This window comes from Vigna umbellata, chromosome 1 (genome assembly GCF_029865625.1).
Source record: "Vigna umbellata cultivar VRB3 chromosome 1, Vumbellata_1.0, whole genome shotgun sequence".
In the NCBI taxonomy this organism is placed as follows: Eukaryota; Viridiplantae; Streptophyta; class Magnoliopsida; order Fabales; family Fabaceae; genus Vigna; species Vigna umbellata.
In genome coordinates, this window is record NC_142165.1 from 59,618,323 (window position 1) to 59,690,411 (window position 72,089).

The window sequence follows — 72,089 nt, forward strand, 5'->3', positions numbered from 1 at the left end:
TTTATGTAATTTAATTTATTTTCACTTACATATGCATCCTCTTTGTTAATTTATATTTTTCCATACAAATCCTCTTCATTAATTTTTATTCATGTTATTTAGTTTATTTCTAACTATGATGCTCTTTGATAATCAATATTTATTATATTACATTTGTATTTTTATGTAATGAGTTTAAAATGTTTGAATTTGGGAGGTCACAGTGTATACAATTTGTATATGGTAGGTAGGACAAAGGACACATACTTTTGGTTTTCTTATGCCTTGTTCATTTGAATGAATTTGGAGGAAAGTAATTGAGAATTTTTTTGTTGTTTATTTGAGTGAATTTGGAGGTAAGGGAGAATGAATTTGAAAGTAAAGTTTGTGAGAATTAATGGAGGATTTGATTGACATAACAGATTAAAAAAATTTACTTCCAAATCCACTTTCATTTACTTTCAAATTCACTCAAATAAACAACAACAAAATTTATCCTCAAATCCTCTCAAATCCCCTCAATTACTCTTCCCAAATTCATTGAAGTGAATGAATTTGGATGATGCTAACATATTGAGTGTTTATTTTTAAAAGGTTACAATTTAATATATGACGGGACAAAAGACGCATATCAGTGTCAATTTAAGAAAGTATTTACAAAATAAATGAATATATAATAATGCAGAGTAGTATCCTGAAATAAGATATTCAAAGCCTAAACTTAACCTATTCAAGATTACCAATATTAAACGATATGTATTTCTTTTGTGAATTACAAAATGACTGATATTATAAAAAAGTTATATTTACATCAATATTTTAATGAAAAATATTCAAGTCACTATTTCCTATTTAACTTTTAATGCTAAGAGTACATAATCTCAAATAATTTGTGGATTTGAATTCATCCATTCATTAACTGGTTATTATATTATAAATTTTTATTTTCAAACAGAGTGAACATATATAAATGGTAAAATGAATGATGTATTTTATTTTTGCTGACTTTAATTTATAGAATTTAAAGTGAAAGTGAAAACGCTTGAACATGTTCACTAATTAATCATATTTATGATTTTTAATAAATGAAAATGATTATCTAAGATAATTATTATCTGGAGGCATGAAATTTGCCATGCAGTGGTTAAAAATTGGCCAGTAGGTGATAAAATAATAAATTACAAATTTAAAATTTAATAAAGGAATTAGGTATATCGGAAATAAGACCATTTAATCACATTGATGACTTTTGCTCCACACGTGATTTAAGTTCTCTCATTTCTTGCATATTATACCTATAAATTATAGTCTGTGTAATTTATATATAGATTTTCTGGCTGTTCCTCACACTCTCCCAAGAGAGCCAGAGAGAGTGCAGCCTTGCCTCGCTGGTGATCCATTCTAGAGAGAGAAACACTTCTTTCACTCTCTCTCTATGATGGCCGACGATCCCATGCCCACGCGCTGGTCTTTCCAGGTTTTTTACTTTCTCTTCTCTCTCCCTCTCCTCGCAAAACTAATTGCGATTCTAAGATTCTTTGTTATTCATTTTTCTTACTACGACATTTGCATCGCGTTTCGTTGATCAATCTATAACGGATTCTTATAGTTGCTCCGATTTGTTTTCTCACTAGCTTGAATAATGTCACGGGAATTTTACTTTGCCTAGATAGATTGTGTGTTTTTGTATATTTTTTTGGTCTGTTTGGTTTTGTTGATTTTGTGGTGGACTGAATTTTACTTTTGTTGTTACCAAGAGTTGTACGTAATTTTAATGTTGGATCTTCAGGACTTCAAATTTTATTATGATGCTAAGTTTGGTAGGAAGAAGGCTGAGAAGAATGGCGAGACTGCTGATGAAGCGGTGGTAAGTAATGGAGGTTCATTGGGCATTGTGTCCAATGGCAATCCACATGCAAAAAAGGCATCGGAAATGGCTGTCTATGAGCAGTTTCGAACTGAGGTACTATGTTTGAGACATGCCTGTTTCTTGTGTAACCGGTCATTCATCACTCCTTAAAATTTCGCTGAGGTGTTTCGTCATGCTTTGATTTTGTGTTTCAGGGGCAGAACCAGATACACTCAAATGAATTTTCGCCGGTTAATATGGATGAAAGGCCGTATGATTTTCTGAACCATCACGTTGTGTTATTGGATTCTGTTGTTGGCACATATTCACTTAAAAATGTTTAAAGTCAATCGTATCAGAAACAGATACGATGCCTTTCGTAATTGATCGAGTAACATATTAGTTCAGTTATGATTAAAGTCCTAGATACTAAAAATATAGACATTCAGGATCATTCGACAAACAGACAATGAAGTTTCTGTTTTCTTTCATTGCATTTTGAATTTGCTGACTTTTATGCGTAGTCCGTACCTTTGATGCTCTCGCCTCACCTAAAGGAAACAGACGGACAATATCATAAGCATACTTTAACAGCCATTACTAAAATTGATAATTTTATATTTTCTCACAATTGCAACAGTTAGTAATATCATTTATTGAATTCTTCTGTTCTAGTAGACTATGTGGAAGATAGTGAATTTGCTACCAAGTAAAGAGAAGTTGACAATAATATACAGTTTTATATCTTCTAGAAATCACAATTGATATTTTCTGTTGTTTAATGAATCACGATTGATATTGATCCTTTGATCCTTGCTCACAATTTCAACCTTTAGTATTATCAACTTATGAATTTTGTGATTCTGTGGGACCATATAGAAGATAAAGAATTTATTCACTCTTAGAATTACTGATAACTTAGAAAATATGGAAGATAGAAAATTTATTCATCTGCAACTCTCAGATAATTATCCCTAACATTTTCAGGCATAAGTCTTTGCTTCCACCTTTTGAGTCTGCAGAAATGCGAACTTTAGCAGAGAGCCTAAGTAGGTATATTTTCTCTATCAACCTTTCTAACAATTTTTATACAAATGCTGACTATTTGGAGTAGTTACCTGTTTGTTGGTCAAAATTTTCATCGCCCATCACATTGTTGCAGGGATATCATTCGTGGAAGTCCAGATGTATCGTGGGAAAGTATCAAGGGCTTAGAGAATGCCAAACGTTTGCTGAAAGAGGCTGTTGTGATGCCAATTAAGTATCCCAAGTAGGTATCCCTATTGCAATTTTTCTACATCTAACATTCCTTAGAGGTATTGACAACCATTTTGTTTGACTGCTTGTCAAGATAATTTTGTGTATGTTGTAAATGAGATCTTTTCATTGGATGTTGCTGGTCATTTACATTGATGAATGAATAAACTAGTGTTTTTAATTTAAAGATGAAAGAAAGGGTAACAATAATGTTAATACTAACCTTTTATTGATTTAGTTTTATTGTATGGTGATTTAGTTTAATTGTATGGTGATTCAGTTTTTTGTGAGAAATATCTTGAACCAATGTTTTATCTAGATTGTTCATGCCTGTTGTTGGGTTCTTAACAGTAATAACGCAACACACAAGAACAAGATTGAAATAAACACTTTTATTGATCTTGGAAGGTTCTATACATAGAGAGTTTAACAAAACTCAGTGTCTTATCTTATCTCATAACAGTCTCTATATATAGAACCTAAACTATAGGAATAACAGAAAATCACTAGATTGTTTGTAGTACCACTACCACATGTTATACTATTCCCTTACATCAAATAGTCTAACTGTCTGACTAAGTTCTTTAGTGTATTGTTTGCTATGCATTATTTAGAGACAATGAAGATACATCTCACAGCCCATGCCTTCAGTTTATCCTTCTTAATATGTTCAAATGTCAATGTGCCAAACACCCTTAAATTCTCATAATTTGTAGTCTTTCCACTCAATACTTCTATATGAGTCTTATTGTTTAGAGTAGATGATGGACTCTTTCTTATCAAATAGATGGCAGTCTTTGTAGCTTTCCCCTAGAAGGACTTAGGCAATCTCACCCTTTCCAAAATGATTTTGTTCATCCTCTCAGCCAACCAACCCATTTTGTTGTGATGTGATGTGCTTGCAACTGTCTTTTGCCACTTTATACCTCCTGCCTTGCTAGAGTCATTGAATTCGTTTGAAACAAACTCTAGTCCATTGTTGTACTCAACACTTCCAACTTGGTTCCCTGCTGATTAATCACCATGGTGAGCCACTCCTTAACCTCTGAAAAGTCTTAGTCTTTTAAGATGTAAATCCACACCCTTCTTCAATAATCATCTATAATAGTGTGAAAATAAGATCTTTCAACCTGAGTTTGAGCTCATGTTGGATCCCTTTGGTTTGCTTGAGCATACTCAAAGGGTCTACTAGACGCATGCTTACCAATCTGAAACTTCAATCTATGAGACTTTCCTTGTACGTAGTGATCACAAAACTCCAATCCCTTTATCTTATCAATAAGAAAATGTCGTCAATAAGAAAAAGCTTGACAATATTTCTATCATAAACGAAAGCAATAGGGGGAGAGGAGAGCATGATCAAGGGAAAATGACGTCTTCCTCAAGATGAAGGAAATTGGACATCCCTGTTTTTGCAGAAGAGGAGGCTTATGGATGGACCAATCGATTGGAGTGGAATATTCGATTGAAGGATGTGATTATGGAAGAAAGTATGTAGGCTGTGTCTTGATTACTTTAGAAGGTAAAGCTTTGAATTGGTTTCAGTGGTGGGAGATCTATTAACTTTCTTGTGCCAGTTATAACACTCAAAATTGACCAAATCATCTGGTGAGTATCACTAAACTTTCTTTCCCTAAACTCCTTTTCTTTCTTTCTCTTCAACTTAGACACATTTAGACTCAACCCATTACCCTCTTCTTTACATTCTTGAATCTTCTGAATCTCTTTAGTCTTTAGTCCTTATCGATGTTTTTACCTCCTCTAGAGTAATCATTTGCTAGTTTCCAAGCAGTAAAGTGTCTTTAAAATGTTCGTACGTGCTAGGTAATGGGTTAAGAAGAAGTAAAACCTTACCCTCATCCTCAAGCTTCATCTCAATGTTCTCCATGTCTTCCTAAATCTTATTAAAACCTGTTATCCTTTCCACCATCATTCTTGTCTGAGTTGTCTTGAACGAGTACAATTGTTACTTGAGATAGAGTCTATGTGCCAAAAACTTATGCCAAAAACTTAACCATATACATTGACTCAAGTTTCATCCAAATTGTTACATATATTATATTATTATATATCTTTGATAGATATCTTATCTTTATCTTTTATCTTCAACTACTTTGTTATTATTCTTTATTTGTATTTTGGGCTTAGTCTATATTTCATTTTGTTGGAAGTCCCATATCGACTGGAGATAAGGCCAATTTATAGTATATAAGTGGGTGCAAACCTCACCTTACAAGCCAATTCTGTGGGGGTTGAGTTAGGCTTAAAGTCCACTTCTTAACATGGTATTAGAGCCAGGTTAGAACCTATCCTAGTGATATTTGTTGTATGGTGGGCATATTGTTCCACCCGTTATCATGCCGTTATTGGACCACCCATTAATGTCTAGTCCCACGCTCGAGATGTATATACCTTGGCGTGAGGGGGTGTGTTGGAAGTCCCACATCGACTAGAGATAAGGTCAATTTATAGTATATAAGTGGGTGCAAACCTCACTTTACAAGCCGGTTTTGTGGGGTTTAGTTAAGCTTAAAGTCCACTTCTTAACACATTTATTATAAATACTGAATCCTATGTGTATTTTTTACACAAGGGTGATTAATCCCAAACCTATTTTTCACTTATGTTTGTATGTAGAGCCTAAGGTATTTTTTTAGAAAAATTTTCATCACTGCTACCATTGCAACTGTTGTTGTCGTCACCCATCACCGTAAATGTCGTCAGAGTTCTAGTTCAGATCGGTGTCCACACGATTTTGATTGTCTCGGCTAGGTGACCACCGTGTCGTCAACAAGGGCTTCATCGGTGCTCTCACACGCCGTCACGCGCCTCTCAAAGTCACGTACCTGCGTTGTTTTCTACCGCTTGTGGTGGCGTGCGTCTTTGCTCCTCTTGGACAACGACCATCGACGCTGAGATCACCTCTTTCTCTTCTTTCCAAATTTGGTCTTGTTGCCTTGATTGGAAAAACTTGGATTTTTAAGGTTTCTCTCTCGAGTTCATCTATGGCTTCTTCTTCTATACTGTCTCTTCTAATATCTCTTTTGCCACCACTGTGTCTGACTCGTCCATATATACTATCAATGTCAATGTGCACTTGTTTGTTGATAACTTAGGTGACTCTAATTATGTGACTTGGTATCAGACATTAGACTTTGGCTTAAGAGTCAGGGGTATGTTTATCATATTATGCTAAAAGTGATTGATATTGATTCTATTGAGATACCTGTTGGATTAAAAAATATGCTCAATTATGTCCTTATCAAGGGTACCTTGCACTCTTTAAAACAAATTTTTTGTTTCTATGACACATGTTTTGAAGTTTCAGAATAGACCAAATTATTATACACCAATTATACTCGGTGTTTGTCATGATCTTTTCAATGTTGTTGCTCCTCGGCATCAGGACTCTATGTCTGATTATATGGGTAAGATTCATGCTCTTTTTCATGAATTTAATGAGTTATTGCCTCCTGCCTTTACTCTTACCCAAGAAATAGAGCAAAACATGCATAATCAAAAACTCGGAGAGATGTGTGAAAGAGAGGATCGTTTGGAAAGAGAATGGAGAAAGAGACTTTATGATTGAGAGAGGAGGAGGACATCATATTAATAAGAAAACATGCAATTAAGATGGCATCTTCCAGTGATGGACAAGAATATGGACACCAAGCAAAAAGGTACGAGCAGTTTCAATCGAGTGTCGGTTTTTCCTTTCTGCTATACCATTTTGTTCTTGTGTATGAGGACAAGTGGACTGATGTAGTATATAATGGGAAGTCAAGATTGCAGAAAAGGTGGATGAGAAGTACTCTTTGACATTGTCACTTAAGATTTTGATTACTTGACCAAATTGATTCTTGATTTCATTAAAAAAGATGTAAAGATGGATAACAATTCAGAGCAATCTTTCATAAGATAAACCCAAGTACATCTTGAATATTCATCCATGAAGGTAACAAAATACCTAAAACCAAAAGAAGAGACATGACTAGGTCCCTAGATATCAGAATGGATAATCGAAAACTAGAATTAGACATTGATTGAGACCTTTTAGGAAAGGTAGATCTAACATGTTTATCTAGGTGACATGACTCACATTATAAGGTCCGGAGAGCATTAAGTTCAGACACATTTTTTTAGTTTTGACATTTTAGGACTAGGAGCAGCAACACAGGACACCCTTGGATGAGATTCAAAATGGTATAATCCTCCAAATTCATATCCTTCTCCAATCTGTCTCCACAAATCACGCTCCTGTATAACAAAAGATTTGTGATCGAAAGTTATTAAAAATTTAACATTTTGCTTAACTGGCTTAAGAAAATCAAATTGAAAGGACAATTAAGGACAAAAAGGATAGACTTCAAGAATTTTGACCTTCCATGGATTGAGAAATGCAGGCTGTTGATGTACTGGGAGATTGAGATGTTTGTGCCAAGCTGTTAGTCTTCAATCGTAGATACTCTTGATATTCATCCTCAGTGAACTTGGAATTGGTAGTTTCAGCTTTCGAGATATTGCGGTTTTGGAAGGAAAACCATACAAGGAGTAGCAATTTTCTTGTGTGATCCATCCTTTTACAATATGTGCATTGAGGGCATCCTCGACCTCCTTGTCCTTCTTCTCTGGTGCCACGTCCTCCTTTTCCTCGTGTGGCATGAGCTTCTTGAGTTTGAGCTTCTTGAGTTTGAGGCAGTGGGACACGAATAAGGCTTGTGGTCAAGGTTTCCATGCAAGGAACCTCATGACTGGTTAGAAGTTGATCTCTAATATGATTAAATTCTTGATGTAGAGCACAAAAGATCAATACCATGTAATATTTGTCTAGTTTCTTCTTGATATTGTCCAAAGGGTCCACTTCCAAAAACATCCTCAGTTCTTTGATAACAGATTGTGCTTTAGTCATGAAGGACATCATATCATGATATGCCATTTTAAGAGATGCAAGCTTGTTTGCCATTCAGAGACATTGAATATTGTTGGCATAAATACTTTGAGCTTTCTTCCAAAAGGAGTGACAAGTTTTGAAAGTTGTAAGAGAGACAAGTCTTGGTTCCTCTGATTGCCATAATAGGGCACACAGCTAGAAATCTGCTTGTTTCCGCTAATAAACTTTTTTAGCAGGTACATGGCTACCATCTTGCTCAAGGTGATCATAATGTCCTTGGCCAAAAAACCAAGTTCGACGGCAGCAAGCCAAGATACATAATTTTTGCTATTTAGCTTCTTGGAAGTAATTGAGAGACTTCCAGAGATTTGAATGACACTTCCAGATGCCATTTCTGATCAAGGGACAAAGAAACAGCCAGGAAAATAGAAAAGCCTAGGTGGCTGTTCACAAGGGTAGCTTTTGGATTTTCACAAGGGTCTCTTGGACTCTCATTTGATCAAAATTAGAGTTAAGCCCCATCAAGAAATCATAGACTCTATCTTGCTTAATATACTCATTGAGCATTGCTGAATCATCTGAGCACTTGGCTTTTATGACCATGTAATGGTCTAATTCCATCCACAATGATTTGAGTTGATTGGTGTACTCTGTAACTATCTTGTTTTCTTGTTTTGTAGCGACAGTCTTCACCTTCACATCATATATTTGACTAGCATCTTTAGCTTTGGAGTATGGCTGCTCCATGGCATTCCAAATCTCCTTTGTAGAATTAAAAAACATGTAAGTATAAGTGATTTTCGGAATCATGGAGTTCCATAGCCATGCCATGATCATAGAGTCCTCTTCATCCCATTTTTGTAAATTTGGGATCTTCTTTAGGAGCATCTTTAGTCAAGTGGTTAGCTTTCCCTTTACCTTTCAAAGATCTGCGAACAAGCTAGGCCTATTTCAAATAATTCTTTCCATTCAATCGGTAGGCAGTGTTGAGGTTTTGCAGTTGTCCTTGAGTGTTCTGTGATGCAGTATTGACCACTTTAGCAATTTGTTCTTCCATGTCCATGCAGTACAATGATTTTAATGCAGTGAATAGGTATTTGATTGTTGTGACTGCAACGAAACACTGCAAATCATAGCAACAATGAAGGGTGACTACCCTAAAAAAATACTATTGACAACAATTAAGGCTGCCCTTAAAGGGATGGTGGACAACAATGATGGCAGTCGTCTAGGGTTTGGTTTGCGACAACAATGAAGGCTGTCTTGAAAGAGATGGTGGCAACAATGAAGGTTGCCGTCTAGGGTTTTGGTGGCGTAGTCAGAGGCGGCTTCCAGAATTTAAGAGCTTTGATGCCATCTTATAATTTAGGGTAGAATCATTCAATAAGGCTAGAAAACTATTTTAGGAAGTATAATAATAGCACCTAGACAACCGAATCCCTATGATTCAAGGATATCCCCATCATACATTATAATTATAATATGCTAAATAGGGAAACAATCCAACTAATAAAAACACATTCTAACAAAAATAATACAGTTAATAAAACATATTCTAACAAGTATTTTGAAGGAAACTGAGTTGATAAGTGGGTTGATGCATTCAAAATCTATTGACACACCCATGGATCCTAATACTAAACTTATACCAAACAGGGGGAGCTTATGTCAAATCCCAAGCAGTATAGAAGACAAGTTGGAAAATTAAATTATCTTATAGTTACTTGTCCTTACATTTTGATAGGATACTGGGTAATAGGATAGAAGGGAGCCGAACGGTAGGAGGGAAGGGGAAGCAAGCCGAAAATTGGAAGGCAGGGAGAGGTCAAGCCGAACGGTGGAAGGCATGGAAAGGTCAGACCGAACGGTGGAAGGCGGTGAATAGCTGGAGCTGAACGGTAGGGTGCAGGGGAAGCAAAGCCGAACGGGTGCTGGACCTGATCGGTTGAAGAGTGACTATCCTAACTAGGACTACAGTTAGGATAGGTGGAAAATATTTAGAAATAATTATAGTAAATAAGAATATATCTTAGGGAAATATTTTATTTAGAACAATATTCATATTTTATTCTAGGGAAAGATTTTATTATAGGGAAATATTTTATTTAGAACAATATTCATATTTTATTCTAGGGAAATATTTTATTTAGGAAATAATTAGTATAAATAAAGGGAGAGTCTAGGGTTAAAGGTATGCTTTTGATTATTGAGTTTGGTTGATAGGCGACTATGCGTCCTGTGAGGGATGTTATGCTCCCAAGTAATTGGAGGAGGTTATGCTCCCAATTATTGTTTACTTTTGTTTATTCAGATATTACCATCAATAAAAGAGATTCATTCGTCCACTATCATTCGTTCATTGTCTTTTCTACCTATTGTGATCGTGTTTAATTACGTCTCCGACTCGGATACGTAACACATTTCCTTTGCAGTCAGTGTGATAAGCGGATTTCTTAATTCCCCATGTGAAGATCATTGAAATGCAGTCCATATGTTAAGGTACATTAAAGGAGTTCTTGGAAAAGGATTGTTATATGGTTTTATTAGAGATCCCACATCGATTAGAGATAAGACAAGTTTATAGTATATAAATGAGTGCATACAGGACCTTATAAGCTGGTTCACTTCTTAACATAGTATTAGAGTCATGAGTTTGAGCCTATCCTATCGATATTTGTTGTTTGTTGGACCTATCGTGCGATACTTACAGACATGTAATATTTTTTAGTCTCAGGGGAATAACATCAATACACTTGCGGATGACACAAATAGTAACTAGATGGCAACTCCTTTGTTAGACAGAGGCAAGGAGAGTGGGATTGACCTACTTTGGTTCCAATTTGAGAAAAATATAAAAGAATAGATAATGAATTTGAGAGAGCTTGATCACTCCTCTCATATGTTCTCGTACTTATATTGATAGAGTTCTGATACAATGAGTATGGGGAAGAGCAAAGATCAAACTAGAGTCCAAGGTACAAAGATAGATACAACTCATATAGCAGTTTCCCAATACAACTACTTCCTACGTATATTTAATACCTATTCTAACACTTATCCTACCTGTATTTAATACCTATTCTAACACTTACCTATAAACAACTGGAATTTCGATGTTTTGAATTATTTATACATCTATTTCCTTCACTATCTGAATGGGCTAAATCATACATAATTTTACTTTGGAAAACAAATTCATGTTTTTTAATAGTGGTTTCTCCATTACCAACTTGCCACTCCACATTGTAGATTGAATAACTTGCCTTATAGGTTGTAGCATGCACGAGAAAAATTGAAGTTAGGGTTTATGGAAGTGTGATTCCTTTCCTAGGTTTCTATTGAAATACCAGTGTTTTTTAGCTGAAGCTTCTCACTTTGCACCTTTTCTGGGAGTGTTATTTCTTTGGTGCCTTGATGGGTTTTATTTATGTTTGCTTTAATGTTGTGATTTACCAAAAGGTCATATAATTTGATAGTACAATTTAAGTTGGACAACCATTAGAGGTGTACATTAGAAGGACTAAATGATAAGATTCTTAAGGCTTGATTATTTGTTTTGTGACAGTTATTGAGTGGTTTTTATTCGTTGTGGGGCAGTTATCATTGTATGCACTAACAGTTATTTGTGGAATATAGATATAGGAAACTAGAGCAGTTAGGGGGCATTTGTGATTTGTTGTTCCTGCAGTGTGAAAGGATGAAACTCCTACGCAGGGAAGTAGCCCGTGTTACCACCTATTTGGACTACAGATTTATTTCCAGAATTCCTATCAGTGTAGTTGTGCTGGGCAATCCCATAGTTTAACATCTTTTATGTGCAAATGTAGCTCTTGGATGATTTCTTATTCTCCTTCTTTTTGGATATTTTCTCAAGAAGGATTTTGTGTCTTGGACATATAAAAGATAATCTCTAAAGGCATATTTTTGCTGATGATATGAATCTAAGAAATTAACTCTAAACTCAAGCTTTGAAGTTAGATTTTGGAATCAAATGGTTTCTCTTGGGTTGGAGTACGACACAATAAGCTTTGCAATTTTTTCAGCAAGTAAGAGGAAAATGGTTTTTCTAAGTTTAAGTATCAGGTTTCAATAATGACATGATGGAGAAATTAATGAAGATATAAAAATGGGAAACTACATCAGGGGTTATTTGTGACTCTAAAGTACCTGGCTATCAAACTTAAAAGGATGATTTATTGATGACTACAAACCAAGTATACTCTATCACAGTGAATACTGATCTTTAAAGGGACAATACAAGAAAAAAAGGAGTAGCATAAATGAGAATGTTAAGGTGGACGTAATTAATAAAAGAGATCTGTTGATAGATAATATCGTAGTGTTTACATTATTTTTTTTCTTAATATAATTCTTTCTTTGTTAGAAAAAAAAATCCTCATTTTAAAGTCCTTGAATAAGGGAACAGAAAGAGGTCTAGCTAATTCACATGTTTCGGGTGCTGCTTGTTTGAAAATGACAGATACTCTAGATTTGTTATTTTGAAATTTGGACCACATGTGTTTGTTAGTTTGTTTTTTGGGAATTTGAGATCATATTCTAAGTTCCCTGTCTTGCTAAAATGGCTATATTAATATATTGTTTTTTGAAATGGTTAACTAATAGATTTCCTACACATGCATATAAAGTGTACTAGAGAACTAGAGATATGAGTAAAATATTTTCATGGTCAAGCGAATCTTTTTCTCCTTTTTCTAGGTACTTCACGGGTCTGTTATCACCATGGAAGGGCATCCTCCTCTTTGGACCACCAGGAACAGGAAAGGTTTGTATTGTTATTCCATCATTAACATTCACTAGATTGCCTCCTAGTGCCATTCTAAAATTGTAAGTGAATGTTAATGTGTGTGCTGATAAAATTCAAAAGTAATTTGTATTGGAAGAAATATTCAGCTGTCTTACTTTCATGTTTTGATCGAGCAGATTTTTTTTTTTCCTTTTTGAATTATTAATAACTTCCTAACTTTTGGTTTGATTGTTGCAGACAATGCTTGCTAAGGCAGTTGCGACAGAGTGCAAGACTACCTTTTTTAATATTTCAGCATCATCTGTAGTTAGCAAATGGCGAGGTATGTTTCTTAACTTTCTCCCACTTCTTTTTTAGATTATTTGTTTTGTAAATCTTTATCTAGGTATCGTATGAAACATGAAAGTGTTTATTTTTATAATTGCAGTGTATGTTATTTTTTCTAAAGGAAATAGAATAATCTGTCTGGAAGACGGTACAGCTAACTATTTTTTTAAAAAATTACGATGATAACTACATTCTAAACTGCCAATTGACATACTCCCTTTTTGGTTTGGAAAGGTTTTTGTTCAAGACGATTGTCCTCTGATTTACATAGCTAAATAGATATAGAATGGCGTATGTAGCATATATATCTTAAAAGAAAGGTCTAATATCAATCAAAGAAGTTCATATTAAGAGTAGACTTTAAACCTAACTCAATCCCACAAAAACGGCTTGTAAGGTGAGGTTTACACCCACTTACATACTATAAATTGGCCTTATCTCTAGTCGATGTGAGATTTTCAATACACCCCCTCACGCTGAGGTATATACATCTCGAGCGTGAGACTAGACATTAATGGGTGGCTCGATAGTGACCCGACAACGGGTGAAACAACATGCCCAACAAACATCGCTAGGATAGGCTCTAACCTGACTTTGATACCATGTTAAGAAGTGGACTTTAAGCCTAACTCAACCCCACAAAATCGGCTTGTAAGGTGAGGTTTACACGCAGTTATATATTATAAATTGACCTTATCTCTAGTCGATGTGGGACTTCCAACAGCTCAAAACAACTATTTGGTACAACATGGGTGATTTGGATTAAAACCATTGATTGCATGACTTGAATTTAGTTTTAATCTACACCATTTGCTATTTTAAGCTTCTCTCACATCTCATTGTAGGCAAATGATCTCAAAGAATGAGCGTACACTGGTATCCATTAGAGGTCACATGTATGTTAGTTGCCCATTAGTTTAATAGCTAGTTATAATATATCAGTTTGCTAGGCTGAATTAGAGGTCACATTTTAGTTATTTACCCAATAGTTTAGTAGGTAGTTACAATATGAGTTAACTAGGTTGGATTATTCAAATCACTGGGTAGGGATAATTAGAAGAATAGGGCGTGTTGCCTATAAAATGAGGGACTAAGAGGGCAAAAGGATCTTGTTATTTTGTGAGAGAATTAGGCCTTCAATTTGTTTGGTGCAAAGCATTAGATAATTAAATTACTCTAACATGTAATTTCTTTTTAGTTCATAAAGAAAATTATGCTGTGAAATCTTAGACTACATATTTTTTAGTGTGTTCTATTTCTTATCTCTATTCTTTCTATTAAAGGGCTCAAGAACTTACTTGAATTCATTATGAAAAGATTCAAGAATGTTCTTTTAATGGACAGATGATGTTTTCTCTTCTCTTACTTTCTTTGTTTCCTAATGTGAAAACAAGCAAAAAATGCAAGGAGGGTTGAATTGTGTTTTAGGAATTATCAAAAACATTTTAAAAAGCTTTGTTTGATAGCCGTTAATAGATGAAGTTTAATATTAAGTGTGAAGAAAGTTTTATTAAGAACTGTGCCTGATGAAGAGTAGACGTAACTTCAAGGTGATAGATGCACTATCTAAAAAACCTTTCAAAGATTGTTTTCTAAAATCTCTTATTAGTTACATTTTAAGACCATGTGATGTAAAAGTGCTTAGTGATTAGAAGATTTACACAAGGTATTTTTATCCTGATTCATTTGATAAACCCAGACTATGTCTAATTGTTGATCAACATGATCAAGTTCCACTAAGGCAGACTACAGCTGCAAGATACAAGTATTATTTGAACCTGCCACTTCTAGCTAAACAATGAATATTCTTTGGACACAACCACTCTTGACTAAAACTGAGTTGGACACAACTCCTAATTCAACCTAAGTATTTTTGGGAATCCAACCTCTTCAAGTTAAACTTAAGTATTATTTGGAACGTAGCCGGTCTTAGCAAAAACAAAAGTATTAGACTTGAGTATTATTTTGAACGTAGCCAGTAAGAACCAGAAGTATTGTTTGGACATGGTCACTAAGTATGAGTATTCTTTGAACCACACCTGCTCTTGGCTAAGACATAAATATTCTTTGGACTAGGTCACTCCTAGCTAAACTACTTTGTTTACAAAGGGTGTGATCTACTAATTTAAAGAGGGTAATGTCCTAAGATGAATACCCAATGATTAAACTCTTTTTGGTTGTTCTCGAGCATGAACAATGTTCTTCCTCACAAATACAAGGCTAATAATTGCTAAAGATTACAAGAGGTTTAGCATTTGCATTTTGATTGTTGTTTTCAACATTTCTTCTTCAAAGAGGACTTTTATATATGAAATTGAGATAAAAAAGGGTTGCTGCAAATCCCCTTTGAATCCACTTGAGATTGAAACTATAAAATAATTCTCGAGGACTTGAAAGATCCCTCTCACTCTCATTCTATATATAAGAAAGTTCTGATACAAAAGTACATGATAAATAGCGTAACCCTGGCTGCAAACCTAGGTACTACTATATATAAACTAGACACAATATAATGATGATAAATAGGATAAATATTGTAACACTCCTCCTCAAGCTGGAGCATACAAATTGTATGTACCAAGCTTGGAACAAATAAACTCAATTCGAGGACCCCTTAATGACTTGATCAACACATCTGTGAGTTGATCGTTTGACTCAACTAACTCATACATATTTCTTTAGTCAACAACTTTTCATGAACAAAATGAGAATCAATTTTTATATGTTTAGTCCTCTCATGAAACATTGGATTTGATGCAATGTGGAGAACAACTTAATTATCGTAATACATCTTCATAGTATGGATGTCACCCATATAAGTTCACATGTTAGTAACGCCATTGCCCTATACTCGACTTCAACTGTTAATCGAGCTATTACATTCTGTTTCTTACGTTTCCATGAAATAATGTTTTCTTCCAGAAAAACATAATATCCTGTAGTAGACAGTCTATCAATAGGCGAAATTGCCCAATCTGCATCACATTACCCAGAGACCTGAATGCTTCCTTTATCTTCTTATAACAAACAATCCTTGCCCAAGAGCCTTTTTGACATACCTTAGAATGCGAATGAGAACATTCCAATGGTCACCACATGGAGCCTGCATGAACTGACTAACCACTCCAACTGCAAAGGATATATCTGGTCTTGTAATAGTGAGATAAATCAGTTTTCCAACCAACCTCCTATACCTCTTTGGATAGGAAAACAATTCACCTTCTTTGTCTTGAATTTCTGGTTTAGGTCCATGGGACTGTCTACCGGTCTGCAATCAATCATACCTGTTTCTTGTAATATATCAAGAGCATACTTTCTTTTGGAGATTACAGCTCCATCTTTTGATTGCGCTACTTCAATGCCTAAGAAGTATTTGAGACTTCCAAGATCCTTGGTTTGAAAATGTCTACATAATTAATCTTTCAGTTGAGATATTCCAACAACATTATTTCCTGTATTGACAATATCATCAACATATACTATTAAGTAAACACATTTCCCAAGAGAAGAATGACAATAAAAAACAAAATGGTTTGCTTCATTACGGTTTAGCCCAAATTTTTGAACAATGGAGCTAAACTTTCAAAACCAAGCACGTGGTGATTGCTTGAGGCCATATAGAGATCGATGCAATTTGCATAACATACCAGAGTCCTCCTGGGCAACAAACCTAGGAGGTTGCTCCATATAAAACTTCTTCCTCAAGATTGTAGGAAGGCATTCTTGATATCCAATTGATGAAATGGCTAGTGACGAATGGTTGCCATGGCAAAGAAGAGGCGAATAGTAGTCATCTTTGCTACAGGAGAGAAAGTGTCACAATAATCAAGACCATAAACTTGAGTGTAACCTTTTGCAACAAGCTGGGCTTTGAGTTGATCAATTTCACTATCAGGGCCGACTTTAACTGCATTCACCCATCCGTAACCAAGACCATAAACCTGAGTGTCACAATAATCAAGACCATAAACCTGAGTGTAATCTTTTGCAACAAGCTAGGCTTTGAGCTGATCAATTTCACCATCAGGGCAAACTTTAACTGCATACACACATCGGTAACCAACCACCTTTTTGCTCGGGGGAAGGGGCACCAGCTCTCAAGTATTACTGTGGTCAAGAGCCTGCATTTTTGCAATCATAGCTTGTCGCCAACCAGGATGATCAAGTGCTTCTTTCACATTCTTGGGTCTAACAACAGAAGACACTGAGGATAAAAGAGAAAAATAGGAGGGCGACAATTGATGATAACTAAGAAAATTATAAATGGGATGAGGGTTTCGAGTGGAACGAGTACCTTTTCTAAGCCAGGAGGCATGGGAGGAGGTGACGAGGGAGAAGAATCTGAAGTAGGAGATTCACCATTTGCTTAGAGAGAAGGACTATCCATTGAGGTCCTGTGCGGGATGATCTCAGTGTATGGAGAAAAGGGTGTAGGAGGATTGTGATCAAGACTTGGAATGACAAATAGTGGAGCTATTTGACTCAATCACTGGAATAGGAAGGACCTGCTGGAGGATAGAAACATCTTGAATAGATGAAGAGAAGTAAGGAGTTTGTTCAAAGAATCTGACATTGGCAGACATGTAATACTTCTTAGTTCCATGAGAGTAACACCGATATCCTTTTTGGAGTCGAGAATAGCCTAAGAAAACACATTTGAGAGTGCAAGCAAAGAGCTTGTCTAGTCCTGGAGTAAGGTTATCAAACTTGAGAGTTTACGTAAACTTGTGAGAGTCGAATAAACTCGACTCATAAACTCGTAGGAGTTTACTTTAGATGAAAAAAAATTATATAAATAATATCTTAATTCAAATAAGTCTACAAAATTATATAACTTAAAATAAATAAAATTTATAGATATATTGTTCAGAGAAATAAATATTGTAAAGCATAAATACTTGGATTATTGTCATTAATTTTGATGCATTTCATTAAATATATAATAAAAAAGGAATTGTAACAGTGGCAAGGACTTAGGTTTTATTGTTTAGAAAAACAATTTCTTTTACCTATTACAAACGAAAACAATGTTCAGCTCACGACTTTGTTAAAAAAAAATAATTTCACTCAACTGTGAGTGACGCAGTTGGAAAGAGACAAGACCAGTATAAGCAACGACGAGTGTCATGGTAGGCGCGACGACAAGCGCGAAACAAACATGACGATGACCACGAACGGAACGCAGATGGAGCATGAACGGAGTGTGATCGAGCGCACGCGATGGCGACCTGAAGGAGGCAAGGTGATGGCGATGGCCATGGACAGAGACAGAGGGGTACGAGAGATAGTGACAATCAGGTCATGAAACCCTAAACCCCAAACGACCTCATTTTTTCTTAATTTTTCCCCGTTTCAAGCTCGCAGAATCGCTCCAAACTCACGATTCTACACAATCCTACCGATTTCACAGTCGATTCTACCGAGTTTACACAGAAAACGAGTTTACTTCCGAGTTAACTCGGAAGCCATATCCGGGAACGTAATTAACTCAAGAGTTTGATAACCATGGAGACATGTCATGAACAAAACATACACAGCCAAACACTCGGGGAGATGTGTTAAAGAGATGATCATTAGGAAACAGAAAGGAATTTTATGATCAAGAGAGGAGGAAGACATCCTATTAATAAGATAACATACAGTTAAGATGACATCCCCTAGTGATGGATAGGAATATGAGCATCAAGCAAAAGGGTACGGGCAGTTTCAACCAAGTGTCTATTTCTTCGGTTTGTTATACCATTTTGCTGCGGTGTATGAGGACAAGTAGACTGATGTAAGATACCATGAGAACTCAAGATGGAAGAAAAGGAGGATGAGAAATACTCTTTGGCATTATCACTTCTTAATATTTTGATTATTTGACCAAATTGATTCTTTGATTTCATTTAAAAAGCTAACAATTGAGAATCATTTTTCATAAGATAAACACAAATACATCTTGAATATTCATCAATGAAGGTAACAAAATATCTAAATCCAAAGGAGGAGATACGACTAGGTCCCCATATACCAGAATGGATGGTTGAAAAATTAGAATTACATCTTGATTGAGACCTTTTAGGAAAGGTAGATCTAAAACGTTTTCCTAGTTGACATGACTCACATTCTACGGTCTAGAGACCACTAAGTTCAGGACACATCTTTTTTAATTTTGACAAATGAGGATTGCCAAGTCGATCATGTAACACTTTAGGATTAGGAGAAGTAACACATGACACCCTTGTACGAGATCCAAAATGGTATAATCCGCTAGCTTCATATCCTTCTCCAATATGTGTCCTCGAACCACGCTACCATATAACAAAAGATTTGTGATCAAAGGTTATTGAACAATTTAACATTTCGGTTAACTGGCTTAGGGAAATTAAATTAAAAGGACAAATAGAGACAAAGGACAAAGTTTAGATTGAGGGAGGGAGATAAGGAAACATGACCGACTCCTTTTGAGGAAGTTTTAGATCCATTTGTAAGAGTTATAAAATGAGGTTTTTCTCGAAAGAAAATAGATAAGAACAAAGAGGTATTACTAGAAATGTGATTAGAAGCACATAAGTCAATTACTCTTGAATTTTCACCTTCCATGGATTGAGAAATGTAGGCTGTTGATGTACTGGGAGATTGAGATGGTTGTGTGCGGTTAGACTTTAACCTTAGATACTCTTGATATTCATCGTAGGTGAACTTAGAAGTGAAAGTTTCAGTCTTCGAAATTTTGGCGGTTTTAGAAGGGAAACTATGTAAGGAGCATCAATTCTCTTGAGTGTGACTCATCCTTTTACATTATGTGCATTGAGGACGTCCCCGACCTCCTCGTCCTCTTCCTCATGTGGCAACCATGACAGATGGTTCCATTAGTTCATGCGCTTCTTGAGTTTGAGTTTGTGGTCAATGTTTCCATGGAGGGGACCTCATGACTAGTCGGAAGTAGATCTCTGAGATTATCAAAATCAAGATGTAGGGCACGAAGGATCAACACCATGTAATATTTGTCTAGTTTCTTCTTGATATCTTCTAAGGAGTCCACTTCCAAAAACATACTAAGTTCTTCAATAGCAAATTGGGCTTCAGTCATGAAGGACACCATATCATGGTTTGCCATTTTAAGAGATGCAAGCTTCTTTGCCGAGTCATAGAGACGTTGAATATCATTGGCATAGATACTTTGAGCTTTCTTTCAAATGGACTGACATGTTTTGAAAGCTCTCATAGATAGAAGATGTTTGGGTTCCACTAATTGCCACAACAGAGCACACAACTAGAAATCTGCTTATTTCCACATGTCAACTTTATCAGCTGGTACATGGCTGCCATCTTGCTCAAGGTGATCATAATGACCTTGACCAAGAAACCACATCTCAACGGCAGACAACCAAGATAAATAATTTTTTCCATTTAACTTTTCAGACGTGATGGAGGGACTTTCGGAAAAAGAGATGGCACAACTAGAAGCCATTTCGGATCAAGGGATAAAGAATCCGGAGGAGAAACCGCAAACCCTAGGTGACTATTGAAAAGGTTTTGTCTGGACGCTAACGGAACACTGTATGAAGGGGCAGAACGAAGAGAGGAGAGGCTAGTGACCGCTATGGAGGTGAGCATCAGGCTCCTGTTCGCGGCGCACAAAGATGTTGCGTGTGGCGGCGCGTGGATGAGAATGGAGCTCTGATACCGATGGGGTTGGCTCTCGGGCAGAGAAGCGAACTAGATCTAGTGGTCACCGGACAAAACTGTGATAGTGGCCGACGGCAGACAGCGGCAAACAGCGGCGAACAATGTCAGAATGGCAGGAGCAGAGGTTGATGGTGACAAAATTCAGTTGATAATCACAGTGGCAAAACAGTGCCAGACGAAGGTGGACAACAACAAACGACGCCGAATAGTGGCAAACGGTGTCGGGCAGTTGGGGACAACAACTAAGGTTTGGAGACTAGACAAAAACCAGTGCGGGATCGACCCGTTTTGATACCAACTTGAGATTGAAACTGTAAAATAATTCTCGAGGGCTTGAAAGATCCCTCTCACTCTCATTCTATATAGGAAAATGTTATGATACAAAAGTACATGATAAATAGGATAATCCTAATTGCAGACCTAGGTACTACTATATATATATACTAGACACAATATAATGATGATAAATGGGGTAAATATTCTAACAAATCCCTTGTGAGTTTTCTTAGGCTTTTTTCTTCATTGTCTTTTGTCTGACCATGTTTAAGCATGTAGACATATTCAATGCTTGTGGCTTCTTTGCACAACTACTGTTATCCACGACATGGTTTATGATGCCTAGTCAGGTTGCTTCTTTCTACCAAAAAAGTGCAAGATTTGATACAGCTGATACACTTTGCAACACTAACATTATGACTTTTCTAAAAGGCCGTTTGCATGGATCACCTTTAAGCATGCTCTTCAAGAGATCTTGATGTGAGATGCTCGAGAGAGAAACGAAGTGTCAAACATCCTTTGATGTGTACCATGAATCTTCAAGGCTTATCATATGTCAAACGAAGTATGTTAATTGTCTGTTCAAGCAAAAACTTATTAGACAAAGAACATAAGCAATCTGTTCAGGCAAAAAACTTATTAGACATAGAACCTACGCAAACCACTTGTCTGATGAAGTCATGATGCTTATAAAGATTTGTTTTACACTTTGTTATTTAAGTAAAAAGTCAAAATCAAATAAAAGGGTCTCTTGAACTTTAATCTAACACTTGATGATGTGAAATTGCCCCTAAGGGCTTCCTTCCTTTTTCCTTTTTTTCAAAGAATGTAACCCTTTTAAAGAGAGCATTCAACAAAGCAAAAACAATTTTTTTAATCTTCTGATAACTCCCTCAACATTTGACATCTTTGTCTAGATAGTTCAAAACTTGAATTATTTATTTAAAGACTATTATGTCCTGAATGAAGTGAGCAGAAAGAAAATTAATTTTAATATCTCTAAAATACTTTTTATGACATGATGCATTTATAATTTAATAATCATCACATTGTATATCTTCCTTACATTAAAGTCATTCTATAATTTACGTGAGTCAATACTAAATCGATGATAATTTAAAAATAGTGCCTTGAAGAACTGCCGTGTGTGTATGTCTATCTGTTTTATTTTGTAAATAGGTGTATTTCTCCCCACTCTTTTTATGTGGAACTCGTACTTTAACATTTAGTACAATCGAATTTTTTATTGGCATCTATTATTAGTTTTATTCTTTAAATGCAATTAAATTGGTGCATATGATCTAAGATGACGAGAGCTTCTAGTTCAGTACATATTTTAAAAATAGTTTATTTGCATGTCAATATTATTCATAATTCCATCCATATTTGTGGATTTACCTTGCTCATTGAACGGTTTTGAAATGCCCATAGACGATAATGTAGCTTCTTTATCAGTGTGTTAATTAAATCCTCAATAGAAGTGTGTAGAGAAAAGTCCCATAAGTGTGCTGTGCTAGATAGATAACCTTTATTTCTTAATTTCTTTATGTATTTTATACAATTTACACCAAGTAAATATAAATTCTCATACATGATACAAATTAAAAATTACTCATGACAGTCGTAATTAACATAAAAGAGTCATTGGTGTCTTAAATAAGACAAAAGTCAAATACAAGTCTTTTACATGTTGCCATGTCTCATAACAAGAGGTCACAAGAGTTGAGCAGAGCAGCAATCTCTTATCAGACCCAGTCAGAGAGCAGAGAAACCAGCAACCAGTTTCCAGAGCAGAGAAAACAGAGGCAGAGAAAGTGATAAACCAGTCACCAAAGTGCTAGCGTGAGAGACAAATGAGGTCGAGAGACTTTGTGCAGAAAAATGAGGGTTGGGTCAAGATCTACTGGAAACAATAGCTTTTTCATTTATGTCATAAGCGGAATATTGTTTTGGAAATTGAAATCTCTAAAATAGGCCCCTAAATAGGCTAATACATTTAGAGGGAATTTTGGAATCAAAAGTTCTATCTCATCCACTAGGGCCCCTAAACCAGTCACCAGAGTGCTGGGTTGAGAGAAATGAGTTCAAGAAACTTTGTACAGAAAAAAGAGGGTTGGGTCAAGAGGAATAATGAGAAGCAACAGCTTTTTCATTGATTTCATAAGCAGAATATTGTTTTGGAAATTAAAATCTCTAAAAAACACCTCTAAATAGACCCCAATAGGCTACTATTAGTGTTTACAGGAATTTTTGGTATCAAGGGTCGCTATTTCATTCACGTAAGCACTATTGTCCGCAATGGACACCACACTGCACTGCTTCTCTTATTCTGCCGGGGTGGCTTACAGTGCACTGCTTAAAAGGTTGCTACGTAAATAAATCTGAGACAAAGATGAGGAAAACTCATTAATATGCGAAACATTATTTTGATAAATGAGGGCTTTTAACGCGTTCCTCTTTCGGCTTCCTCTTTGTTGTAGTTTTTTACTTATTGAATATGTACATTTCAGAAGTTATTTTTGGACTGCAGGTGATTCGGAGAAGTTAGTGAAAGTGTTATTTGAACTTGCAAGGCATCATGCACCCTCAACAATATTTCTTGACGAAATTGATGCAATCATTAGTCAACGTGGGGAATCTCGTAGTGAACATGAAGCAAGTAGACGGTTGAAAACTGAGCTTCTTGTTCAGGTGATGCTTGTTTCTTACATTGAACATACTTTTTATAATCAAGTTAGTTAACTCCACCCAATTCATATTTTATACCATTTTTTATATATGATCCAAAATGTCCCTTGGAATAAGATTTTGGACAATTATCGCCGTTGAGCTAGCTTTTGGAGTTAGATAATACCAAACCCGTCCTACATTTAGAACCCGTATGGGACATCAGCAAAACAACTAAAAAAAATTTTACTTGTAGGGGATTCTTTTACAAACAAAGAGATATCAATTTCATCACTTAAAGGTGGACCCACGATTTTTGTAGTAGCAATCAATGGCCATCGTAAAAATTTATATTGACAACAGTAAGAAATTACCATATCATGTTTGACTTTAAATGTAGTTATTACAAGAGTTAACAATCTTACAATATACGACACTTTATAATTTGATGACAATGTTAAAAAGGCTTACACTACTATTGTATTTAAATTTAATTCTTTATTTAGTATTCGTGTTTCTGATCATACTATACACCCACTAAATTTGAACCTTGATCTTTACTTTTTTGAGACAGAATAATGGGAGTTAAATGTCTAGTGCACTATCAATCTAACCATGATTGATAAGCTAATTTTTTAATCATGAATTATATATCATATTCAATGATAAATATAATGAAAGTAACTTGAAATGTGTCATATAAATTAATAATAGTGCTCAATATAATATCACTTGAGATTGAAATTGTAAAATAATTCTAGAGAGCTTGAAAGATCCCTCTTACTCTCATTCTATATATAGGAAAGTCATATACAAAAGTACATGGAAGGTTACGGGTCTGCCCCTAGACCCCTAGGTGCAGACCTAGGTACTACTAATATATATACTAAACACACTACAATGATGATAAATAGGGTAAATATTCTAACACTCCCCCTCAAGCTGGAGCATATAAATTTTATGTACCAAGTTTGGAACAAATAAACTCAATCTGAGGACTCCCTAATGACTTGGTCAACACATCTGCGAGTTGATCTTTTTACCCAACAAACTCAGTACATATTTCTTTAGTCAACAACTTTTCACGAACAAAATGACAATCAATTTCTATATGTTCAGTCCTCTTGTGAAACACTGGATTTGATGCAATGTGGAGAGCATCGTGATTATCACAATACATCTTCATAGTATGGATGTCATAGAAGTTAAGCTCTTGAATGAATTGTTTCACCCATATAAGTTCACATGTCAGTGACGTCATTGCCCTATACTCGACTTCAGCTGTTGATCGAGCTACTACATTTTGTTTCTTACTTTTTTCATGAAATAATGTTTCCTACCAGAAAAACACAATATGCAGTAGTAGACCGTCTATCAATAGGCGAACATGCTCAATCTGCATCACAGTACCTAGAGACCTGATTGCTTCCTTTATCTTCATATAACAATCCCTGTCCGGGAGCCTTTTTGACATACCTTAGAATGCGAATAAGAGCATTCCAATGGTCAACACATGGAACTTGCAAGAAATAACTAACCACTCCAACTGCAAAGGATAGATCTGGCCTTCCAATAGTGAGATAAATCAGTTTTCCAACCAGCCTCCTATACTTCTCTGGATTGGAGAATAATTCATCTTCTTCTGTCCTTAATTTCTAGTTTGGGTCCATGGGATTGTCTACTGGTCTGCAATCAATCATGCCTGTTTCTTGTAATATATCAAGAGCATACTTCCTTTGGGTGATTACAACTCCATCTTTTGATTGTGCTACTTCAATGCCTAAGAAGTATTTGAGACTTTCAAGATTCTTGGTTTGAAAATGTCTACACAAGTATGTTTTCTGTTGAGATATTCCAACAATATCATTTCCTGTAATGACTATATCATCAACATATACTATTAAGTAAACACATTTCCCAAGAGAAGAATAACAGTAAAAAATCGAATGGTCTGCTTCAATGCATTTTAGCCCAAATTTTTGGACAATGGAGCTAAACTTTCCAAACCAAGCACATGGTGATTGCTTGAGGCCACATAGAGATTGATGCAATTTGCATACCATACCAGACTCCTCCTGAGCAATAAACCCATGAGATTTCTCCATATAAACTTCTTCCTCAAGATCACTATGTAGGAAGGCATTCTTGATATCCAATTGATGAAGTGGCCAGTAACGATGGCTGCCATGGCAAAGAAGAGGCGAGTAGTAGTCATCTTGGCTACAAGAGAGAAAGTGTCACAATAATCAAGACCATAAACCTGAGTGTAACCTTTTGCAACAAGTCGGGCTTTGAGCCGACCAATTTCATCATCAAGGCCGACTTTAACTACATATACCCATCGACAACCAACCGCCTTTTTGCTCGGGAGAAGGGGCACCAACTCCCAATTATTACTATGGTCAAGAGCATGCATTTTTGCAATCATAGCTTGCTGCCATCCAGGATGATCAAGTGCTTCTTTCACATTCTTGGGTATAACAACAGAAGACACTGAGAATAAGAGAGAAAATAAGAGGGTGACAATCGATGATAGCTAAGAAAATTATAAATGGGATGAGGGTTTCGAGTGGAACGAGTACCTTTTCTGAGGGCAATAGGCCATGCTAAATCATTGGCACCAGGAGGCGTGGTAGCAGGTGACGAGGGAGAAGAATCTGAAGTAGGAGATTCATCATTTTCTTGGGTAGGTCGACTATCTATTGGGGCTCTTTAGGATTTAGTATGTGAAGAAACGGGTTCATGAGGATTTTAATCAAGACTTGGATTGAGACAATGAAGCTATTTGACTCTACCACTGGAATAGGAAGAACCTGTTGGAGGATATGAACATCCTGAACTGACAGAGAGAAGTAAGGAGTAAGTTCAAAGAATGAGACATTGGCAGACATGTAATACTTCTTAGTTTCAGGAGAGTAACATCGATATCCTATTTGGAGTCGAGAATAGTCTTAAGAAGACACATATGAGAGCGTGAACAAAAAGTTTATCTAGTTCTAGAGACATCTTATGAACAAAACATACACAGTCAAACGCTCAAGGAGATGTGTGAAAGAGAGGATCAATGGGAAACAGAATGGAGAAAGGGACACTATGATCAAGAGAGGAGGAGGGCATCCTATTAATAAGATAACATGTAGTTAAGATGGCATTCCCTAACGATGGGCATGAATATGGGCACCAAGCAAAAGGGTACAGGTAGTTTCAACCAAGTGTCTATTTTTTCGTTCTGCTATACCAATTTGCTGCAGTGTATGAGGACAAGTAGAATGTTGTAATATACCATGAGAACTCAAGATTGTAGAAAAGGAGGATGAGAAATACTCTTTGGCATTATCAATTCTTAATATTTTGATTACTTGACGAAATTGATTCTGTGATTTCATTAAAAAAAGATGTAAAGATGGCTAACAATTCAGAACAATTTTTCAAAAGAAAAACCAAGTACATCTTTAATATTCATCAATGAAGGTAACAAAATATCTAAATCCAAAGGAGGAGATACGACTAGGTCCCTATATATCAGAATGGATGGTTGAAAAATTAGAATTCAATCTTGATTGAGACCTTTTAGGAAAGGTAGATCTAACATGTTTTCCTAGTTGACATGACTCACATTCTAAGGTTTGGAGACCACTAAGTTCAGGACACAACTTTATTAATTTGAACAATTGAGGATGGCCAAGTCGATCATGTAGCACTTTAGGATTAGGAGCAGCAACACAGGACACCTTTAACGAGATCCAAAATGGTATAATATACCAGCTTCATATCCTTCTCCAATCTGTCTCCCCGAACCATGCTCTTGTATAACAAGCTTTGTGATTAAAGGTTATTGAACAATTTAACATTTTGGTCAACTGACTTAGAGAAATTAAATGAAAAGGACAATTAGGGACAAAAAGGACATAGTTTAGATTGCGGGAGGGAGACAAGGAAACATGATCGACTCCTTTTGAGGAAGTTTTAGATCCATTTGCAAGGGTTATGAAATGAGGTTTTTCTCGAAAGGAAATGAATGAGAGCAAAGAGGTATTACCAGAAATGTGATCAGAAGCACCTGAGTCAATTACCCATGAATTTTGACCATCCATGGATTGAGAAATGTAGGGTGTTAATGTAATGGGTGATTGAGATGTTTGTGCGAAGCTGTTAGACTTTAACCTTAGATACTCTTGGTATTCATCCTCGGTGAACGTAAAAGTGGAAGTTTCAGTCTTCGAAATATTGGCGATTTTGGAAGGGAAACCATCTAAGGAGTAGAAATTCTCGTGAGTGTGACTCATCCTTTTACAGTATGTGCATTGAGGACGTTCCCAACCTCGTCCTCCTCCTCTAATGCCACATCCTCTTCTTCCTCATGTGGCAACCATGACAGATGGTTCCACTAGTTCATGCGTTTCCTGTGTTTGAGGTTTCGGGACACGCAGAAGGCAAGTGGTCAATGTTTCCATGTAGGGGACCTCATGACTGGTCAGAAGTTGATCTCTAATATGATCAAAATTTGGATGTAGGGGACGAAAGATCAACACCATGTAATATTTCTCTAGTTTCTTCTTGATATCCTCTAATGAGTCCGCTTCCAAAAACATCCTTAGTTCTCCGACAACAGATTGAGTTTCATCGGCTGCTGTGGAGGTGTCGCGATGGCAATCTGATGAGTGGAGGGTGGCGCGTGAACAGTACGCGCCTCTTCGTGGCACACAAAGATGGAGTGTATTGTGGAGTGTATGGCGGCGTGTGGAGGAGAACGGGACCCCAACACCGGCAGGGGTGGTCGTCATGCAGAGAGACGAACCAGATCCGGTGGTAATTGTACAGAACTGTGACGACGGCTGGCGACGGACGACGACGGACAACAGTGAAACAGTGAAGAACAGTGGTTGACAACGTTGAAGCGCTTCAAACTACAGTGGATAGTTGCAGATAGGGACTGAACAACCGCAGACAGTGGCAAACAACACCAAACAAATGCTACGAGACAGAAACCAGAGTGGGATCAACCCACTCTAATACCAACTTGAGTTTGAAACTGTAAAATAATTCTAGAGGGCTTGAAAGATCCCTCTCACTCTCATTCTATATATAAGAAAGTTTTGATACAAAAGTATATGGAAGATTACGGGTCTGCCCCTTGACCTAGGTACTACTACTATTTATACTAGACAAACTACAATGATGATAAATAGGGTAAATATTCTAACAGACGTGACTCAACTTGGACCTTAAACGATAGTATGAGTTATAGAAATATAGAGTTGCATCTTGTTTCTGGAAAAGAAGATTGAACATGTTTTCTTAGTTGACATGATTCACATTCAAAGACTTGAAGTTTGTAAGTTCAAGAAACATCCTTTTTAATTTTGATAAATGTGGATGACCTAAGCAATCATGTAAGAGCTTAGGAGATGGGGATGCTAAACAAGACATTGACGAACTAGACAAAGATACTAGAGTCCTCTATATTCTTGTCCTTCACCAATTAATCTACTTGTACCACGCTCTTATATAACAAAGAACTTGGCATAAATGGTTACGAAAAATATCCCTTGTGTGTTTAGCATACACATAGGGTAGTTTATTTATATTGTAAGATATGGGCCAATGCTCTTAATACAGAATAGACTAACCCAAATAACAGAAACACACATCTTAACATCTAACACTCCCCCTCAAGCTGGAGCATATAAATCATATGTTCCAAGCTTGTTACAAAGATAATCAATTCTAGGTCCTCGTAAGGACTTCGTGAATATGTCTGCCAACTGGTTGCGTGAGTTAACAAACTCAGTCTTGATATCTCCGGATATGATTTTTTCTCGAATGAAATGACAATCAACTTCAATGTGTTTGGTTCTCTCATGGAAGACAGGGTTAGAGCTAATATGGAGAGCAGCTTGATTATCACATATAAGTATCATGTGAGTAACATCTCCAAATTTCAATTCACTAAGCAATTGTTTAAGCCACACAAGCTCGCAAGTAGCTGATGCCATAGCTCTATATTCTGCTTCTGCACTGGACCTTGCCACAACACTTTGCTTCTTACTTTTCCAAGATATCAAGTTGCTACCAATAGAGACACAATATCCAGAAATAGACCTCCTATCAGAAGGGGAACCAGCCCAATCAGCATCTGAATAACAAACGATTTTTGTATCGTTGTTAGGGCCATATAGCAAACCTTTTCCAGGTGATCTTTTAATATACTTCAGTATGCGAACAACTACATCCCAATGGTCTTCACATGGGGAGTTTAGAAATTGACTCACCACACTAACTGCGAAGGAAATGTCAGGACGCGTAACAGTAAGATAGTTTAATTTACCAACTAGTCTTCTGTACCGTTCAGGATCTGAGAAAGGCTCCCCCTGATTTGGTAGGAGTTTGATGTTAGGGTCCATAGGTGTCTCAACAGATTTACAGTTCATTAACCCTGTTTCCTCCAAGATGTATAATGCATACTTCCTCTAAGATATGACAATACCATCATTGGATTGTGCTACTTCAATACCCAAAAAGTACCGGAGTTTGCCAAGATCTTTGGTTTGAAAATGATGACAAAGGTGTTGTTTCATCTGAGAGATGCCAAGATAATCGCTTCCTGTGAGAACAATATCATCGACATACACTATTAAGTAGATACACCCAGCACTCGAGTGGCGATAGAACACTGAATGATCCGCTTCACTGCGAGACATACCAAATTGTTGAACAACACAACTGAATTTACCAAACCAGGCCCGAGGAGACTGTTTTAGGCCATATAAGGATTTGCGAAGACGACATACCAATCCAGATGACTCCCCCTGAGCAACAAAGCCAAGCGGTTGCTCCATATAAATTTCTTCATGCAAATCACCATTGAGGAAAGCATTTTTGACATCAAGTTGGTAAAGAGGCCATTGTCGAAGAGCGGCCATGGCAATGAATAGGCAAACAGAGGTCATTTTTGCCACTGGAGAAAAAGTATCACCATAATCCAAACTAAAAATCTGTGTGTAGCCTTTGGCAACCAGTCGAGCTTTCAGACGATCAATTGTGCCATCAGGACCAACCTTGATAGCATACACCCACCTGCAACCAACAACAGACTTTCCAGATGGTAATTGGACAAGCTCCCAAGTTCCACTTTCCTATAAAGCACTTAATTCATCCATCATAGCTTGACGCCAACCAGGATGAGTTAAGGCATCACCCACAGATTTGGGAATTGACACAGAAGAAATGGATGAGAGACAAGTATAAAAAGATGGAGATAATCTGTGGTAATTACGAACAGTATAATGGGGGGAAGGGTTACGGGTAGAGCGTATACCTTTACGGAGGGCAATAGGCAAGTCAGACTCAGTTGCTGGAGCCAGAGGAGACACATGAGGCGGCACCGGAAGTGAGTCATGAGGGAGACAATTACGGCGACTATAAACATGAAGGGGTGGAGGTGAAGGATGATCCTGTGGTGAATGAGAGTCTAAAGAAGGATGATCCTGTGGTGAATGAGAGTCTAAAGGAGAAGACAAAATGGGTGGAGCATCACCAGGAGGATCACAGATAAGAGGAATATCAACAGTAACAGGGAGAGGTACAAAACTAGAAGATAGATGTGAAAAGTAAAAAGAAGACTCATCAAAAGTGACATCAGCAGAGATAAAATGACGATTGAGGGAAGGGGAAAAACAGTTATAGCCCTTTTGTGACCGTGGAAATCCTAAGAAGACACATTTGTGAGACCTAGGAGATAACTTATCAAGACCAGGACTAAAATCATGAACAAAACATGTAGACCCAAAAACTCGACAAACTTGATAATGTGGACAACCTCGGGACAAGTTGTTGTAGTTTGGCAAGACTAGGATGATCGAACTGAGCATGAAGAAGGGATGGTGACTCCATGACTATGCCAACATGTGGAGAAGAGCGGAGATGATAAAGGCCATGAGACTCACATCCTGTGCCAATCATGTGTTTCGAACTCCGGTTCTGCAACCAAACAGAATCTTTAGTAAATGAAATAACACAATTAAGAGTACGAGTTAAACGACTAATGGACAATAAGTTGAAGGGAGACCCAGGGACATAAAGTACATGATCAATGGATATGGATGGAAAAATATTAACAGTACCAATACCATGAGATGAGACTCTAGACCCATCAGCCATTGTTACCGAGGGTAAATTATCCGGACATGACAAGGAAGAAAACAAGGACTTGTTACCAGTGATATGATCGGTGGCGCCTGAGTCAAGGACCCAAGGTCCGAGGGAGTGAGTTAGACCAACAAAAGGTGTACCTGTACGTGCAACATATGCAGATGTAGTGGAACCAGAGTGTTGATGATCCTCATACCATCTGACAAATTCGTTAAAGATTGCAGGTTTGTCTACAGTATTAGATGAAGTAGGATGGTCTGCAGACGGTGATCAGGGAGGTGGATCAGAATTTGCCATTGCTACAGGTCGAGGAGGACGTCCATGGAGAGCATAACATCTATCAATCTTGTGGCCTAACTTGCCACAATGGTCACATTTTGGACGTCCTTTACTTGGCTTGCGAGACCGACTTCGATCATCACGTTGAGCAGCCATAACAGAGGAATCATCAATATGAGGGGATGTCTCAGTGACGGGTTTGCTCGGTATACGCAAAAGAGCAGAACAAGTAGAAGTAAAGTTGGGTATGACAGGAGAACCCAAAATCTGATCACGGACATGAGAAACATCATCAGAGAGTCCATATAATGCCAACAACATGAAGAACTTTGATCGTTGTTCCAATTCTTCAGCAGGAGTGGAAGCAGGAGGTAATATATCATTAAAGTCATGAAGAAGGGCATGAATTTTACCCAAATATTCTACCATTGGACCAGGATTGCGCGGACCAATAACAGTTAATAGGTCCTGACAAACACCATAAAGACGCTGAGTGTCATTTGTGTATAACAACTTCGCTTGTGCCCATACTTCTGAACATGTTTCATAGGATCGAAACATTTGTTTCAGTGAGGAGTGAATGGTGGACTTTATAACATTGCATAACTGAGCATCAATTTTTCATCCAGCGGGAAGTGTCATCTATGGGAGCAGTAGTCACATTTTGAGTAAGATGATCTAAGTACCCCTGACTCTTCAACCAAAGTTTGATGTCGGACGCCCATGTTGCATAATTTGTGCCATCTAACTTGTCAATGGACAAGTGTACTTTCACATAATTGGTATATATTGAGGGATCAGAAGATGAGCCACCAATAGAGGTGTTTGTAGACGAGGCCAGAGAGAGGGAGAAACCCTAAAAATTCAAAGTGCTCCGATTGATGCAACGACCACAGATCCAGAAAGGGGCGAGGAGGTGATCACGGCGGTGCTGATCGGCGGCGGAAAGCTCCGGCGACGCGGCGGCGGAGCGTGGAGGCGCGTGGGTGGTCCGTTCGCCGCGATCTTCGTACCACGGTGGTCGCCCGGTCGAGACGATTTCGATGGTGTGGTCGCCGGTCGATTCTGGAACTCCGACGGCGGCGGCGGCGACTGCGACGACAGCGGCAGTGATGGGTGCCGGAGACCGTGGAGTTGACTGGAACTATTCCTGTGCTCTAGATACCATATGAGAAATAGAGAAGATTGGGAGAAAATATCCCTTGTGTGTTTAGCATACACATAGGGTAGTTTATTTATATTGTAAGATATGGGCCAATGCCCTTAATACTGAATAGACTAAGCCCAAATAACAGAAACACACATCTTAACATCTAACACTAACAGACGTGACTCAACTTGGACCTCAAACGATAGTATGAATTATAGAAATATAGAGTTGCATCTTGTTTATGGAAAAGAAGATTGAACATGTTTTCTTAGTTGACATGACTCACATTCAAAGACTTGAAGTTTGTAAGTTCAAGAAACATCCTTTTTAATTTTGATAAATGTGGATGACCTAAGCAATCATGTAAGAGCTTAGGAGATCGGGATGCTAAACAAGACATTGACGAACTAGACAAAGATACTAGAGTCCTCTATATTCTTGTCCTTCACCAATTAATCTACTTGTACCACGTTCTTGTATAACAAAGAACTTGGCATAAATGGTTATGAAAAAATTTAAAAATTTGGTTGATTGACTTAAGAAAATTAGGTTTAAAGAACAAATAAGGACAATAAGAACATGCTTTAGGTAAAACAAAAGAGACAGGGAGATTTGACTAAACTACCTATGAAGTATCTTTGGATCCATTGTCTAAAGTAATAACATGAGAAATTTAGTAATTTAGCATGAGAAATACAAGAAAATAACAGCATTTCTAGAAATGTGATCAGAAGTACTTGAATCGGTTTTTGATGAACTTTGACACTACAAGGTTTGAGAAATACAAGCTTTTGACAAAATAGAATAAATGAAAGGTTGTGCTTGGTTATCATACTGTAACCTAAGATATTCCGTATATTTTTCACTAGAGTACATTGGTTTAGGAACTTCAAATTTAGAAATATTGTTGTCATGTTTGGAAAGCCATGTAAAGAGTAAGAGTTCTCTTAGGTTTGACCCATTCTTTTATAGTATGTGCATCGGGGACGCTTAACCATGAGGACACCCTCTAGTGCCACAACCTCCCTTTTTACGAGTAGAAATTATGACATGAGAGATAGTCACTGAAGATAAGTTGAATAAGATTGAGGTAGGGAGACAATACAGTAATGCAATAATCAAAATAGAAGGCAACCTAGGGTTTGAACAGAGAGAAAACTATGGTTTCAAGAGAGAGAAAACTATGGTTTCAAGAGAGAGAAACCTAGGGTTTTATGTGACAGAAACTATGATCGACACTAGAAGACTTCACCAAATGGTACTAGAACAAAAAATAGAGAGCAACAATGGGCTCGAAGAGCTCCGACAAGTTATCTCGTGGTAGTTCAAAAAGATTTCGACCATTGGAAGGTGGCAAGTGAGACATATGCACCTAGGACAGTTGTGGCGGTGTATCGGAGGACAAAACTTTAGTGATGAATAACGGCGGATGACTACATATTATAGCGGACAGTAGCGAACTACATAGACAATGACCAGATCACAATTCCTTTTTCAGATGGATGAATTTGAGAGTACCTGATCACTTCCTCACAAGCTCTCATATTTATATTGATAGAATTCTTATACAATTAGAATGGCGAAGAGCAAAGATCAAGGTACAAACATAGATAAAGCTAATCCATTAATTTTTCAATTCAACTACTTCCTACCTACATTTAAAACCTATTCTAACACTTTTAAACTAGAAAATGACCAAAGAGAAATCAGGTTATGTATTGATATCATAGAACTGTTTTACATGGATCTTTTAGAAGGTTGTTGGATCATTTGTTTATGTTAAGGAGTGGACTTTAAGTCTAACTCAATCCTAAAAACCTGGCTTGTAAGGTGAGGTTTACATCCACTTATATACTCTAAACTGACCTAATCACTAGATGATGTGGGATTTCCAACACACCTCCCTCATGTAAAGGTATGTAGATATTATGCGTGGGACTAGACATTAATGGGTGGTCTGATATCCAATAACGAGTGGAACATTATGTCTCACAAACAACAAATTTTGTTAGGATAGACTTTAAACCATGACTATGATATCTTGTTAAGAAGTAGACTTTAAACTTAACTCAATTCCACAAAACTGGCTTGTAAGGTGAGGTTTGTACTTGGTTTTATACTCTAAACTGAACTTATCACTAGTTGATGTAAGACTTCCAACAATTTAAATAAGCAATAATGATAATCTCCAGAAAATTAATAATTTCGGCTGTCCAATGAATTATGTACTTCTTATTTTATATTGCACATATCCTGGATTTTCACTTCCCTTGCAGTGCGAAGGAAGATCCTTACCATTTCATTGTACAATTTGAATACAAACAAATTAACTAAAAATTATTTCCAATGAAATCATAAATATCCAGATAAATTGTTAAAGTTTTTCCTTTTCGGCGCTGCATAATTTATTAGTTATTTAAGTTTGCCATGATAGTTGGCCTTTGAAATTGTGAAAGTTTTTTCAGTTTACCTGGGAGCTTGTGCCCTCTGGAAATTCAAACACTGCATCTTAATATAGTGACGTGTGTATTCTGCTTTTCTTTCTCCACCATTGATCATTTTGATTAAGATTGCAGATGGATGGTTTGACCCGGACAGATGAACTGGTTTTTGTCTTGGCGGCAACAAATCTTCCCTGGGAATTGGATGCAGCCATGCTACGACGTCTTGAGAAGCGTGTATCCTTCAAATATAAGCTTGTGCATATTAGTGTGCATCATAAATTATTAGGCCAATTTTTTTCGGGAGCATTGAATAAATTATTGGGCATCTCGTATCATCTCAGTACTCTTGTTTCCTACACTACCGATTGTGGACATCTTATTCGCTCTAAATGAAATTGGCATTCTATCCAAGATGCTTGGTTTATAATATAAGAGCATTTATTGTTTTAGGTTTAAATTTGAATTGCAGTCATGCATTGTAGACTAGTACTGTGTTTGTAAACTTGGCAGCATACTTTAAGTTTGTTTATTATTATTATTATTATTAATATTGTTATTATTATTATTATTATTATTATTTCAAGATATGGGATAGAATTGTTGTCTTGATTGGGGATATCTGTGGTGGTGAAACAAAAATTTTAATATTGAGAATAGATCTTAGTCCAATACGTATATAGATGATGCGATATAAGTAATCTGATGTTGCAATTGAAAGATAGTTCTGTCTCTAATGGTTGCTCCTTAACCATAATTAAAAGATCCTTGTACCACTTCCAGAACCAGTAGCGAGGAGAGCAATGTTTGAGGAACTCCTTCCTGTGCAGCCTGACGAGGAACCGATCCCCTATGATTTGCTTGTGGATCAGACAGAAGGATTTTCAGGGTCAGATATCCGATTACTCTGTAAAGAAACAGCAATGCAGCCCTTGAGACGCTTGATGTCACAACTTGAGCAGAGACAGGAGGAGGTGGTTCCTGAAGATGGTATGTGGTCTGTTTACACAGGAACATTGATGATAACAGCTTCTTTTATGTAGATTTCCTTTTAACAATGTGTTGCCTATTTTCTTAAATATTTACTTGAGTTTAATTTTACTCCTTTTGAACTGAAAGTAATCATTGGGTTGCAGAGTTGCCAAAAATTGGGCCAATCAGATCTGAAGATATAGAAATTGCATTAAGAAACACAAGACCATCAGCTCATCTCCATGCCCACAAATACGACAAGTTCAATGCTGATTATGGTAGTCAAATACTACAATGAAAAGTTTTAATTGTTATTGTTAGGTCGTCCACAAATTTGATTGTCATAAAATTAGTGTCGTAAGTCTAGTAAACGTCAAACATTATTTTGGTACAAGTTAAACGTTTGCAACTTTTCCATTCGTTTTTCTACATTCTTAGTATCAACTATTCTTACACATATTTAAGTGGCTGATGCTTGCGATTATCCTTTTTAATTCACTCATTGTTTGATTTTACTGCACGACATATTGTCAAAATTTTCCCTTATGTTTATTTTACGCACTGTTGGAAAACGAAGTCTTTTCCATGTCAGGTGATCAAACTTCGAAGTCTTTTTCAAATGCTCGATTAAGCTAATATGTTTTGTTAAAATAATGTTAAACGTTTTCCCACTGAGATTGTAGGCCAGTAATTTCCTCCAAAATTCAATTAGCTACTTGCTATTGAATTATTGAAAGCAAGAGCTTTTTCCTTAACCAGAAACCATGACCTTCTCTCAGATCATAACTCACCTATGCTTTTGTTATCAATCTAACTCGGACACTCTAAAAGCCGAACACTCTCAACTACATTCTTTTATGGTTATGAATTTTACACGAACATAAATGGAAATACTGTGTATTATAATAAATAGATAAATGATAGGATTTATTTACTTATGCTAACTTTCAAATGATCGATTCTATCTCATAATTAAAAATTGTGCTCATGTGATAATTTTTTATTAACTTCACATGTTGTCATAATTTTGTCATTGTCTCACCGTTTTCTGCATTTCTATGTTCATGTTGTATTGGAGTACATGTCTATAGTTTCATGAAGATGCAATTTAAAGATGGCCAGTACAATGCAAACGGTAAAGAATAAGGTTCAGCAGGAAATCGTTCCTTTGTGGAAGGGAAAGATGAAGAAAGTGAAAATAATTCCTTGTAGTCTTTGAAGTCAGAAATTTTTTTAAAAGTGGTTAATATGTTGGAGAACAGTTTATAATTACTTGGCTAATTAAAGACAGATTAGAAGCTTTGAAACTTCAGTATTCTATTTCTTAGTTCATTAGTAGGAGAGGTCCAATCATTACATGGCATATGTAGCGAGACAGTCTTCTCAAATTTTTTTTTTCATATGATAGAAAACTCTATTATTTAAACTGTTATGATCATTTAACACGTGTGTCAAGCATGAATATATATGTACTGAAGTCCCTGTTTGTTCAATCTTCAAGTATATATGATATTCTGTCATGCATAAACTGGGAGTTTGTCTAACTTTGACATACCATTTTTTGCTAGAGACAACAATGAGTTTTGTGATGCTTGCAAATTTTGAGTAACTATGGCATCTCATCCTGAATGGCTTCACTTTGTACCCATATTTGCTTCAATTGTGATCCATCAAACACTTGTAATTGTTATAACTAAGTTATTTTTTTAATAATACCTATAACATGAAAGATGTTTCGGTAGTTTCATTTTCCTCTAATATGAAACTTATTGACCGATTTTCTTGTCTATGCTGACAAAAACTTCGTTTCTTGCCCAAAAACCCATGTAAATCTTTTTTCCTTGCTGTTTAGATCACAAAGTTGCTTGTTAATATTACAAAGCATGTGTTGAAGCCAAAGCATCAGGTGCTGATTGACAGGCAGAAGAAAATTCTCCTGAGGAAGTTCAATATATAAGGAAACCAGGTTAGTTGATACAATTTGGAAAAGCCTATCTCAGACATAAACCTCATCTTTCTGAATTGTCTATGCGCTGGTTATGGACCCTTCTATTTAAGTTATTAATTTCTCTATGGTGCATCTTCAGCGAACTTGTGCACTTTAGATTGTGTCATGTGTAGATAAAACGAAGTTGCATTTTGACATTACCCAATGAAACCAATTTCTGTTGGAGATCACATTGGTTTCACATTGAAATATGTGACTAAACTTTTACGCTTTGAAAATTGACTCAACTGTTGCCTAGATATGTGCTTCTTTGTTGTGGTTTCTGAAGTAGTGGCCTGCTATAATGTTGTACTTAATCATGTTGTAGGAAATACAAATACAAATAAACATAGACACTTCCTGTCACGGTTATTTTGAAAATCAGTACATGACCTTGAGTTGTAAACTCCATTGCTTAATCTTAAGGACTTATCTAATATATCCCCTCAAGTTCTTCATGATACAATAGGAACATTTTAGATAGGGCTGAGGTGTGTCTCACCTTTGCATATAGAGTCAAAAGATATGAAGAAGTCCATTGCCAAAATAAATGATAAAAAGAAATAAAATGAATTTAATGAACCAATGGTCAGAAAATAGTATATAAGTTTTATTCTTGAAATGATGGAAACAACTCATTTACTTCAATATAGTCCACATCCTTAAGGACAGTTACCACTTCGAAATAACTTGATTTATTGAGATCAACATTCCAATAAGTGATTTCCCCATTATGGTGGATCACAACTTCAAATTTGTAGTCACACTTTCCAGATCCAACCCTACAAATGAAAACCGACATGAAACCACTCAAAAAGCTTAAAGTAAAAGCTAGGAGATGAATCTTAATATTGAAAATCGACAACCACCCACTAAGAAACAATTACAAAATGTTACACACCAAACTGATACCCACTCACACCAAAAAGAACATTTTACTCATTTCTCCAAAACACATCACACAAAATACGAAATCAAAGAAAACCCAAGAAAGCGACAAAAACCCTAATACCCCAATACAAAAATTCAACCTTGGATTAAGAATGCATACCTGACCTAGGCTTCTCAACTTCCAATTTCAATGAAAAATCATCCCACTATTGGTGCACGCGATTGTGATCAAACTTCTAAAACACACTTCAACACCAATGTCAAATTTGTTCGAAGAAAATCACTTTGAAATACTAGATTTCCATGTCACTATTTCTTTAAGTTGCCACGTATGCCAAAAACTAACGACTCATTCACTGACGTGGACACTAAGCCATTAACTATTTAGATGTCGTCATGCAAAAGAAACAAATTGAACAAAAATTATGAAAAATGGGACCATATTGAACACTCGAAAAAGTCGAGTCCTACAATGAACAAAGTGGACGAAAATAGGGATAAAAAATTATATTAAGCCAAGAAAAAGATGAAGAGGGGCGGATAAAGGGTGTGAAGAAAGTGTGGGAGAGACAATGTGGGGGAGATCGCATGGGGAGAGGACATGGAGAGACGAGTGCTAGTTGGAGAAGGAAGGATATAAGGGTAAAAATCTTTTCACAAGTCTATGGAAGTGTAGGATCAAATGTATGGAAGTTCAAGAAGAAAGAATCTCAATTCCTAAGTTAAGTTGTCCAGTCACCCATTGTGCTAAATTTTCCATTCTCTAACCAAATTGTTATATTATTCCACTTAGTAGAAGACTTGTATGTTTTAATAGGTTGTTGGCATTTGCTAAGAAATATATTCTTCATAAAATCTACATGTAAGGATGAGCTAAATTCAAAAACCAAGTTAGTTTTGATATTGCAATTTTATTTTCCTTACTAAGATCTTGCTCTCATGTTTCACCATCACTAAATCTTTTAAATCCAGTAAAGTGTAATTTATGTATTACAAAGCGCAAGAGCTAAAATTAATTAAGTAAATAGGTTATGAATTTAATACAAGTTCTTTCAATTAAAACAAGTTAAGATGGTAAATAAATTAAATAGTACAAAATTGAAAACAATAATTGGGATTAAGGAAGAAAGGACAAATTATACAACAAATTAAAATGACTGAATTAGATAGCAAATGAATTTTTAATTATGTCCACAAGAAATTCACAAAGAGCAAGTTTAATAGAATACTTAGAGTATACGAAAGAAGAAAGAATAAATGAGTAGGAGGAAAAGGTAGTTCTATTAATTAGTAATAATGAATAGAGGCGATTCTGTCGGTGAGTTAGTAATAATGAGGGAAAGGGAGTTGTATAAATAGGAGAATGGGTTGTACAGGGTGAAGGATTATTTTTGTACACTGTTATGTATAGACTGGATGTATGTTCCAGTGGAGGGAGAGGACTTCCTAGGAGGTTGAGAGTATACATTGTTCACTCTTTCATCAATAATATACATTCTTTCAGTTCTTGCTAGTGTTGGTGTGTGTGTTGTTACATGTGATCGACTTCTTGACAAAATAAGTCTATCAAGTTTGGTCCGACTTGTCGGATCCCAAACAGAGGTGAGGCTCACGATGGAGAGAAAGGTGAACGCTTTGGAGGGACGGTTTGACGCAATTGAAACGACGATGGAGGAATTTCGAGCGAAGATGCGAGGGACGACCCAAGATTTGGGTCGCGTTCTTGGGAGAAGAGGAGGGAACCAGGAAAGAAGCTCCGAGGGCAATCACAACTCGGTTAATGGAGGACTAAACGTTCAGAGAAGCTGGATGAAACGTGTGGAATTGCCCACGTTTGAGGGTACGGATCCCATGGGTTGGATCGCGAGGGTAGAGAGGTTCTTTAATATTCAGAACATCTCAGAAAGGGAAAAGATCAAACTTGCATATATCAGTATGGAACGGGGGGCGAGTTATTGGTTTCGATTATGGAAGAAGAAGACCAAGAACCCATCTTGGACGACATTGACGGAGGCTTTACAAAGGAGGTTTGACGGAAGAAATAGAGGATCCATTTTCGAGAAACTGGCCACGGTGAGGTAGAAGAGGATGATTGAGGAGTATATCCATGATTTCGAAATGCTAGTGGCACAGGCCAACGGGGTGCCGGAAGAGCAATTATTGGGTTATTTCTTCGTGGGGTTGCAAGAAAATCTCCGTGATCATATCAGACTCATAACCCAAAGGATTTATTAACGGCGATGGAAGTGGCGCGTGATGTAGAACAGGCAGGGGTTCTTCCTCGAATGAGTGGAAGCGCGACGAGCAAGGGAGGGACAGTCGTGGGGTAGATACCAAAGGAGTTCGGGGATGGGTACTCGAACAAAGATGTATAGGGGAAGCCAGGAGACGCAGGGTGGAAACAGTGGTGTGAAGAAAGATGAAACTAATACTATAGTGAGTTCTAGAGTAGGAAGCAATGCGGGGGAGAAGCACGTAACAGAGGAAGTAGGACACTACCTATCCTGAATACATCAAATGAAGGGAGGAAGGTAGATGCTTGCATTATGGAGGGCCATATAGCCCAAGACAAAGGTGTGCGAAGAGGAGCTTGAGAGTGATTATTAGGACAGAAGGAGATGAGGAAGAGGAGGAAGAGAAAGACAAAGGAGAGGAGTAGAGATGTATGGAGTTGTTAGTATTTTCGGCAGGGGCTCTCACGCAGACCAACACCATGAAACTACAAGGCTGGTTATAGGGGAGGAAAATACTGATTCTGATTGACAGTGGCGCAAACCATAATTTCATCTTGGCGAGGCTGGAGGGTGAATTGGGGTTAGTTGTGGATGAAACCCCACCTTATAGGGTGTATTTAGGGGATGGAAAAAAGAAGGAGACCTAGGGGGTTTGTAATGGAGTTACTTTATCCATAGGGGAGGTCAAGATCAAGGAGAGACTCTACCTTTTCGAGTTGGGGGTGAAAGTGATTCCAGGAGTGGCGTGGCTAGCAACTTTAGGTGAGATCAAGATTGATTGGGAAAAACTCACTATGAGGTTTGGACAGGGGATGGGGAGGTTGTCATTAAAGGGGACCCTACGTTGACACAAAAATTGGTTCCTTAGAGGCACTATTGAAGGAGACTGGAGTAAAGACAATGGTGCTAGTTTGTTATTTTTTTATGATATCCTAATCTATAGTAGGACGTGAGAGGAACACGAGCAACATCTTAAGCAGGTACTGGGGTGTTGGCCCAGCATAACCTCTTTGTGAATAGAAAAAAAGATGAGTTTGGGAGAAAACAAATCAGACTCCTTTGCCATCTGATATCGGAGACGAGGGTGGAGATGGATGGAGAGAAGGTGGCAGCGATGATGGAGTGGCCTGAACCCAAAAGCATAAAGGAGTTGAGGGGATTTTTGGGTCTTACAGGATACTATAGAAGATTTATAAGAGATTATAGGAAATTAGCAAGACCCCTTACAGATTCGCTAAAGAAAGAGAGGTTGGAATGTTCACTATCCAAAGACAAAAGTAATGAGAGCTCTTAAGCAGGCAGTGACCACAACACTAGTGTTGACTTTGTCGAATTTTTCATATATTTGTTTTGGTAGAATGTGATGCCTCATGGAAGGATGTGGGAGCCGTTTTATCTCAGAACGAAAGGCTTATTGCTTACTTTTAGCTAGGCTTTATCTGTATCATCCCTCACAAAGTCCATTTATGAGAAAGAAAGAGTTGATGGCTCTAGTGTTGGCCATACAACATTGGAAGCCCTATCTGTTGGGCCAGAAGTTTGTGGTTTGCACAGATCAGAAAAGCCTTAACATCCAAAAAATATAGCATGAAACTATATTAAAGAGTCATCACATAATAATAAGGTAGAGTAATTACTGTAAATGAAGTTAACTTACAGTTATCCGAAAATAACCATAAAAATTAAAAACTTTACAAAATCCTATGCTTATACAAAACTATGTACAAGACCGAACGGTCTTATACTAGTCAGATGGATCCTCTCCTTCCAGAGCTTGCTCCACAGAGACGTCTTCTCCCTCTGCTCACACCCACAAGATGATCATTGCAAAGGATAAACCAAACGGGTAAACATGGCAAAACAGAAAATAAGGGTAAGCTAGTGTAATTTAATAATCATGTAGACATACAATTCAAACAAATAGATAAGGTACTCATACGCATGTATAAAACATATAAACACATATTGATCGACCACTTTACTTTGACCGTCCGGACAAGTATGAATATGTAGCTTTGGCCGTTGAAGACCGAACACCCTGATGAACGTTGAAGACCGAACGATTTCTCACTACCCAAAGAACAGGATCGAATGGTCCATAATAGGTAAGGCTGAAGAAGTGTTCGAACACTACTAAAGACCGACCACTAGGAAAACCAAACACTAATACTAGTCTGAGCACTACCAAGACAACGCCCACACCTAGGGTCGAACACTCTGAACTTAGACAGAATACTCTGTTATGACCGATCACTAAAACATAATCGAACAGTCATTAACAGGTAACACCCCTAGGAGGTCAAACACAGTTATGACCGAACATCAATACGAACCGAGTACTAGTGTAAGACTGAGAACTACTAAGAGACCGAGTGCTAGTGCAAGACGGAACACTACTAAGAGACCGAATGCTAGTGCAAGACCGAACACTAATAAGAGACCGAGTGCTAGTGCAAGACCGAGCACTACTAAGAGACCGAGTGTTAGTGCAAGACCAAGCATTACTAAGAGACCAACCACCCACCTGAGGCCGAACGATCATGAACGGGTAAGACTCTAAAGAGACCGAACCCAGTTAATGACCGAGTACCTGAACATGACCGAGAGGTCAACAGCGAACGCTCAATTTTCTGCATAATCCTGTAGAACTTCTGCAGAATTATGAACAAGCTAGATTTTACCAAAACTAAACAATTTCCTAACTTCTAATCCTCCAAACATGAATCATATACACATTTACACCTATCCAAGGGTACCTGAATCTTTCTAACATCATTCCAAAGAGTCACATACCAGATTTCACTCCAAATTCTGCATAATCAACAACTCAAGGATTGAAAATCAGATTTCTTACTTTTGGTACAGTTTTGAGTGACTTAAGGGTTCTAACAAGTCCTAAACAATTCATCTAGACTCTCCCCACTGACCAATTCCACACCAGATCAAAATTCCCCAATTTCACTACTCCACTTCTTCACAACTCACTCGACACAATAACATAAATCTGTAGAAGTTAAAAACAACATGATCACAGACATTAACAATCCATCCAGGCATTCCCAATCATCACCGAACACAATTTCATATACATGCAAACCTCAAACAGCATTCACAGTATCAAAATCAGCCGCATATCAATAAATTAAATTAACTAGCTTCCCTTACCTCAAAGCAACTTGATAGAATTAAACTTCTTCACAGTTTTGCTAAGCCGCAAGTGATCCTAGGACAACCTACAGACTCACAGTTTTGAGTTGGTAAGTTCCTTCTCTTTCTAAGAAAATAGGTTTCTGGCACATGCAAGCCAAAGCTCTGGTTGCATGTGTTCATTAGTTTCACCTTCACAAATCCTGATGATGATTTGGTCTTTTAATTGATTATTCCTCACAATTCGGTGGGTTATAGGCATTCTAGAAAGGTTGGTGTTGGGTGGACGTATTCTACTGTTGATTAGTAGTTGTTCTGCTATAAAGGTAAGGGAAGCTAGTAATTTAATTGTGTTTTTCTGTGTTTGTGTTTGGAATCATTGTTTGAATGTTTGCATGTATGAACAATTGTATATTTGATTGAATTAGATGCAATATTCTGGGTTTGGATGAAATCTATGAAGTGGTTGAGAAGTTCTGCAAGTTTTGTATAAAATCGAGCTATCGGTATAGAACGCTCGATATGGTCATAGATTTGGGCTTAGTGGTATTAGGCTTTGTAGTGATAAATTGGTTATGTTTTGTTCAGTTTAATAGTGACTTTCAGTTTAAAAGTATTCATTTTCAAACTCGGCAGTCTTAAGGTGGGTATTACCGGTTGTTATTAGTTGTACTAGGTTTAGCGTTCGTTATTAATAGTACTATGTATTAGCGCTCGGTCTTAACTGAGTTCTACCTTTGTGGATCCGTAGTTAATGACTGATCGATTTTGTATGGATATCTAGGTGAATATAGTAGTCGGTCTAAGCATATCATTTGGTTTTAAACAATGTTCGGTCTATCATAGGTTTTAACTATTATTGACCGCTCGGTCATGTACTGTATTGGTAAGTGCTCGGTCGTGTACTAGCCCTCGTTCTTGATAAGTTTTTTGTCTTGGACCAGCGCTCATTCGATATAGTGCTCGGTTTTATACTCGCATTTATAATAGTGTTGGCGATCGATATTATTGGGTTGTGGGGTCTCTTATGAGCGCTCGTTCTTATACTAGTGCTTAAAATCGTATTTGTGCTAAGTTATTAGTGTTTGGCTTACGGCAATAGTGTTCGGTCTAAGCTAATATTGTTCGAATGTTGTTTGGGTCTTATTCTTTAAATGACCGATCGGTCATGTTCGCATATGGGAAGTGTTTTCCCGTCCAGTTTTGTTCATTGGTTAAGTTATATTTATGTTCGGTCGTACTAGGAGTTTGTGTTAGTGACGTTCGGTTTTCTTCTATGAATGAAGATTGGGTCTTTAAATTGTGTTATCATTTTTTGACTATGATGGATTGAGATAATTGCATTGATCTGCTATGTATGAGAAATGGTATTAATATTCAAATAAGGTTTATGTTCCAATTTGTATGAAAGAGAGTTCCAAGGAGGAATGTCTCAGTGATTGGTTATCAAGGTGGAGGTAACGTATGAATATGGACAGCGAAATCCACGGTGTTCATCCTGACATTCTAATGATTACCAAGTCTCAAGTAGAGATGGGTAAGTCATGTGGTGAGAATAGCAGGAGGTCCTAGTCCAGAGGGGATCTGGGTAAGGTATGACGGACTAACCTCTGGTGGCAGCTGAGGAGTTTCCAGTTACTACACCACCGAGTGCAAGAACAGCCACAAGCTACATATTCATACAATCCGGATGGTCAAGTCAAGTGGTCGGTCTTTGCATGTATGATATGTTTGGTTTTTTCCTGAAATGTTGGATGATGATTGTTTAAATGCTTGATTTAATATGATTGTCTATAATATTATGATTAATTAAATTACACTAGCTTACCCTACATTTTCTATCTTGTCTTATGTTTTACGTTCGGTCGTCTTCTATCTTGTAATGATCATCTTGTGGATGTGAGCAGAGGCTGAAGAGTGTTCGCTGGAAGAAGCATTGAAGACAAGGACTCAATAGTTTAATTTAGGACTGTTCGGTCAGTATGGTTAGTATTTTTTGTATGAACCATTCAGTTAGAAAAGATAGTATTGTCCAGTATAACTGTTTGGTTTAATATCAGACTTTGTCTTATAACCTATTTTAATATAAAGTATTTAAATATTTAAATCGTCTAGAACATCTAGATCTCATATTGTTTATCTTCTAACTTTCCTATAATATTGTTATATGTTAACTCCATTATATAGTTTTAAGCTATTTTAGGATTTTACACACAACATCTGTGTAAAAACATTTCATGTATTGATTTAAAATTACACGTAATATAAAAATTAACTATAATATGTTATTTTTATTTATAGTAACATAAATACACTAGTAAAAAATGACGTCTTTAACTCGTACATTATGACTCGATTTTTACTGAACCGAAGCATATCAAAACGCGGTGGCAGTCTCGTAATTTTGAAAGCATTATATGTCTCGGTTGTTAAGCAACCGGTGTCTAAAACTAATACCGATTCGGTTATCAGAGTGAACCGAGGCATAACCCTCACGTAGCAAAGATACGGCCTCGGTTGGCATGGACCCGAGGCATATTGGCCTCTAAATCGGCCTTGGTTGGCATGCACCCGAGGCATATTGAGCTTTAAATCGACACATCCCTGCTCATTTCCCCAAAGCACCTCTCCTCTTCTCTCTTCTCTGCCTCTTCTCTGCCTCTTCTCTGCCTCGCGATATTCCTCCTGCGATGTGCGACGACGGTGGACGCAACGGCGGCAACGAGGATGCAACGGCGAGGACACAGCGATGAGGACGCAGCGGTAGCGAGGACACGGCGACGAGAACGCAACGACGATGACGATGCAGCGGTGACGAAGGAAGGTGACGGAGGGCAGATCTGGGCGCATGGAAGGGCGGAGGGCAGATCTGGGCACATGGAGGGGTGGAGAGCAGATCTGCGCGCATGGAGGGGCGGAGGGCAGATCTGTGGCGGTGGACGGAGGATTCGCGGAAGGAGGCCACAACGAAGGTCACCTTCAGAGGGTCAAACCCCAACAACTTCACTTCCTGCACAAGGGTTCTCAGGTTGGAGCAGAGAACAAAAGACCGAGAGGAGAGCAAGTTCCGAATGCTGACGTGCGCAACTCCGACGTCGAGCAACCTTTCAACGTTTGATGCCAAGTAACAGTTGCCGATGACATAGGGACAGGTGAAGAAAATAGCGAGAGCTCTGAGGTCGGAGGGAAAGAACCTTCAGAGGAGTTGGAAGGTGGGGAAGATGCAGTTTTCGAGGCTGCGACAGAGGAATCGGGGTTCCTAGTGACAATGGAAACGACGCTGCTTCTGGTGGTCGCAGATGCTCCTGTTAAGTCCATCTTCATCTCTGCTTCTGAGTTTCTTCAGCTTAAGTCCATCTTCATATCTCTGTATCTGAGTTTTGAATCTGAGTTTTTTCTCATTGTAATTTGTAATTTGTGGGTTGTAATTTGGACACTGGTGAGTTCATGATGTTTGCTGCTTCTGTAGATAGATTTTTGACATTGATTATTGGTTGTTGTAATACTGTGATTTGTTTGATTTCTGTAATGGTTTTCTTGGTTGTGTTAGATTCTTGAGCTGAATGAGAAATTTTGAGTTTGGTTGGCATGAATGAACGAGGAAAGTCTGGAAAAAAAAAACACACACGCTATTGCCTCGGTTATCTAAGAACCGAGGCATATTTCTGTTTCATTTTATCTCGGTCTATAACCGAAACATAAACCTTAACCTTTTTACTTCGCCCCCAATGTCTCGGTTGTAGAACCGAGGCCTATAAATATTTACAAGAGGCCTATAAATATTTACAACCGATGTCTTTACTCTTTTTATTGTACTAATGATATCTTGTCTTTTTTTTCTTATTCATGAAAAAAAATATACAATTAAGATAGTAACTTTTAAAAATAGCATGTATCTGTTTTAGGAAAATCCTTTCATCAAAAGACCAACATATATCTCTTGCACTAAGTATTAGACACGAAAAGTCACCTATGTTTCTTGTAAAAAAAAAATAAATAAAAAATCTGGAAATAATATGGAATTTTCTAATAGAATCTCTTATCTTAAAATATCTTTTAAAAGTTTATTCTTTAAATTTTAGACAATAGGTAATATATGTATTTTTTCTCGTATGGAACCCGATTAAAATACAGAAATTAAAACATATACAAAATCATACAAAAACGATAATAATGATAGAAAAATTATAATTTATTCTAAAAGATAATGAAATTGCGAAAAGAGGGATAAAAATAATAAATTTTGAATGTATTATTCCTTTTTTCAGAAAAGTTCTAAGCCATACAAGACGTCTTTATAGTTGAGGATTTGAGACCGAGAATGTTTGGGAAAATAGATATTCTTAATTTTGTTGAAAGCATGGAGAGTGAATAAACTGTCAGAGCCTGCTTGATAGCTTTTACCAACAGCACGGTCCAAACACAAAGTCACAAACTCGATCCAGACCACCATAGAGATTTGGACAAAACTTGATCAGATGTTTAACGTCGTATATTGTCCCTCCAAAGAAAAACTTAACCAAGTGCATAAAGTGTGATAAGTCCACAGGCAAAAGGGGTTGTGTGGGAAAAAATCTGTAAGTCAATGCTTTCACAAGATACCCAAAGTCGTAGGCACCATGGAAAGTGATCCATTGAATATTACTGTTATAAAGCATTTCAGAGAACATCAACAGCTTCACAAATCGCACAATGTCTATTCCAAATTTCTTATTTCTTTCCAAATCGATGCCTTGACGTTGAATGAGTGCAATGGACTCAGACGCATGAGGAAGTTGAACTCGCAGAAGTTGAATATTAGTTGAATGTAATCTTATGAGTGTTTTGTTTGAAAAAGAAGATAAAGTGTTTAACTGTGTGATAATGTGTTATGATACTTGGAGGGATGATTGCTTTGTATGCATGTATGATAACTTGTTTGTTATCTGCTTGGTTTGTAAAAACTATTTAGCTCTATATGGTCTAGAATCAATGGTCTAAGCATGTGTGTATATGTGTATTTTTACATTAGGATGGAATTATAGTAGATTACAAAATCATGTGCTGATTAGATGGTGACAGATTGAGTCATCATTACTGAAGGTGTGAGTACATTATATGTTTTACCTGAAATTGATTGATTATGAGAGTATTTAGTCAGTGTAGATTAGTAAGTATGCGTGTTTAAGTTCAGACAAGGAGGCTAGGGATATGTGTAGGTAAAGATCAAAGTATGTAACCAAGTTAAGTATAATTGTTATTTAAACTGGTTTGTGAATCTGAAATCAAATTTTGATACTCAAAGAGCTACTTTGTGATATAACTCGTTGGCAGCTTACTCAAATAGGAAATGATTTATTGGAACTTAAGGGTTCCTTATACGAGATGTTAAATCTGAACTAATTTACTTGGGCACTAATCATACTACGTTTTGTTAACTGGATGCAATATTAAATAGTAATGTGTGCACTCTGTTATATATTATGTTTGATCATTCATATGTTGTGTGCAGTATCATGAGATATAAATGATTAAACTTTGAATTGGTGATGAATTAACTGATTAGGATATCTGAATTGGACTTAGTTGGAATGACAAAAGATAGATGAATATCATATTAAATGTTATATATATAGCTTAATGCTTGAACTCTGAAACTACTGGACCGTGGAGGTGATTGTCAATATGCTTGGAATTAGTTGTGATTAGGAACATGTTGTCGGTTGAAAATAATGTTTGGTTAGGATATACGTAGAAACTTGTAATTAGGCTGTGGAGATCTAAAATAGCTTAGTAGATGTGGCTTTTGGAATGAAAATAATCAGTCAACTTGCATAACAGAATTCTATGGATCAGTTTGAAATATTGTGATGCAATGAATGTCAGGTATGAAGTAATATAATGATTGGTAAGTGTCTACAACTCTGATAAACCTTTGTTGTACATGGTTACTTGAATGAATTGAATGAAATGGTTTTAACTTCTTAATGTAAGCTTGAATGTAGATGTCCAAAAATCTGTAAGTTGTGAATTGGGAATAGATTGTGTTGTGCGATTGGGGAATGAGGATTTATTTTTGGGCGTAGCAAGGGGTTTAATTTATGATGGGATATATTAATTATTATATTTTATTGTTTTAAGCATGAAAAATAATATGAAGTTATAACATGAATTAGTGAAGAACTTGGGTTGTACGAATTATTTGGATCACTTGTGTATGTTGGGATAAACTTAAATTTTAGGGTTTTATTAATAATTTTTGGGTATAACAGGGATACGTAGTTATGATTTTCAGTTTATCTAGGTACAATATTATTTTATGATAGATTAAGCAGATTTTAGTAATATTGTAAGTGTCATGACTATTTAAAGCCTTTCAATAATCAATGAATAGCAAGACTCAATTTCAAGAAAATATTTGAGTATATATCATGATATTTTCTCATTAAGTCTTGACAGGTGACTAGGGGTAGATAACCAAATGAATCATGAGAGGTGGAGAGTAAGAGATGCTCATGAGTGTTGTGACCGTGGATCGTGAAGAGGACAAAGAGATGCTCAATGTTGACCATGGTGTACTCGAGGATAACAAAAGACTTCCATAGTAGGAGAGGAAGGAGAGTCATAGTCCTTTGTTTGAGGGAGGGTGTTGGGTACAAATAAAGTCCCACATCGAATAAAATAAGGGATGGACATGAGTTTATATACACATAAAATACCTCCATTGGTAAGAGGTTTTTTGGAATGGAACCTCCTCCTCAATTTATGGAAAGGTCATTTTCAGGAATTATTAAATGTAGCATACGTTTGGTATTGTTTATAATTTGTTCAGTGTTAAAAAATGTGATTATATAGATGTGTCTATATATTATTTTGATTGGTCCAGCATGTGCAGATTTAGGAATTTTGTATGATGTCTATGTTATTCTGGTTTTGAACAGATCAATAAAGGTGGTAAAAGACTTGAAATGCTTACGATTAGTTCTAATAAATTAGAGTTTAGGTTAGAAAGAAGTTAGATCATAATTGCATGAACTTTGAGTATGTTTGACAGTTGACTTACTTTAACGATTAAACTATATCGTTCATCGTGATTCATAAAACATACCGACAATAAGGATAGCGTGATATTTGGTATAGTTAGACAATTATATATATAATTTTTGTTTTGGAAAGTTTGGAATATAAATGATTTATTATATTATTTTAAAAAGGAAGTTAGGGATCTATAGTCAAAGAGATAACTCGGTTTTGATACACGCTCTTAATTCATGTTTTGAATGGTTGCTACCTTAAATGATGTATATATGAAATGATAAAAAGTATATCTTATGTCCGGAACGTGCTTACAATGTAATAATATCATGAATTGAAATGGGTACTTGCAAAGAACTATTTGCACTAGTGCAGCGAGGGGCTTTTACCGCGGTTCATTTTCACTATACGTCGCGGTTCTTGAACCGCGGCATATTCAGCCGCGGTAGTAAGTCAGACACTTTAGGCCGCGGTTTTAACCGTGGTATATAGGTTGCGGAATATGCCGCAGTTGTCGAGGGAACCGCTGCCTAAATCCATTTTTAAAAAAAAAAAAAAAAATACACTATATGCCGCGGTTCAACCGCGACAAAAGAGTGAAGCATATGCCGCGGTTAGTGTCAAAACCACGGCCATATGTCTCGTTTTTTAAAAAAAAACGAATCACTATATGCCGCGGTTGTGGTTAAAACCGCGGCATATTCCCCTGCAGTTTTTTAAAATTGCAGGTCTGTTTTTGTGATATCCACTACCACAAAAACAGACCTGCATATAAAAACATATACACAAATTCAATTTGAACATAGCAAACACATGTTCAAATGTATTTCAACATCAAATAAAGTACAAAGTCTAAGAAAATTCTATCTAATCAAATGCATTGTTTAAATCTAAGAGCTATTGTATAATCTAACTATATACTTCGCAGCAGCGTTCCTAATGAATAATAGTGACTTCTCAGGAACTGGTGTAGTAGTCTTGAATCTCTGCAAAAGACAATTCATTTTAATTAGTGTATATGAATTCAACATTTGTTAAAAAATCAAAATTTGTTAAAGTTAAATATTACCGTTTCCCAGCGACTTGTGATGTGAGAACGAACAATATGGGTCATCCAATACATTACATAGTATCCACACTCATATGACCCATTTTGTCTGTTACACTACAATATATCATCACAGTTGATAATAGTTAGTGAATAACATTTGTTATAAAACAATTATAACAAAGTATAGCATATGTCAAACCTTGAGAGAAATCCAAGCAATCTTTCTACTACTAACAATTGATCTCCCACCCATCATCATACTTGCTGGAATAGAACTGTATATAAAAAAAGGTTTTAGCATTCAGTTATATAACAAAGAAAGTCCAAACATTGAGGTTCTTACCAATCAATTGCTTGTTTGAGTTGTGTGGGAGGAGGCCTGTGCAATGAGCAGAACCACAAAGCATAGTTGTCTTGCATAGACATAACAAGAAGTTGCCAATGGCGCCTGAAATTCATAATAACGTAACTATTAAATATTAAAATCACATATGGAACATTATTATGTTAACAAAGTTCACTTACCCGGATATATAAGGCAAAAAGTATATTTTCTTGCCCCTTCCAAAACTATACCAATTTCATGCATTACCAAAATTAAAGCAAAAACTATACCATACATTACCAAAAATATAGAAACTTCATACATTACCAAAACTCTATCATTATGCAAAAACTAATGAAGAAATCATCTTAAGAATGCAAAAGGGCATAAATACCTGGAAGAGGAACGGCGAAAACGCTTGGTGCAAAAAAAACGAAATCGCAGCGGAGAGGGAATGACGCGTTTCAAACGATTTTGATCGGCTCAAACTGTTTTTTATCGTCACAAATGAGAAAGGACCGAACAATTTCAAGTTTAAACGGTGAAAAATAGCGTATCGGAGATGATGGGAGTCGGAGGGAGAAGAAAAAACGCGAAACAGAGCTTGCGGGAAGAAGACGATCACTGTTCAAAGTTTTAATTTTTAACTCTGAACGGGGGAATCTACCGCGGTTCACTACTTAACCGCGGTAGAATATAGGTATATGCCGCGGTTTCACGCCCAACCGCGGCATATACTGATTAAATAAATAATCCTAAATGGCATTTTTGAAATTATTTTCAAACTATATGCCGCGGTTCAGCGGTCAACCGCGGCATATACCTCGAAATATTTCAAATTCATATTAAATTAATTTCAGAGAGGCGAATATGCCGGGGTTCTACGAGCAACCGCGGCATATACCCCTGTAACGTGCTGAACACAACTGTCTCCCCAACTGCCTTTTGGGGAATTTCAGTAGATGAGAGAGGGTATATGCCGCGGTTCTCTGGACAACCGCGGCATATACCCCTGTAACTTCTGAAATTCTCTGACTGGCAGAGAAGTTGAGAAGTTACAGGGGGTATATGCCGCGGTTGTCCAGAGGACCGCGGCATATACCCTTGTAACTTTTCAAATTCTCTAACCCAGTCAGCACCTGCAATAAATTGGCAGGGGTATATGCCGCGGTTCTCTGGACAACCGCGGCATATACTCTGTTATTTAATTTTTTATTCATACGTGGCGTCAAAGGCAATGGTTGACTGGAGTATATGCCGCGGTTTGGAGCAGAACCGCGGCATATATGTTCGATTTATTTACAAAACTGCCACCGCGCACCATTATGCTGCGGTTTCCGTTGAACCGTGACATAATGTGCGCTGTAAAAACCCAATTTTTTACTAGTGTTGGATGGTTTAAAAAGTGTTAAAATAGGCCTCGTTTCTCTTCAAACTGGCTGTTTGAAACTGAAATTGTTATGAATTTGTGAGCTTATGTCATAAAGTTCTGGCCTCATAATTCAAACTTCTTTGACGTTTGGTGGCTATGAGTAATTTTATCTGACTAGAAGATATTTTTAGAGTAGAATAAAATTGGCCTAGGTGATTAATGGTCTATGGGTTTGTTATTTTCGTGTTTAAAAAAAAAAATCTTACCAAACTTGTTTTGTGACTAGATGCTTAAATAGCTAGTTGATTAGTTAAAGTGTCTTAATACGAGCTTATTTTACTTTGTCCTTGACTGTTTGAAATGATCTTCTTGTGAAATCATGGGATGACTGATTAACATTGGTTGGAAATGTGTTGCAGAAACTGATAGGGTCTTGGGAGATTAAAATTTGCTTATAGTTATATTGGTAAATATATTATTACATTTGTGGTACTATTGTAAAGTGCAATGTTAACATCTGCTAAATAGTGATAATCCGGAGTAATAATTGGATAGCTAAGGCTCACTAGTAAAAAAACAAGATTTTAACTAGCGCATTTGGCATCGGTTAAGTTGTAACCGAAGCAAAAAATGGCGCGGTGGTATTTTTGTAGTTATCGTAAATGAATATGTCTCGGTTCAAAAAGAACCGATGCCTAAAACTGGTGCGGTGGCATTTTTGTAATTATCGTGCAAGGTATATGCCTCGGTTCAAAAAGAACCGATGCCTAAAACTGGTGCGGTGGCATTTTTGTAATTATCGCGCAAAGGTATATGCCTCGGTTCAAAAGGAACCGATGCCTAAAACTGGCGCGGTGACATTTTTGTAATTATTTTTTATTTTTTTGAGAGCGTTTAGGCATCGGTTCTTTATAGAACCGATGCCGTAGACCCTTATTGCCTCGGTTAAAAAAATAACCAAGGTAATAACATGTGTTTAGGGTTAAATTTCGCAAACAGAGATAGAAGTTGTGTCGCTCCTCTCTTTTCTCCCATTTTCATTTGTTTCCCTTCCTTCCTCTTCTCTGATGGAGGCGCGACGAAGGGATCTTCAATGGCGTGATTGAGGCGCGGTGAAGACGCGGCGGGGGCGCAAGGGCGGTCATTCTCGTTCTTCTTCTCTTTGTTCTGATTCACAGCGAAGGAGGAAACTTCCTTCCGTCTCCTTTTTCTAATTTTGTTTGGGTTGCTTTATGTTTAATTGATGCTTTGCAGGAGTGGTGGAGTTTGATTCTCTGCAGGTGGTGGTGGGAGCACGTCGTTCTCGTTCTTTGTTCTTCGTAGTGGAATCTTTGATGATGGTGGTGTGAGATGGAGTGGTAGGCATTGATGGATTGTAGCCAAGGACTAACAACTCATATGGCAAATGCTGAAAAAAAAAAAAACCTCTACTGCCTCGGTTGGATTTGAACCGAGGCAAAATCACACACCTTTTTGCTTCGGTTCAGAACCGAGGCAAAAAGTCTACCCCTTTTTGTCTCGCTTGTATATGTCTCGGTTGTGGAACCGCTGTATATAAGCGAAAATAACCGATGTATTAGAGAATTCTGGTTGATAATGTGTATGTTTTTGAAACTGTTCGTTATGCTTGATATAAGTATGTGGTATATTGAATATTTTGGATAGATTAGGTAGTGTAGGTGGTTGTGCGGTTTGATTAAAATGTCATTATAAATTCTGATTATGTAGTTAATTTTTTGATTGGTTGTACTTAGATCAGTCAATTTGATCCTTCTTAATCAATTTAACCCTTCTTACATAATTTGGTCTGATCCACTTAAATTAGAATCAGAAAAACTTACAAAAAGTTTTTCATAAAAAAAATCCACTGAACCAAACTATTTATAAAAGTTTGTGGACTATGATCAGTCCATAAACTTTTTAGAAATGGTAACTTATTAAATAAATAATAAACTGTTTTTTATCTAATTATAATATACTTTAGTATAATTTTTTATTTTTAACATTTTTCATTTTATTTGTGAATAATTCACATTTTATATTGGTCTTATTAATTATATTTTTTAATTATTTTATTTCAATTACTCTACTTTTAAAATTATGTGAATATTAAGAAGATTGTTATATAATAATTCATTTTTTATATAATCGTTATTAGTAATATTATATAAAGGCTATTAGTATATGTAAAATAATTCTCATTATTTTTATACATCTTTCATATTTTTATTTTTTATTATATTTTAAATTGAAAAATTAAAAAATTTATTCACATAGTAAAAGGTAACTAATCACACATACTTTAACACAGTACGATATTATAAACCACCCATATTATAGCAGCACAATTTACTGTAAATTATTTCTTTTTTATTTAATCATTATTATTACTTTTTTTCTTTTTCAAAAATATATAAAAACGTGAAGCGTTTTTTTCTTGTTTCAATCAACTACTTATATCAATGTTTTAAAATTTGTACGTTCCATCTCATACCTTAAAATAATAATAAAAAACTATAATGTTCAAATTCATAATTGTGATTTTCAGATTATTATTTTAGTGTTATAAATTCTTTAAATATTGATTTAATTTTTCACTTAATTTTTTATTGTTTGAATTATTTAATTATATTTTAGAAGAATATTTATTTGAAATTCAATTTAAGATGTTAGATTATTAAAGTTTAAAATAAATAAATAAAATAATTTAAATTTTTTAAAATATATGATTATTTAATATTAATTTTGATTCAATAATGACTATAAACTATTTTTCAGTTACCTTTTCAATTAACTTTATCAAACAAAGCTTTAACGTTACCATTTATAGTTTGAGATCAATTTTTTAGTAAATATAACTTAATGAAAAATTATTGTTTGAACTTTAACTTAAATGTCAAATTAATTCTAAAAAATATAATTTAATGTATTCTTAGGCTTTATTAGTCAATGCAAAATTATCACATTAAACGTAATTATATAATATATTTTTTTTTACAATAATTAACCATTAATAAAATCAATAAATATTTGACGTAATCATGGTGATATATGAAAAATATATATAAAATATTATTTTATACATGAGAATTGTTATATATAAATATAATATAAAAATATAAATTGTATATTTTATTTAATATATAAAAGTCAAAAAATATGAAAAGTTATTATATATTTTATTTAATATTATAATAATAAGTATGATATAAAAATATTGATTTAAATATAATAAAATTATAATATATTAAACTATCTAAGAAAATATATAATTTTATATGTATATATAAATGATATTGTTTCTAAAAGTTAATTGAAGTTTTGTAGTAGGGTTAAACCGACCTTAACCCTAACCCTAATTCTTGAGAGGGGACTTTAGGGGTTGGAGTTTTTTTTGGCCCCCACTTGAGGAGCTTCCCAAAATGCGGCCTTTACAAGAGTGGGTTAAAGCTGACCCATGGTCATGGATCAAATTGACAACTCTAGTTATAGTCTTAGAGACCTTGTTTAATGTTGATTAACCCTTAGTGTAGCTATATGTCGGATGGGTTAGCATGGTTTTTGGTTAAGAGATTTCAGATTTAGGTTAAATGAATAACCGTGTAGGTAATCCAATTTTCGAGGACAAAATTTTTTGGAGTTGGGGAGAATGTAAGACCTAAGAAATTAATACAAGTCTATGCATATCTAATTGGTTGGAACAAGTGTTGGGTAATAAAATAGGTGATAGTTTATACAAGTGGTACGTGGATTTTCTTTTAGTAAGAGTAGTTATTAGGAAAAATTAATGTGTATATTACCTTATAAAGATATATGTGAAGAGTGTTGTAGAATAGTAGTTAAATAACCATAATTTGATAATATAATCAACAGATTTGAGTTGGCGATGATCGTATAATGTGTGTTATATAGGAGCTCAAATAGGTGTGCAGATGATACAAAAGCAACGTGATTGACGAGAGAGGGATTTGCAGTAGGAGTTTGATTAAAGTCTTTATTTACTTTGTGAAAGGGATTAAAGATTTGTATTAAGCTATTTATTTTCGTGTTGGATTTGGATAATTAATATTTAAAGTTGTAATACCTATATTGAAAGGAAAATTTTAATTACATTATGGTTTTAGCGAAATTCTTTAATATTGTTACGCTTAAGTGGCTCTCATAATTGGGATGTTACATAAGGTTGTGTTTAGGAGTGCTAAAATAATTTAACATAGTTTTGGCCATTTTTCGTAAAGATCTATTTTTCCTCTTAGCAATCCCATTTTGTTATGGTGTCCTTGGAAATGAGAAATCATGGTTTATGCTAGAGTTTTTGCAAATTTTTTAAAAAAGATTATTTTCAAATTCTCCTCCATAAGCAGTTATGATTGACACTATCTTACAACCCTTTTCATTTTCAACCTTCTTATACAGTTTATAGAAAACATCAAAAGCATTATCCTTATGGGTCAAGAACTTTATCCGTGTTCATCTAGTAAAGTCAACAACGACTACCAGCCCATAGCGTGTACCACCTACAGAGCGGTTCTTGTAGGATCAAATAGATGTCTATGAAGCAGCTCTAGAGGTTTTTAAGTAGAAATGACATTTTGAAACTTTTTCTTTTAAAAGACTCCTTGCCATGTTTTGTCTTTAATGCAAGTATTACAATACATTAGGCAACCCTCTTACGAGGTTATGACAATGCAACTTTGAAATTAATCTCATATTTTCGCGTCCATATTTGTGTGTCCATATTTCTTTTGCCATGAAATTGCCTTGTCTTTTATAGATACCAAGCATAAAACACTTTGACCATGCAATTCATATAGATTTATCTTGTACAAGTTACATTGTCTATTGATAGAAAATACAAGTAGACCTTGATGGTCTAAGACTTTACATTAGTCTTTTTTAAGGATAATATTACATCCACTATCACATAATTGACTTATGTTAAGCATAATATGTTTAAGGTCTTCTATAAGAAGAACACTATCAATAAAAGAGGAAATGTTTATACCATTATGATATCTTACCTTTTTTATTTCCTTTGAATGTCATGTTGTCTCTCTTCTTGTTCCACAAGCTTTGGAACAAAGACCTTTCTCCCGTTAAGTGACGTGAGCACCCACTATCCAAGTACCATGAGAGGGGTTTCCTTTCTGCAGTCAAGCATATCTACAAGAAAAATGATTTTATCTTTAGGTACCCATTTGAATTAGATCCTTTCTTGTTAGCTTTTAGCGTCTTTTTCCTTTTTAGAAGTATACGTGTAACCATAATTTTTAACCTTGCAAAATAAGCAGTTTTAGTTGTAGATGCATGACTAGGGTTTTTATCAGTACAACCTAAACCTTTCCTTTCATAGGGATGTTTACATCCCTTAATAAGGAGCCTTAGACGTTCGTTGCCTTCATATGTTATATTCAACACTTTATGTAAAGTGTCATTTTCTAGTAAAATAGCCTCAACGCGTTCGTATCCTCAACAATTGTTGAGTTTTTCATAAATCTCTCATTCTTTTGAATGAGATTTTTTTATTTCATGCTTAGCCTCCATATGCTCCTCTCTCAGTTTGTTATTGCTTTATTTTAACAATTTGGCTTCATCTTTCAATGACATCAAATTATTCTTGAAGCACTCATTTTCTTTAAAAAATTTTTTTTTGTTTTCTCATATTTTTTAAAGCTTTAGAAAGTTTCAAATAATTAGAAAATAATTCATTATAAGCTTGTACTACGGAATGTAAATCATTAAAATCTACCACCTCATTAGAGTCGTGTGATGAGTAGTCAACGTTTTCTGCCATAAGGTAGAGGTTTGCTTCTTCCTCAAGCTTTTCTTCTAAATCTGAGGTATCAAGGTGATATGGAACAACATGCCTAGATAAAAATAAGCCTAAGAACTAAACAAGAACAATTAAGAAATGGAATTAAAAAGACGAAAAATGTAAGAGAGAAAGGAGAGGAAAATTATGTTTGGAAGGCATGCCACTTGAAAGGATCCAAGATAAATGCCAAGGAGGATCGTCACTTGTTCTTCACAAGATAAGACCCAAATTTAGACTAAGAGACAAAATTCTATCTCAAAGAAGTAATGCAACTGAATGTAAAACATTCTTTATATTCAAATTTGAAGGTGTTCAAGGTGTATGTATAAAGAAGACCTTATGTTGCTTATATAACACTAGGAGATGAAGTAGATGGAGAAAACTAAAGGATGTGAGACTTTGAGGCCTTCAAGTCTGGACAACAACTCTCAAGGTTGTTTTAAGTCCCACATCTCTTAATTCTACAACCTCTTAAGGTATATAAGTTACCTAACTAGTCTAAAGATAAAAACTAAAACTATATATGAGATAACTTGCAATACAAACAACTAAAAGGAAAAGAGACTTATTTATTCTTCTTTTGTTTAAGTCCAAGCTATGTGAAGTCCCACATTGCTTGTACCTTAAAGAAAAGAAGAATATATAAGCTTCTTTACAACCAAACAAAGAGAAAGAAACTAGAAACTAGAATAGGCAAAATACAAGCCTAAGAAAATCTATGCTATTTCTTTTTATGCTTCTTGTCACTCTTTAAACTCTTCATCCTTGCTCTATCTATGATCATATCATCCCCCAGGTTGGAGATGATTCGACCTCGAATCTTGAAAAACCTGCAAAAAAAAGACATTAGTGACTTATTTCTTTTATAATCCAAAGGAACTACTCTTGGATCAAATGTTAACCTACAAAAAAACATTAAACATTTTGTGAATGAATTGATGTTTTCTAAACAATGTATATAGACAAGAAATATTAAAAGAAGGCTTCGTCGAATTAGAATTATTTGCTTAATGAAAACTAGGAATCCTTTTTTAGAAAAATGTTTATTTTTGTCTTGGGTTAAGTGTAAAAAAGAAAACATTAACTCAATATGTGGTTTAGAAATGATTTGTGATGAAGTGGATATAAGGGATGAAAGAGGTGTGATATTTTTTGCAAAAGAGTTTGGAAAAGGAATAAATCTTAATAATAGAAGAAAAATGGAAGGATTGAAAAATTCCCTTGAATGTGCTTGAATCCGTTAGAATGATGGGAGTGGAAGGTGGCTTTAGTAGCACTTCCTTTGTAACTAGAACTTTTGCCTTCTCTTTTTCTCTCACAAGTTCTTCTTTTTCTTTCTTTGCTCTCTCCTATCTTTCTTTTCTCTCATTTTCTTCATTTTTTCTCTCGTTTCTTTCTTTCCTCTCTTCTTTTACTCTATTCTCTTTTCTATCGCGATGGTCTTTATTTAGACAATTAAGCATGACCTTCTCTTTTTCTTTATTTGATGAGGAAGAAGACCTATAAGTGTGTAAAGGTGAGGAAGAGGGCGACTCATTGGTGACAATTGCTTCATCCCTAATGCACATTGCCTTTTTGTTGGGGTAGGTAGAAGCTATATTACCATGTCCTAAACATTTAAAACATATAATATGACTTGCTCTAGAAGGGGATTTAGGTTGAGAAGATGGATGGTTAGAAGGAGAATGAGGGCAAGATTTGTTAATAGGCTCCTTAGAAACATCCTTGGTTTTATCCTTTGATGATGAGGATTTGTAGAAAGCATCTCTTGAAGAGTTTAAAAATTTGTTGTGATAAGCTTCTTTTTGCAAGAGTTGCTTCTCTACTTTCATGGCCCTATGAACCACTACATATAAATTCTCATCATCATGGAATTCAATTATATATTGGATGTTGCTATTAAGTCCACTAATAAACCTTGTTATTTTTGTTTGTTTATTTTCGATGGTGTTCATATGGTGTATAAGCACTTTGAGCTCACGTGCATACTCCTCCATACTTCGTCTATCTTGCCTAAGTTGTTGGAGCTTAAGCAAGAGTTTCCTAAAGTAGTGAGGAGGTACGAAGCGTTGGATTATAATGTTTTTAAAAAGTTCCCATGTGCTCGCGAGTGAGCCCATGGTGGTTAAGTTTCTCCTATTAAGTTATTGTTTGGCGTATCCCTCTAAAGCTAAACAAACTAACTTTACATGAAATACTTCATCTATACTATACAAAGCAAAAATATTATCTACATTAGCTATCCAATCTAAACAAATGTTAGGGTCTTCTTCTCCATGAAAGGAAGGCAATTTGAGCTTTGGTAATGGAAGACATTGGTCAAAAGCTTTATCTTCTTGATGCTTCTTGGAAAGGCCATGACCATGAGTAAAATACTTGTGCTCTTGATGTCTATATTCTTGCTTTCCTTTCATCTTAAACTCCTTCTCCATTCTATGGTTGAGAAGATCAATTTGCTTTTGGATGTGCTTGAAGGCTTTCTCTATGTCTAATTTGCTATATGTGCTTCCATGAATGTTATCTCCTTTGGAGGAAGAATGCCTTGAACTTGTTGACATTTTTCTAATAAAAAATAGTAAGAAAACTCACACAAAAATAGGTTAGAAACAACAGCAAAATCACTCAAAAAACAGTAGCACTCTCCTTGGTTCAATGCTCATAGTTTTGGCTAGAAGAAAGGAAGGATCACTCCAACTCACTTGCAATCTTCACTCACTAGTACAATAAGAAGAAAATACACCGGTTATTTTTTATTATTGGCATCAGTTTTACAACCGAGGCATATGTGGGCGAGGTAAAAAGGACAGACTTTATGCCTCGGTCATGGACTAAGATAAAACCAGATAGGAATATCACTACAAGAAAGAAGGGCATTACCGAAGGCCATAAGCCCTCGGAAATAGCCAGAAGCCGTCGGAAAAGGGTATTTACAGACGGCTTATCGACGGCCAAAGAGCCCTCGGTAAATCCCTTGTCGCTAACATTTACCGAAGACTTTTGCCCTTCGGTAATTACCGAGGGCCAAAAGCCTTCGGTAATTACCGAGGGCCAAAAGCCTTCGGTAATTTCCGAAGGGCAAAAGCCTTCGGTAATTACCGAAGGACAAAGAAACAGTAATTACCGAAGGACAAAGAAACAGTATTTTCAAAGAAACAGTTTGCTTATTCTAACCATTTCTTGATTTTGCAGCCTGATTTAGCTGCTCCAGGGGTTGAGATTTTAGTTGCATGGTCTCCAATTTCTCCTGTTTCTGATGTAAGCGGAGATAACAGAATTGCAAACTACAGTGTAGTGTCTGGAACTTCAATGGCATGCCACTGAAGATAAAACTACATTGTACATTAAACCATACAGAAACAGGTTCTGCAAGAAATCAGATGAAGAAAAAAGGACCATGACAAACAAATATTTGCATCTAGCTAATAATAAAGCATGTAAAACATGAAATTCGGGTTCCACTACACAATGTAAAACGAGTCAGTTGATCCTAACTTACCAGATTCAAAAAATTTATTAAAAATAAAATCCAATTAACTCCAGACAATTAAGTGATAAAATCAAAACCAATTATTAATACAAGACAAAAGGTAAAAGAAAATCTAGAATCTAGCAGCCCCGTCCTGCCATGTTAAAAAACAAAGTTTTAAGCATAAAAACAAAATTAAAACAACACTGAAAGCTTACTTGTGATCATTCCCACCCACCAGAGTGGCTCCAAGAGATAATAATACCCACCAAAACCTGCAAAATGGCAAAGAAAACAAAATCATGTATAACCAAATACAAGCTTCCAAATAGAAATTCTAATTGTTAAAGGAAAAATAAGAAAAATAAGAAATTCCCTGACCAGCCCTGACACCAGAAGCTGCTGCAGCTCTTCTGAGACCTTGCTTCTTAATAATGAAACTTGCCCCAATGAACCCACTTGACACCAAAGCCAGTATGAGACCTTTCAGATTCTCCTTGGACAGACCCATCACGATTAACCGAACTAAAATTAGGATTGGTCATCAATAACACTCCTCAACAATTATAACACACACACATTAACCGAACTAAAATTCTATACTCTCTCCAATGGTCATCTCGAACTCCAATCAAAATTGGAGTTTCATTCTCATAATTATTACAGTGAAGCTAGTTGATCAGAGCAGAATTTTAGTCTAATTTAGCACTAAAAAAGAGATGCAAGACAAAGAAAAGAAAAGACAGAGCACCACCGTATAGCAAAGGCGCTTGGGCACCTCGAGGCTCCCTCCAAATCTCCGCCACCACGCCGTTACCTTCGTCTTCCTCCTCCTGTGTCGCCTCTTCCTCAAGGCGAAGTCTGCACAACGGGCACGACGCGTGGAGGTCGAGTCACGGCGTGATGCAACTAGCATGGTAAAGGTGTTTGTAGGGCAACTATTTGGCCTCGACGTCAAAGAGGGAAAATTGGTCTTTGCACACAGCGAAGAAAACGAAGTCGTTGGGGTCGAGCGCGAAAAGGACCGAGGGTGTGACGTTGATGGAGGGGAAAGGGTGGCGTTTGGCGGGGAGGGGCTTCGGGGAGAGGAATAAGAGCGCGTCCTGGAAAATGAGGTCAAAGAGGGGTGATTCGGCATCGTTTTGGGAGAAGGGAGAGTCCATTAGTTCGAGGAAGGAGGTGTGGCAATGGGGACAGAGGAGGTAATAAGCGCATTTCTTGTAGTGTATGCCTCGATTCTTACATAACCGAGGCAGTATCCTATTTTTTTTTCAGATGCAACCTGTTTTTCAGTACGCAACCAGAAATTGTTTCAGTAACCAGAAATTGTTTCAGCAACAAGAAATTGTTTCAGCAATAAGAAACAAAGTGGTGCAAGTCAATGTTTTTCACACAACCGGAAAATCCCAATCCCAATCCGAGATCAAAACAAACCTAACATTTCCCAATTTCAGAAACCCAAAGTGCTTGTGATTGTGAGTCTTCACTGGCCTGGCCTCAAAAGCAAAAGAACACGAGTAGATGAACACCTTCTGCAACGAACCAGGAAGCTCCCTTAGGGTTTCCAATCACACAGGGCTTCGACTGCTGGAGGAAGATTACCGGTCTAGGGCGGCGGCGACAACGGAGGGGAAGAATGGTGGAGGCTCGTCGATCTAGAGCGGCTTGGCGATGGCGATCTAGAGCAGTGGATCTAGAGCGGCGGAGGCAGGCAACAACGACGGAGGGCTCGCCGATCTGGAGCGGCTTGGCGATGGCGATCTGGAGCGGTGGATCTAGAGCGGTGGAGGCAGCAACGGCGGAGGCAGCAACGACGGAGGGCTCGCCGATCTGGAGCGGCTTGGCGATGGCGATCTGGAGCGGCGGAGGAGGTACAGCGGCGGAGGCACAGACAGAGAAGAGTGAGAGCACGAGGGGAGTGAGAGCACGAAGAAGAGAGGAAGAATGAGAGAGCACAGACAGAGAAGAAGTGAAAATAAAGAGTTAATGTGAGAGCACGGACAGAGAAGATGTTGGGTTGTGGAAATGAAAAAATCAAAGACCACATCATGCCTCGGGTTTCATCAGAACCGAGTTAGGTGGCAGGAGTTGTATGCCTCGGTTTCGCCTAGAACCGAGTTAGTAGTGCCCTTTAGGCATCGGTTGTTGGGCAATCGAGTTAGTAGCTCTTATCAAACCCAACAGCTGTCAGTGGAGCAGGTTTGGGCAGAGTTTTATGCCTCGGTTTTACGTAGAACCGAGTTAGTAGCATGCTTTAGGCACTGGTCATGGGACAATCAAAGCATATATTTAAGCTATTATTACGACTCTGCCACCGCACTATTATACGCTTCGGGTTCGCTTAAACTGAAGCGTATATTGCGCTTTCTAATCCCATTTTTTACTAGTGACTCAAGATAGAAGGGTGCCTCATAACCCACATAGGTCCTTGGATCAAAACCAGGCTTTGATACCACATGATATGGAATAACATGCCTAAACAGAAATAGGCCTAAGAACTAAAAGAACAATTAAGAAATGGAATTAAAAAGACTAGACTAAAAATGTAAGAGATAAAGAAAAGGAAACTTATGATTTGGAAGGCATGCCACTTGAAAGAATCCAAGATAAATGGTAAGGAGAATCGCCACTTATTCTTCACAAGATAAGACCCAAGTTTAGACTAAGACAAAATTATATCTTAAAGAAGTAATGCAATTGAATGAAAAACATTCTTTATATTGAAATTCAAAGGTGTTCAAAAGGTGTATGCACAAAGGAGACCTTAGGTTGCTTATATAACAGCAGGAGATGAAGTAGATGGACAAAACTAAAGGATGTGGGACTTGGAGACCTTTAAGTATGGACAACAACTCTCAAGGCTATTTTAAGTCCCAATCTCTTAATTAATTCTACAACATTTTATGGGAATATAAGCTACCTAACTAGTCTAAACATCAAAACTAAAACTATACATGAGATAACTTGTAATACAAGCAACTAAAAGAGAAAAAAACTTATTTATTCTTTTTTCTTTTAAGTCCAAGTTATGTGAAGTTCCACGTTGCTTGCACCTTATACAAAAAAAGAATATATAAGCTTCTTTCAAACTAACAAAGAGAGAAAAACTAAAAACTAAAATAATCAAAATACAAGTCTAGAAAAACCTATGCTATTTATTTTTATGTTTCTTGTCACTATTTAAACTCTTCATCCTTAATCATATTACAAGGTCCTCCGACGTGCTCATGAGGACATTCTTTTTGCTCTTCTTGAGAACAATCACCTTCTTAGACTTCTCAAACGTCAAAACATTCTAAGTTAAAATGTAAAATGTCATGACTTTACCAAGAAAATGGTTTTACCAGAGCTAATTTCATTTTAAAAGAGAAAAAGCCTTAATTACATGAAAAACAAAATTTATGTATGATATACTTAGTTCATACAACATTAATAATAAGATATAAATTTTTAATTTATCACACAACAAGTTATTTTTTCATAAAAAATTACAAAATCAAACTATTATTCTAAACATATTTTTGAAATTGCAAATATTTTTTTTATGTCCAAAGTAGTTGAAATCAATAAAATAAAATTTCAAAACATCTTCCCCGTATATAAGATTAAATAGTTGTTAATGACAAAAAGAAATATTAATATTGGTAATATTTTTTTAGTCAATTTTTTTTTTTCAAAATTCATTACAAGTATCATCAAAATATATATATATATATTTTAAAATAAATATTTGCGAAAATTGTTTCTAATAGATATTGAGTCAAATAATCTATGTTGACATTCATTAGAGTTATTTCTTTTTTTTATCATATTTGTTGCCGTTTTTTATGGATGTTAACTAAAATTTTTTACAGTATCCATTAACTAAAAAAATACTTATGTAAACCGCGATCATCAAGATTATTTTTACAAACTTTCTAGTGGAAGGTTTCATTGATTTTTTAATCGATGACAATTGAAAATTTTTGTTAGTTGATATAAGAAAAAAAAATAAAACAATCCTAATTAATATTTGTTGAAATATTTACATCATTTTAAAAAAAAATACAACCTCGATAATAAAAAATAATCATAACAAACATTAAAAAAATCACAAATAAAAAATATTTTACAATTAGAAAATTAATGATTAATCAACGATATAGTACATTAAATCAACGATTAACTAAAGATATATTTTTTCACTGATATATATAGTACAAGAAAAACACATGAATTTAAAAATATGAAAAATTTATAATTTTTATTTTATTTTATGTAAAATTTAAAAGTTTCTAAATTTAAATTAAATTAATTTAATAATTTTTTAAAATATTTTAATTCATATTACTCAAACAATATATTTTATTATAAACTATTTTAAATTTCATATCTATTAATAATTTTACCACAGCTTTATATAATTTAAACAAAATTACCTATCCATCTTTCTCCATCGCACCGTCTTCAAATTTGAGCTGGTTCCGAATTGAGAAGAAAGAATGTCAAGAAGTCGATTGTTATGCTTCGGCTTTGGATTCACAACGGCATACGCCTATATGTCCCTATCCGTTTTGCATGACGTGAAGGCTCAGCGTTTTGTGCTTAACCGTTGCTGGGAACGCGTTGACGCTCTTGAAAATAGAATGTCCCAGATGGAATCTTCTTCTCCAAAACCTTCTTCTACTCCCTCCTCCCCTTCAGTTTCTGATAAGGTAATTCATTCTCTTTCTCACTCATTTCTTTTTCTCTCCCTATCTCTTTTTAATTTTGCGCTCAAATCACCTTGTCCAGTTTTGTCATAATTTCTTTCAATGGAGAAATTTCTCACAGGTTAGGGTTTACAATTATTGATCCATAAATACTTGCTCTTACAATTTCTATATTAATAATGGTTTTATTATTTATGGTAAGATAATGGTTGTAACTTGTTTTATACAACAATTTAATTTAATAAAGTATGATATTATGATCTGGATAATGCCGCAATTCGAACGATCTTCCAGCGAGGCTGTGGATTAATTAAATTTAATTTGGTATTGGTTATTTTTGTGCATAGTGATGTTTGATTCGTAGAATGAATATACAACACGAGCTTTGTATAACACTGTTCTTGCTTGAGATCTCATTTTTATAGTCAAAATATTGGGGTAATCCTCATCTTCAGAGTTAATGTTTTGGTTCAAACCCAATTTTTCTGGTGAAGGAACATGTTTGATAAATTTGAATTTCATCGTTGCATTTGATAGAACACAACATAATGTTTTCTGTTGCATCTAATTTAAGTAGAGACCTTTTTCAATTACAGTTACTTTTAATTCTTTCATGATCACTCACATCTGAGTGTGCATTAAAAAACTTTTATTGTCTTTGACAGGGTGAAGGTCAGATAACTTTCGGGTGAAATGACATAATAAAATAGGTGCCGAGGACACTTTGAGTTTTTTTTTCAGGCTTTTTCCTGGGAAATTAATTAATAGTGTTGAAATTTTTTTTGAAGACTTCAGAATTTATAACTGTCTTGTTATTCTTGGTAAATTTTTGTGAAATTTGATACCTTCAAGAAAATTATGTAACCAATATCCTCAAGTTGGTGCTGTAAATAGCATGTGATGAATTTGTGACTTTCTTTTTTGCTACTGTTAAAACTTTTTTGCAGAATTTGCAGATTGGACAATAGTAACATGGCCAATATGCAGACTTTCCATTATATCATATTTTATTTTATAATTGTATTTAACTTATTGTGAGGTGCACAAATACAGCAGATATAAATTTGCACAACAAATTTTGTACCTTTAAGAATTTAACTCAGTTTTCACTTTTTCATGAAAAATCTGAAAATTATAAGGAAAAACATAATAAAGCCTAAAGAAATAAATCATAGTCTATGTGAATACCAAGATTGATTGAAGGGTATTTTTATATCACATGCAAATCTTACCATAAGAATCATTGTAAAGCATTTGTTTAAAAGAACACACTTTTTCATTTTTGGAAGAATCTTTAAGTCAAATAAAAAAACCCTAAACAATGGATTATCATTATCTTAAAACTAGCAATGGGAGAACGCTGGAGAAGCAATGGAGAATGTCGGAGAAGAAATGGAGAACAAAGAGACGAATTGCACAACATGAAACCTGAATGTACACAACTATAATTTTTAAAATAAAAATACATCCAACTAGAATTTTTTAAAATTTTAAAATAAAAATACATCATAAATAGCGTCTATTGTCCCTTGATATAAGGGTATCACAATATATAACCCTTTTAAAAAACACTATTGTTCGATATTTTTATAGATAGTACTTATTTAAATAACTGTATTCAGTGCTGTGTTTTTCTTATTTTGTAGTAGTGAATTATCCATGTGCATACATTTCAAATTTGTATTTCATTTAGCATTCTAACTTTATACTACTCGTTGTTAGGCTAGAGTAGACTTTCATACATGCATTGCATCATAGAATACATTGTTATGGACATTTAAGATTCTTTGTCTTTAATTTTTTATAACAAAATTGTGCAGAGAATTCAAAAATGGCATAACATTGAATTTTGTTTGGAGTGTGCCATTCTCTGAAAACAAACTTGATCGAGAGGCTACTTTCGGATGGTAAAGTACTTCTCTATATATCCTTATCCTCAAAACTGATATATACAATTAAAATGGTGTGCTATAAAGTTCTTACTTTTATTCTGTTGTGTGGGAACTAAGGTGCATGAAAAATCTATGTTAAAAAGAAACAAAAAAGGTAAAAGTCATTGTAAGCAGAAGTATAATGCATCCTGATACCTAGATGTCTACTGCACTAATGATAATGTTATATATAGTTAGTAATAAAGTATGAATATCAAATAATTTATTTGTTCCATTAAAGGTTTATGAATCCATTAACAAAAGGAGATTATCCAAAATTTACAAACAAGCATTCCATATTGCTTATTAATTCATTTGATTTTATTAGCATAAACTACTATACTGCTAGATAGGTATCTGATGCATCAAAATTAAGAAATTCTCCAATTTCAACCAAAAAAAAATCTGTATGCATTTCCGGCCGTTTTGAATAAAACCCCAGAAAATTTTCGAACCCAGCTACTTCTGGCGGTTCGTAGAATCCCGGTTAGTTCCGGTAGTTCTCCAGAAACCCCTGAAAAAGGGACAGTTTGCAGAACCCAGTGGGTGCCGGCGGTTTCCCAGAAACCCCTAGTAATAGGGGCGGTTTTAAGGAACCCCAGTTAGTTCTGACGGTTCCCAAAACCCCTGGAAATTGACAGAAAACCGCTGATAAGATTGTGACGGTGGTTTTTCCAATGGTTCCTGTAACCCCTGGAAACGTATTTTTCGGGGGTTAAAACCCCGATAATGTTAAAAATAACCCTTACTAAAATTGGAGACTTTTGTAGTGATTACAAAAAAAAACTAAAAAAAATAATAATCTGGGCACATTTCCAGTGGTTTTAGCAAAACCCTGTTAATTCCGACGGTTTCAGTAAAACCGCCGCTAAATCCGACTGTTTTAGCAAAACCCCCACTAATTTCAACGATTCTAGCAAAACCCCCGCTAATTTCAACGATTCTAGCGAAACCCCTGCTAATTTCAACGATTCTAGCTAAACCTCCGCTAATAATGATGCAGCTTTTTCCAGTGATTTTCCATAGTTTTTTAGAGGTTTTCCTAATATCGAGTAACATACTTTTCAGGGAATTAAAATCGCAGGAAACAAAAATATTTAGTCTCCGTATGACAAAAGAACATTTAGTCTGCGAGTAATGCTTATGAATACAAGTATGAGTTATGGAATACAATCAGACAATATTATGAATACAAGAACATTTATGCTGTGATGGAATAAATCAACAAATGCAATAAACAAACACACTAGCTGAGCTGATGTATTCTCCAATCCCTAAATAGAAGTACATTCTTCCTTCCACCTTCAATAAAACTTGTAATTCGCCATATATAAACCAATATGCAACATTGGTTTATATATAATAAAAGGGGTCTGAAATCAATTTGGTCGAGTGGTTGAAGATTTGGAGGTACTAATCTTAGGAGGTGGTCTTGTTGTATGGATAAGAACATTATGAATGGTTATGACTCCACTGCTTGAAGTTTC

General features: G+C 35.9%; 4 protein-coding genes and 1 pseudogene across 4 annotated transcripts in view; 2 read left to right on the top strand and 3 right to left on the bottom strand.

The window, feature by feature from the left end:
• The first annotated feature begins 1,301 nt into the window (after positions 1-1,301).
• CCP1 (P-loop containing nucleoside triphosphate hydrolases superfamily protein) lies at positions 1,302-37,198 on the top strand. The gene is made up of 11 exons (XM_088103936.1): positions 1,302-1,456; positions 1,769-1,942; positions 2,044-2,099; positions 2,816-2,881; positions 2,991-3,098; positions 12,693-12,759; positions 12,979-13,063; positions 23,549-23,709; positions 35,842-35,943; positions 36,471-36,696; positions 36,843-37,198. The coding sequence occupies exons 1-11, from the start codon at positions 1,415-1,417 to the stop codon at positions 36,974-36,976; spliced, it is 1,221 nt and encodes a 406-aa protein (XP_087960062.1). The 5' UTR covers positions 1,302-1,414; the 3' UTR covers positions 36,977-37,198.
• Positions 37,199-49,201: 12,003 nt separating this feature from the next.
• Positions 49,202-63,072, bottom strand: LOC148205923 (putative CCR4-associated factor 1 homolog 11; annotated as a pseudogene).
• A 1,062-nt stretch (positions 63,073-64,134) lies between these two features.
• On the bottom strand, positions 64,135-65,118 carry LOC148205924 (uncharacterized). The gene is made up of 3 exons (XM_088116476.1): positions 64,735-65,118; positions 64,362-64,476; positions 64,135-64,255 (listed from the first exon to the last, which is right to left on the bottom strand). The coding sequence occupies exons 1-3, from the start codon at positions 65,116-65,118 to the stop codon at positions 64,176-64,178; spliced, it is 579 nt and encodes a 192-aa protein (XP_087972602.1). The 3' UTR covers positions 64,135-64,175.
• Positions 65,119-68,461: 3,343 nt separating this feature from the next.
• On the top strand, positions 68,462-69,363 carry LOC148205925 (uncharacterized). The gene is made up of 2 exons (XM_088103474.1): positions 68,462-68,674; positions 69,337-69,363. Exons 1-2 carry the CDS (start codon positions 68,462-68,464, stop codon positions 69,361-69,363), a joined length of 240 nt encoding a protein of 79 aa, XP_087959600.1.
• Positions 69,364-71,711: 2,348 nt separating this feature from the next.
• Positions 71,712-72,089, bottom strand: part of LOC124846383 (uncharacterized) — a 2,608-nt gene continuing 2,230 nt past the window's right edge. Inside the window, exon 2 of the mRNA XM_047323626.2 lies at positions 71,712-72,089. This exon is cut by the window's right edge and continues 162 nt beyond it. Coding sequence (XP_047179582.1) covers positions 71,982-72,089 — 108 coding nt within the window. The 3' untranslated portion in view covers positions 71,712-71,981.

Excerpts from the sequence above, each read along its gene's own strand:
- LOC148205925 (XM_088103474.1), top strand. The coding sequence starts at position 68,462 with ATGTCAAGAAGTCGATTGTTATGCTTCGGCTTTGGATTCACAACGGCA. Across the intron at positions 68,675-69,336 it reads CCCCTTCAGTTTCTGATAAG|GGTGAAGGTCAGATAACTTT; the intron begins GTAATTCATTCT and ends TGTCTTTGACAG.
- CCP1 (XM_088103936.1), top strand. The coding sequence starts at position 1,415 with ATGATGGCCGACGATCCCATGCCCACGCGCTGGTCTTTCCAG. Across the intron at positions 12,760-12,978 it reads GACCACCAGGAACAGGAAAG|ACAATGCTTGCTAAGGCAGT; the intron begins GTTTGTATTGTT and ends TGATTGTTGCAG. Across the intron at positions 36,697-36,842 it reads GGAGGTGGTTCCTGAAGATG|AGTTGCCAAAAATTGGGCCA; the intron begins GTATGTGGTCTG and ends ATTGGGTTGCAG.
- LOC148205924 (XM_088116476.1), bottom strand. The coding sequence starts at position 65,118 with ATGCCGAATCACCCCTCTTTGACCTCATTTTCCAGGACGCGCTCTTAT. Across the intron at positions 64,477-64,734 it reads CCAAGCGCCTTTGCTATACG|GAGAATCTGAAAGGTCTCAT; the intron begins GTGGTGCTCTGT and ends GGTCTGTCCAAG. Across the intron at positions 64,256-64,361 it reads AGCTTCTGGTGTCAGGGCTG|GTTTTGGTGGGTATTATTAT; the intron begins GTCAGGGAATTT and ends GCCATTTTGCAG.